Consider the following 69055-nt stretch of genomic DNA (forward strand, 5'->3'; position numbering starts at 1 on the left):
GCCTCCATCACCTTCCCCTGCCCAGAACACCCTCCTCTCTGTTCACTCAACCGCCTTCTACTCTTCCTCTGATTACAGCACAGGGGTCACCTCCTCCAGGAAGTCTTCTCTGACTTCCCTGAGTTCGGTGCTTTGCTCTTAGCTTCCAGAGCCTTGCTTCACCATCAGTCTTGCCCAGCAGATTCCAAGTCTGTGAGGGTCATCACTGTGAGAATCTTTTCTTCTTTGTTTATTTTATTTATTTTTTATTTTAGATTGAAAGAGAGAGGGAGGGAGAGACCATGAGTTGGGGAGGGGCAGAGGGAGAGAGAGAGAGAATTTTTCTTTAAATTTTTATTTTTTTAAGTTTATTTATTTATTTTGAGAGAGACAGAGAACGCATGACCAGGGGAGGGGCAGAGAGAGAGAGAGAGAGAGAGAGAGAGAGACAGAATCCCAAGCCGGCTCCATGCTGCCAGCACAGAGCCTGACACGGGGCTTGAACTCACCAAACCATGAGATCGCGACCCAAGCTGAAACCAAGAGTCGGACGCTTAACTGAGCCACCCAGGCCCCCCATCACCACGAGAATCTTCAAGGGCAGAATCTCTTTGTGGCTCGGAGCAGTCCTCTTGACATCTAGCAGGTTGGGATAATACCCCGCTGGCAATAATTCCTAGCTGTGTGGGCTTGGGGGAAATTACTGAGCCTCTCTGTTCCTCGGTTTCCTGATCTATAAAATGGGGCTCAGAATCACCTATAGGTTTTAACTGCAGTTGTCCTTTTATGGCTCACTTGCTTGCTGAGGGTTTCATCTGTTGGAGAGGACTCAGGACTGGTGAGGCAGGCAAGGAACTCCGGCCGGGAACCTACAAAGCAACTATTCTCCCTGGATTGGGCATGCTGGGGGGGCGCGGTAAAAGGAGGCATCCTGGAGGAGAGAAGGCCCGGGAGCCAGTGGTCCAGGGGCTATGCCAGATGTGGTCAGGGTTGGGGGTGGGGGTCCATGCGTAGACACATCTGGGCCCAGGGGAGGGAAAAAAAGTGAGACTGGAACCCGGGACAGGGGAGCCCACAGAAGAGAACCAGGCCGCAGGCTCTCCTCCCGTCCCGGGCCTGAGGTCCAGGTGGGCTTGGCCACGAGTGCCGCAAGCAGAGGGGCCCAGAGCCTGGGTGAGACTGAGCCCGGTGGAAGGTTCTGGGGCTTGGCCCCTGGGCACAGGCAGCTGCAGGGCCGTGGAGTCAGGCAGATCAGGGTAGAAAGGCACAAGGAGAGCGTCCAGTCCGAGAAAGGTGGCTTATTGCTGTCTGGAGGTCTCAGAGCCTCCGATCAAAAAGTCCACAGGCTCCCTGTGCAGGTGGAAGCCACCAGGCAGAGTCACTGTCACCGTCTAAAGGATGAGCCAGGCAGGGCCTGGCATGTGGCTCCTTGGTGCACAGAGGCCAGGCTGCGTCTGGAGAGCCGGGCACCCGGCACCTCAGAGGGGGGGCCCTAGGCTTGATTGGGGTTGGCGACTTTGCCCCAAAAGAGGATGTCCTGGGTATCTCTGCTGAGTACGGACAGCAGAAACGGTCTGTTGAAGCTCACAGTGGTCAGTGGGCCAATTTTTCCAGACATCAACATAATTTTGCTTCCCGTGGCTGCCGCTGCTTCCGTGCCCACCTCGGTCACGTCAAGCACAGTCTTGTGGACCACCTGCGGGAACGCAAGACCGTCAGCCACCGTAGATAGGGTGGGCAAGAGGTGAACAGCCTGCTCGAGAGTCCCGAGGGGGCATCTACCCTGGCCTGTCACTGTGCTGCTCAGCCAGATCTGTTTGTTTGTTCCTCCCGACGACCCTGTCAGCGGTCTTGCACAGACCCAACGCACAGATGCACAAACTGAGGCTCAGGGTCATGGAGACACAGAGGAAGGGCACCCTGATCTGAGTGCCTCTCTGTCTGAGTCCAGGGACTGTGCTGCCCCCCAAAACCACTCCATATAATGTAGAGGGAGGGTCAAGGGTCATACGAGGCATTTTTCTCGTGAGCAACTTTCTGGCAGCTTCTCGGCCTTGAAGCAGCCGCCGCAGACATCCCTGCAGACAGGAAGGGCCCCACTGGTTTTAGCACCTCTCCTGCTCCCTCTGAAATGTCCTCGGGCCCCTTGGCGACTTTGGGTGTCATGGGGCTTCACATCCCTGGACCACACGGGCCCCTCTGCACACATCTCTCCATCACCGCACCCTTTGGAAAGTGGGGCGCGGAGGAGAGCGGAAGGCTCAGACGCCCCGCTTCATCTGGGGACCTTGTTTCCAGAAGCGTAGCGCAAGGGTCCCTATATTCTCCTTTCACACCCTTGGGGCATTTCCATCACCATTGCCCCGTGGCTGTGATTATCTAGTGCCTCTCCCCTCCTCTGCCGGGCACTGCACACTGGCCGAGAACCATCACCCCCGTTTACAGATGAAAAATTGAGGGCTCCAGCACTGTAATTATTTGCCACTGTCGGCAGTAAAAGGTGGGGCACGGGGGGCGCCTGGGTGGCTCAGTCGGTTGAGCATCCGACTTCGGCTCAGGTCACGATCTCACGGTCCGTGAGTTCGAGCCCCGCCTCGGGCTCTGTGCTGACGGCTCGGAGCCCGGAGCCTGCTTCGGATGCTGTGCCTCCCTCTCTCTCTCTGCCCCTCCCCCGCTTGCACTCTGTCTCTCTCTGTCTCAAAAATAATATAAACATCAAAAAACCATTTTTTTTAAAAAGGTGGAGCACGGGATGGGGTCCACCTCTCATTCCATCCCAGCGCTCCCCGACGCGTGGCTTCCGTGTCACATTGTATGGCAAGGGGAGGTGGGGACCGGCTTTCGACACGGTTGCAGCCCAGCTCTCCCGGGCTTGCGCAAGTCCCGGGGAGGGGAGCCGGATAATGAGAAATCCAGTGACTTATTTATGCAAATTCAAGAGGACCCAAACGTCCGCCTGGCCTTTACCATTGGAGCTCAGATATGGAGGAGGAGTCGCGTACAGTTTAAAGACTCACCTGGGAAACTGCCAGGTTCCTCTCCCCCGTGATTCCCGACAGGTCGGCCTGGTTGGTGAAGACTTTCGTCACGCCCAGCTGGGGGAGTATGGTTTCCAGGTTATAGCTGCTGGAGATGGAAAACTTGGGCAGGTACAGGTTGTCTATCCACCTGGGAAAAGAGAAAGTTTAAGGTGAACCTGCCTGACCCAATGCTCACCCTCTCCCACCTCTCAGCGTGGTCTTCCCTGGTTTCCTTTCCAGCCACCTTGTTGGAAGTAAGTACTCATTTCCTCAGTTTCTTCTTCTTTTTTTAAGTTTATTTATGTATTTTGAGGGGGAGGGGAGAGAGAAAGAGAGAGAACCTGAGTAGGGAAGGGGCACAGAGAGAGAGAGAGAGAGAGAGAGAGAGAATCCCAAGCAGGCTCCGCACTGTCAGTGCAGAGCCCAGTGCGGGGCTTGAACTCACGAACCGTGAGATTATGACCCGAGCTGAAATCCAGAGACAGACGCTTAACCGACTCGGCCACCCGGGCGCCCCTCTTTTCCTCAGTTTCTTGACCCCTTGTGCCGACTCTTCTTAATTCATTAATTATCCATGCACATCTGCAAGGGCCTACGTGTGCCAGGAAGGGGGCCAGGGGCGGGGCCGTGGCGGCACCCGTGCCTGCCCTGGTCCTCCCCCGCAAGCTTGCAGGACAGCGGGAAACACACTGTCTCCGACAGGGATTCCACAGGATGCTCCACGGGCACCAGGAAGGCTTCCTGTAGGAGGCGGCGTCAAGCCTGAGTCCTGAAGGGGAGGAAGGAGCTCGCTGGGTGGAGACGGGAGCAGGAGGCAGGTGGATGGACTCGTAGGAAGGCAGGAAGGAGAGAGGATGCTTCGCAGAGTGGAGGGAGGCCTTGGTGTTGGGGATGAGCGGCCGGGTCTGGGGCTGGACGTGAAGGGATTCTGTTCGAGGGGATCCTGGAACGCGCAACTGAAGGCCCCCATCTTGGCTGTCTGGCGAGCTCCCCGAGGGCAGGGGCTGCTTCTGCTTCTGAGCGGAACTGGTGGGGAGTTCTGGGAGCAAAAGCTCCCCACCTTCACACTTCCCTCTGTCTGTTTATATCCCTCCAGGCTCTTGTCACCGCCTGGTTTTACGGTTGCCAGACGTGAGGAGGCTGCGTCTCCCATTGAACCTTGAGTCCCATGAGCAGGGAGGATATCCATTCCTCTCCAAATTCATTCATTTGTCCATCCAGGCATCCATTCATTGACTCACCCATTCCTAGCACCCATCATGGCCTGGGAATGTGCAGAGGCGTATATTTCCTCAGCGCTTTGTAAATTAAAGGCGTGTGATGAATATCCTACCCGTCGACACCCGATCATCAAGCCCCTGCCGCGCAGCGGCTGTTTGCTGTTGGAGGAAGGAAGCGTTGCAACCTGCAACATGGGTGAGAGAGCGGGGTCCCTGTGTCGTGGGGCTTCCAGGGATCTGACCCGCGACTGCCGCCCCGTGTCCCCACCGCGGGGACCGGGCCCAGGACGCTCCCTGCCTTGCTTGTCCCCTTGACTTGGGTCTTCCGCATTCCGTGTCCCAGCCCGTCTCGACCCTCAGGTTGACCCGGCCCCTGACCGCTTCTCAAGCTTATTGCGGCACTGGGCTCCTAACAGGTCCTCCTGCCTCCATGCTTGTCCTCGACGGTCAGTTCTCCACTCAGCTTCCTGGGTGGTCTTTTTAAAACAGTGCTCAGGTCACTCCCTCTTTGGCACAGATCTTGCCATGACTCCGCATCGCACTCAGAGGAGGGAGAGTTGCGGTTTCCCCGGCGTCTGCATGGCCCTGCTTGACCAGAGCCATCCCGCGGGGGCCCTGACTTCTCCTAACTCTCCCTCTGCTCCAGCCTGTCTCGCCTCACCAATCGTCAGGCAGACCAGGCTTTGCACGGAGGCTCCGCACTGGCCGTTCCCTCTGCCAGGAATGCTTTTCCCTAACATACCCACAGGGCTCGGTCCCTCACGCCTGGTCATGCCGATGCTCAGATATCACCTGCTGGCGATCCTATTTCAAATCACTAACCACCTCCTGGTGGGTTCAGTGTTCCTAATCATTTTACCCTGCTCTATTCTTCACCCCCACACCTTCATTTCTTCAGGTCCAACATACTGAACAATTTACCTATTTAAAATTAGTGCCTGGCCCATCGTAGCTGCTCAATTAACCTATGCGATGGAGGAGTAAATGGGCCAAGGGCAAGGTAACCCCAAGCCCCACGTGTGCTGGGACCGGTCCTCCCAGCACTGCAGCCCCCGCCGGGGACATCAGGGGGGTCCCGCGCGCTGGGGACACGGGGAGTGGGGGAGAGCGACGGAGGAGGAGGGAGGGGCAGTCACCTCAGCCGCAGTGAGTGTCTCCACCCCCTCAGCGTCTCTGGCTGCAGCGCGGCCTCCACGGCCTCCATCCTGCCCTCGTCGGGGAGAACGAAGAGCGCGCTGTCGTTGCTGGCGTACTGGAGCTCCACGACGGTGCAGGCCAGCCGCTCGTCCCGGAAGTAAGGCACCGCCACGTCCTCGAGGTCCATCATGGGCACCGTCACCCTCCTCCTCTTGCTCACGTGGAACTTCGCCTCGAACGTATTGTGGGGGTCGAAGGGCGTCTTCCATTTGGCTGAAGGTCAGAGGGCTCCGTGAACATGGGGCTGCCGGGCCTCTACCCCTTCTCTGCCCGGGTTCCCCGGGGGCGCACCGCCAGGCACCCCACACTGGCCTCTTAGGGGCGGCCCTGCCTGGGGGGGCCAAGCGGGCGGGCCGCCGGAGACAGGGGTGAGCCCCACAGGTCGGGACGGGGAAGGGGCCGTGGAACGAAGATCCGGTTCATTGTGGTGAGCGAGACACCTGCCGGAAGCCGGGACGAGCAGGTGCAAGAGAGACGGGGAGGGGTCAGGGAGAGAGGGGGGAGGGGCCCCGGAGCGCTGCTGCCGGGGGAGGAATGGGAAACCCCTGGCCCCCTGAAAGGGACAACGCTCGCAACCGCCAGTTGGCCACCCGGTCCTCGGCCTCGCCCGGAGGTCCACACACGCGCACAGCCTCGTCAAACGGGCTGAAACGAGGGGCCAAGTGGGGACGTGAGGGCAGGGCGGAGGTCAGCCGAGGAGAGGGCACAGGTCTCTGTCCCCAGGAGGACTGGAGCACTCAGCGGGGTGGGTGGGAGCTCCTTTGCTGGGAAAGCGAGGCCCCCCCACCCCTCCCCCACCCCCGGGCCTGTGCTTCATTGATAGAGGCACCAGAGTGGGGGGTGGGGGGGAAGCCCACCGGCTGGCGTGTCCCTGGGGAGGAGAATTTGGAGGAGAAAATCCTTGGACAAGGCAGGGTGGTAGGAGGGGAAAACACAGGAGACACAAAGAGCAGACAGGGCACATCCGGCCCACATTCATTTTATAGAGAAATCTGGTTCCGCGCCTTCACCTGCGGGGCCGGGGACCCAGCCAGAGCCCCTCCTGCAGACTTGCTGTGTCTCCCCTCAGCTCTTGTCTCTCAGACACCTGATGGCTCCCTGACTCCATGATCAGGCTTTGGGTCTCATCTGTGTTTTGTCCCCATTGGGACTGCTGCTCCCCAAGGCTGACTCTGTTTGCACTCCGTCTCTCCCGAATCTATGGGCTGAGGTCTGTGTTTGCTGGGTTTCTACCCATGGGATGGGGCACTGGACCAACCAGAATCTGGGAAGGGGTCCTGGCTGGGATATTGCCCTCCCCCAAGGCGCTTCCCCCGAATGGTGACCCTGCTGGTACCACCCTCAAGATCATAGAGGATTGGGGGTGCCTGGGTGGCTCAGTCGGTTAAGCGGCCGGCTCTCATTTTCAGCTCCGGTCATGATCTCACGGTTCGTGAGGTCAAGCCCCGCGTCGGGCTCCACACTGACAGTGCAGAATCTGCTTGGGATTCTCTCTCTCCCTCTCTCTGCCCCTCCCCTGCTCTGTCTCTCTCTGTCTCCCAAAATAATACATAAACTTAAAAGAAAAGCTTATAGGGGAGCATAAGCTCCCCTGTTATTACAGAACCCTGGGTTGGCCAGGCTCCTTACGCACTGTCTTCCTGTGTTCATGGCCCCCAGATGGGGTGGGACTCCCAGAGGCTGAGTCCCTGGGCAGGACCCAGTCCAGGTCAGAATGGTCCCACTGGTGTGGCACTGGCAGAGGGCTTCTAGAGCATTTCCAAAGGCATCTTTTCAAGGAAGAAGCTGAAGTGCCCACCCACCCAAGAGCGACTTGAAAGGGCAGCACCTGCCTTCTGGTGAGCAGGCAAGTTTGACTCTGACTCAGTCCAAGGGTTACTGGGCCCGTCCCAGCATCATTTGGAAAACCCATGCTTACAGGCAGGGAGGGACCTTGGTGCCGCGCCTCCTCCCCTCCACCCACCCCGGACCAAGGGCACCTGCTGTGTGAGGGTTTCCCTAATAACACGGTTTGCTACACCAGGCCAGAGACGGCCCCGCGGGAGCAGAACTAAGAGATCAGATCTGATCCGTTTCCTTCCAAACCCCAAGCCGGGCACTCACCTTTAAGGAAGATGTAGTTCACCAGGACCATTGCTGTGTGCAGGTCAAGGTCCTTGACCAAGTCCGCAATTTTCCCCTGGGTCCTATTCTTCACGAAGTCGTTGATAAGCTTCTCGGCGGCAGCCGAGTCCTGGAAGTTGGTGGAGAAGGCCTCGGAGGCGTAGAGCGCCCTGGCATCTTCCCTGAACTTCTCCAGCAGCTTCAGCCCCTCGCTGACAAATATGGCGTTGCCCACGCTCAGCTGTAGCTCGTCGCTGGGCCGGCTGAGGCTCTGCAGAAGGTGCCGGAAGCCCTGGTGGATTTCCGTGTCGGGGGTCTCCGTGAGGTTGAACTTGAGGCCTTCGAGGATCTCCGTGAGGGTGGTGCCGCGGGCCCCCAGGGATAGGAAAGCCAAGGCGGTGGAGATGCTCAGCGGGGAGAAGATGACGTTCTTATTGGGGGTCTTTGAAGCCAACCGCTTGTAGAGGCTGAAGGTGAAGGCGGTGTTGCTGGAGGCCAATCGGAGGCTGTCCAAGGGCGGCCCCGTGTGCTGGACCTCCTGGGTGGCTATCTCGGGGCCAAGCCTGCCCCCCAGGAGGCAGCGGACAGCGGGGCAGAGCCCAGCCACCAGGAGCCCCAAAGCCAAGAGGGGTGACATTCCAACTGCCCTCAACTCTGGAAAACAAAGCTCTTTTAAGTCTTGGAGGGCCCGATGGTGTCCCGACCGCCTCCCCCTGCCCCCCGTGTGGCCTGTGTTCTAGTCTCTGCCTCTGTTAGCTTTGTGAAGCGATGGAGGGGCCCGGCTCATAGCAGGTGCGCCTCCCCCCACACGCCACCCGCAACTCTGAAACTACCAGCTAAGCCAGAGCAACGATTCCACCGGGAGAAGGAATGGAGGAAAGATCAGAGAGAGGGGGGGTTCAAAGCCGGTGACCACAGCAAACAGGATTATGTACCTTCGGGCTCTGCCCACTCAGTCCCAGAGTCCAGAGGAGAAAAGGGCAGCTTCTGAGATGGGGAGGGGGGCTGGGGAGGGGAGGAGAGGGAGGGGCGGCCGAGGAGGGGGTCGAACCCCTTTCCATCGAGAGGCCCGGAAACACCTTCAGACAAGCACCAGGGGCCGTGGCAGTTGAATCGCCTCAACACTTTGTTTACCCTTCGGCTGCTGCAACCGTTTCTTTGGAAGCGTTAAACAGCCCAACCCCTACCCCCCCCCCCCCCCCCCCCCCCCAACCCTTTCTGGAGAAAAAGAACTTTGTTTGGGCAAGTTAGCAGGCTGGCTCTGTTTCTGAGCAGCCCGTCCTCTCGGTTGCTGCACAGACACAGCCTGCCTGTCTGTTTGGCCGGGGACGCTGGAGGGGAGAGGAGCCACGAAGCAGCCCCCACCGAGACCGCGTGGCCTCTGCCCGGAGGGACCCCGTACAACAGTTCTGTCTGTGCCACGCGGTGAGGGCAGTGCCCTGTGCCAGACAAGGGGAGGCCCCTCGGGCCCCTCGGCGGAGTTGGGGCCCTGTCGGTCCCGAGTATGGGGGTACCCAGCTGGCTAGAGTCAGAATCCAAGCGTATTGGAGGCAGAAAGGGCCACAGAAGCTCTCGTGGTACCCTTTGCAGGGGTGAAGACCCAGACCCAGAGAGAGGACTTGTCCTCAGAGGGCATGGCATTCGGGGCCAGCGCCAGAGCCGTCCCTGGCTCCCTCCTGGCTCCCTCCTGCCTCCCAGGCTCCAGGCCAACGCCTAGAACCACCCTAGAAAAGTGGGTTCCTTTGCTCCCGGCACGCACAGCGTCACGGATTACCTGCCTCTGAGCTGGATGTAGTCAGCAGATCCCAAAGCCGCCCGCCCGGAGTGCTGGGTTTTCGTGGGTGCTGACACATTTATCCCTGCAAAGAACTCCTCCCCTCTCTTGGGAAATGTTGGCAGGGACACCCAACTGTTCCGTTTTGGAGTGGGATGGCCAAAGAATCATTTCTGGTAACCTGGGTTTATTAGGCCTACTGGAATAATCCAGTTACGGGAATGGTTCCTAACTTGTTCCTTTAAAAAAAATAATAATAACACCCACCCACACACGCACCACAAAAAACAACTTTCCTTTTCCACTGTTATCTTTTACGAAATATTCGTTGAGGAACGTGTGAAAACCCAGAAAATATACAGAAGGGCATGGGAAAATACTCCCCCCCAGTTTTCATCGCCCCGCTAACACTGTGCTGTATTTCTTTTATAAGGTCACTTTTCTTGGATAGGTGTAGGCATGTGATGTGAATCTTCCTACGCAAACTCAGATGTATACTTTTAAATGCAACACCCCGGGCGCCTGGGTGGCTCAGTCGGTTAAGCACCCGGCTCTTGATTTCGGCTTAGGTCACGATGTCATGGTTCCGGGGTTCAAGCCCCGCGTCGGGCTCTGCACCGACAGCACGGAGCCTACTTGGGATCCTCTCTCTCTGTCCCTCCCCTGTTTGTGCTCTCTCTCTCTCAAAATAAATAAATAAACTTACAGAAATGCAACACTCTTTTCTTGCCAGTAGATTGATTTGCGTTTTGAGGCACCCCTCCCCCACTCGCAGATCGGGGGTGTTGGTCTGAGGACCCTGAGTGCGGGGGAGCACGTCCATCTTTGGCGAGCTCTTCTTCGTCCTGGGGTTCTGCCACTGAGAGCTGTTGGCACCTCGTGGTCTCCTCGGATCTCTCTCGAACCCCAGGCCTTTCTTGGGCTTATGAGAAAACCTTCCCCTTGATCCCTCATGGTCCCAACCCTCCCTCCATGACAACCTGTGACAGACTATAGGGTTCCACGGAGCACGGTTGGGAAACCACTGGCTTACCGGTAAGGATGCGGCTTTGGTGAGCCGTGAACCCGAGTCCTGAATGTAACCTCGCCAGCTGCGTGGCCTCAAGCAAGTGGGAATCCCTCAGGCTTAACCTCCGTGTCTCTAAAACGCTGAGAGCAGCATCTTCCTGACAGGGTGACACCAAGGGTAAGTGCCATGACATCGAGTGTCAGCTCCTTTAGGACCAGATTGTTTGTACCATGCTGTGTCCTGCTGGCCGTGAAGCACTGAGGTCGCTAAGAGTTCCGGCCCCATCGTCCCTGAGATGGTGACCTAGTGCCCTTTTAGGTTCCAAACACTTGCAGAACTGAATACATATTTTATTTTATTTTTTTATTTTTTTGAGGTTTATTTACTTTTGAGACAGAGGGAGACAGAGCACGAGCAGGGGAGGGGCCGAGAGAGACAGGGAGACGCAGAATCCGAAGCCGGCTCCGGGCTCCGAGCCGTCAGCACAGAGCCGGACGCGGGGCTCGAACTCACGAACCGAGAGATCACGACCTGAGCCGAAGTCAGATGCCTGACTGACCAAACCACCCAGGCGCCCCTGTCCCTTTATCATGTTGAGTGTTGTCACTAAACCCTGGTCCAGAGAGGCGGATTTGGGGGAGGGGAACAATTCTAGCATCTAATCTTGTGACTTGCCCAAGGACCCCTAGCTGTTAAGTGGTGCAGCTAAGCAGAGGTTGGGCAAAACCACCCCAATGCCAGATCCAGCCCCTCTCTGCCTTCCCATGCTCCAAAAAAGAGAGAGAGAGAGAGAAAATGGAAGCATTTCCACCCTTGAACATAGGAGGGAAGATGCCGATCACGGGAGAATAATTCTCACACGGGTGCTGGGGCCACTATTTTTAGAAGGCATCGCCTGTCTCTGGATCCGTGTCGGGAAGGCGGCCTCCTTTATGTGGGACGGGGTCCCAGCTGGATGGGAGCTCTGTCCCTGTCTGTCACCACCTCCCACCTGTGGCCGCGGATGGGCATGTTTTTCGGACTTGAGATGGACCCAGGTGAGCAGCCCTAGGGGAGCTGACCCTAGGGGGTCAGGGCCAAGGTCTCCAGGAGCCTACTTCCCAGGCTCAGGAAACCTGCCGGTGCAGAGCAGAGACAGGCAGAGGCCGGAAGTGGTGCTAGGCTTTGGGGCCTGCACGGCTGTGCCTGTGGCACCTGCCTCCAAGGGGAAGACGTGGAAGTTGTATGTCGAGTGCTCAGCCCCAACGCTGGGGCTGGCGGGTGCTCCCTCTGTGGGACAGTCACCCTTCCCGTCCCCGCCACGAGCCGTCGGGAAGGGATTGACTTGGGTCTTGCAGGCTCGGCCATTCTGATGCTGTTTACTGCCTTCTATAGTTACAGCCTTCTCAGCGTGGCTTCTGACTCCTGCCTTGGTGCAGGCGGTTAAAGAAAACCGTAGGAAAAAGAGTTGTGTCCCCACTTGGGCCGGGATGGCAGGGGGAAAAGAGTATACTTCTGGGGCTCGACGGGCGCCGGGGCGGATGGCGGGAATCCGAGGGTGTCCCACCTCCGCAGAGCAGGGAGGGACCGATGCCAGTTCCTTCCAGCAGAGAGTTTCTTCCTGGAGGCCGGAGAGGCGGCGCTCCCGGGAAGGTCCCCGCTCGGCCAGGCCCCTCTGGCGTCACGGCTCTGTCGCCACGTACTGGCTGGGTGACTCTGGGCTAGTTACTTCACCTCTCTGAACCTCCTTAGTCGATCGCAGCTCCGGAAAGAATTCGCAGGAGGAACAAATGGAATACTGGCTCCCGTCCAAGCCGCAGAGCGGGTCCTGCCTTCTCCCTTCCAGGCGGAGGGGCCCCTGCTCTCGGCTGGCAAAGTGCACACGGATGTCCCGCTGCCGCTCGCTGTCTGCGTTGGCGCTGACCCGGTTCTGTGCGGCTGGGGAGATGCTGGCTGCAGATCTCAGGCCCCTTTGCAAAGTCCCTTCGGCACCACCGCCCTGGCTGTGCCCCCGCGAGTCCCCAGGCGCCCGCGGGGGTATTTGGCAGAGTAGGGAGAATGCCCGCCTCTGCTCTGCAAGCTGCTTGGTCATCTAATGCTCCTCCTGTCCCTTTGACGAGGGAGCCGCTTGCCTTCATCGGCTCGCATTCCGGCCAGGCCCTCCCCGTGACGGGTGGCGGCTGAGAATTCCTGGTGAACAAGGACTCTGAGGTCAGAGCAGCCCGGGCCCCGACTTACCACCCACACCCGTGATGCACACCAACCTTTCCGAGCCGCACACTCTCCCTCTCCCCCCACCCCCTCCGTGGCGAGTGGGGCAGGAAGGCCCTTCTCACGCACCTGTTCACTGTTTCCTGTCGGTCAGTCCTGCCGCTTTTTATTTACTTATTTTTTTATTTTTTTTTTAACGTTTATTTATTTTTGAGACAGAGAGAGACAGAGCATGAATGGGGGAGGGTCACAGAGGGAGACACAGAATCTGAAACAGGCTCCAGGCTCTGAGCTGTCAGCCCAGAACCCGACGCGGGGCTTGAACTCACAGACCGTGAGATGGTGACCTGAGCCGAAGTCGGACGCTTAACCGACCGAGCCACCCAGGCGCCCCCTGCCGCTTTTTATTAAGATGCCTCCATGAGGGCAGTTACTCTGCCCGATTCTGGGGTCACAGTACTCTGGTCACCCTAAAGATGTGTCCTCAAATCCTCTGATAACGCTCCCTTCAAGAGCCAGAGTTTAATTACCCGGCCCTTGTGTCGGACTGGGGGAGTGACTTACTTATTTGTAACACGGAGAATGTGGCAGAGGGGGGAGGGTGTCGTTTCTGAGAATGGGTCATAAAAAGACAGCGGCTTCTGTCTTGCATGCTCTGTCAGTCTGTCTGTGTCTCTCACATCCCCCACCCCCCCGCCACCATGGGAAGCCGTGTCTATGCAGCCCTGCAAACGAATCCGCTCTGAAGAGCAGAGAATGAATCCGGACGTCCAGCTCCAGCCCCTGTCCGGCCTTCAGGAACGGCAGCCCCTGGCCCGGGGCCGGACTACGAGCTCAGGAGGGACCGTGAGCCGGAACCTTCCAGCTTGGCCTCTCCCAGATTTCTGACCCTTAGAAACTGTGAGGTAGTACACGGTTGTTCCCAGCCGTGAACTTTTAGGGTGATTTGCTATGCAGCCAAGATGAACCCCAGTCCACATCCTCGACCCACTGAGCTCTTAGGATCCAGGGAAGAGAGCAAACAGGGAAATCCGAATATTATATAAGGGAGCAGTTTCAGCTTCATACTCCAACCTGTGGCACAGGGCTGGTGCCCCAGTTAGCCAGAGTTCCTTCTCGCTCCCTGTTTTCAGGTAAATGTACCCATTCCTCCTTGGCCCACAGAGGCCCAGGCGCCCACACACGCCTCCTGGGAAGGTTGGAGTACTCTATTTTCCATCTGAGGAGACAGGCACAGAGCGATGCAGTAGGTTCCCGGTCGCAGGGAGCCCACACTCCTGCCCTCTCTGAGACACCGAGCGCCCGTCCTGGCTGGCCCTGGTGGTACACCGACCCCAGCCTCCAGACTTTGGCCGTGCTCTGTGCCTGCCCGTGGACAGGTCCCGGCATTCGGTCTGGAAGACACGGCTGGCGGCCCGGCGGTGATAGGTTTCTGATTTCAGCGTCAAGGGCTGTGAAGGTGGCCGCAGGCTGCAGAGCTCCGTGGCTGAGGGGAGGCCCTCGAGCGCCCCCCGCTTGCTCCCATGCCCCCCTCGGGCGGCCTTGTCTGGCCTCAGACCCTCTCCCGGGCCACAGGGACTTTCCATTCCCCTGGCAGGGGGTTGTCCGCCGGCCTGTTTCAGTCGCGTCCGTCACCTCGCCCCTCTCACCTGGGGTGCCGTGGCTCGTTCCAAGTTTCCAGAGATTTCCAGTGAGCAGAATGAGGACACCAGTGCCTGCTTGGCGTCTCTCCTTAGTGACGTCTCACCCTAAATAGACCCCCCGTCCCCGCTTCCCCACAGTCTTCCCACGTCCCAGTACAAGGGGCCTTTAGCTCCCCAGCTCAGCCAGGACCTGGGGCCATCCCCGTCCCCTCTTTCAGTCCCCTCCCCTGCTCTCTCTCTCTCTCTCAAATAAATAAATAAATAAATAAACATTAAAAAAAAGAATATGAGTCTTTCAGGGCACTCTCCTGCTTGGAGCCCTGCTGGCCTCCTTGTGGCCTCCCTGGTGCAGAAGCCCCCACGTGGTCTGGCCCTGCCCACCTCGCGGCTGGGACAGCAGACAGCGGGGGGCCCAAAGCTCACTCCTGGAACACAGCTGGCCCTGCAGAACCCACAGCCCCCAGCTTGTACCAGGAGAAGGGAGGGTTTCGGCTTCCTTTACAAACAAGGGAACCTCCCAGAACGTTCTGTCTCGGGCTTCAGTCTGATGCAATCATGGGTGAGTCCGCACCTTTGTTACACTTCTGCCCGCACGTCGTGTGGCAGGAGGCCTCCCCTGGTCCTTCCTGGTGGGACCGACCCTCCTCTGACTCGCCCAGATGTGTCCCCGCGCCTCTTCCCCTGCTATCCCTGTGACTGTCACTTCTCCCATCTCTGCCGTGAGACCTTTGGCTTCTGGCCAGTGGGGACGCACTTGCAGCTCCCTACAGATAGAGCTGAGAGTGAGCAAGCAAAAATGCCTCCAATCCCTCTGGGGCATGCTTATCCTAAAAAGTGATTTATTACCTGGGCTTCTTATTAATCGGGGCATCCTGGATGTTATCGGCAGCCCCCCCCCCCTGCAGGGCGTGTAAAGGGGCGTCCCACCCAAGGAACAGAGAAGTCTCCGGCAGTGACCTGAGGACTTGCAGAGGCACAGAATCCTGTGGAACCAGCTGGCCATCCCCTCATTCATTCATCCAACGAGAGTCCACTCCGGGCCAAGCCCCGTGCCAGGAACTGGGGTGTAGAAATGATTCAGGGCCCTCACGGACCTCGTGGTCTATAAAGAGACCCAAACACACCAAAAGACGGTACCTGTATGGCGTGGAAGCTGTTAGAAGGAGGCATGGGGAGCTGGGATTCCAGGGCCGGGCTGGGGGGCATCCGGAATGCTCCCCAGACAGGGACCTCTGGGCGGAATCCTGCGGAAGTGTTCTTTGAGCCGTCAGAGTAGACGTGAGCTCCTAGATGCACCTGGGCTTTGTGTTTTTGTTACCTGGCTGTTGCCCTGCACGAATTAGCTAGAAAATCACCTAAAAGCAGAGAGCATCTGGGCCTGTCTGCCCCTGGAGCATGAAGGTCTGCAGGCACTGAGTCTGGTGGGTGGCAGCTGCAGAGAGGAGGGGGTGCGGGGGCCTGGGGCCCGGGGCCAGCAGGATAACCCTGAGCTGTCTTGTACCAGGAGCAGTGAAGACGCAACCTTTGCACCCGCATCCGAATCTGGAGGGGGCGGGGCTTGTTAGATGCCCAGCCCCAAACCTTTCGATTCCTTGGGTGGAATCAGGAATATGAACTTTCAACCAGCTCCCCAAGTTATGTTTGAGAAACGCTTCTGCAGGGTCAAAGCTGCCTCCCTTGCCTGATTTGCTTCTAACCTTCAAACAGCCTGGCCACCGGGTGTCATTACAATCGTTTCCTCTGTGCAAGGGAGGCGTGGCTTTGCTGTGTGGGCCTTGCTTGCCCACGACCACCTTGCTCAGCACTTGTGGGAGCAGAGGCTCGGACCCACATGTCCCGACCCACCTCTCTACTCCTTCACCCCCCACTGCCCCCTCCAGATCCACCTTCCCACCCCGGCCTGGGGCCCTTACCATCTGGGAAGGAGTGAGACACGTGATCAAATCCACAGATGGTACCCAGCAGCCCCTGTGGGAGGCTGAGGAAGGAGCAGGGTCTCAGAGAAAAGACTCTGGGGGACCCCCACCCCCGACCCCCAGGCATAACCATGAATGCTCAGCTCTCAGTATAATGGCATTGGATCAGCCACTGCCCAGCCACCGCTCGCCAGCAGGCTGGGTGTGCGCGTGCATGCGTGTGCACACATGTGTGTTTGCGTGTGCAGACGTGTGCACAGACGGGTGTAGGTAGGAGTGTCTCATTATCTGTACTCCGTGTGTCTCCGTGGAAAATCACGCTGGATTCTCCCAAGGGGTCCAAGGACCCGGAATTTGGGGTCTGTAGCTGTTGCTAACTTAGTGCCGCCTCCCTCCCACCTCGTCGCTTGTGGAAAGGTGGGAGATGGTCTGTTTCGGGGTGCGGTTCCGTGGAAAACTGGAGAAGGGCCCTGATGTCACCTGTTCACCATCCCCAGTCCCTTGCAGCAGGTGACTCTCTGACTTTTTGTTAACTGAGACGAAACTTGCAGAGGGTGGAGAGCAGTGTCAGGCACGCGGCAGATGGCTTCCAAGTGCTACCTGGTATTATCACTGTCCCCCCCCCCCCACCGCCAGCACCTTGCACAGGGACACGGGTGTTGGTAGAGGCTCGAGACTCAGCTCTGTGAACAGGACACACTCTCCCACCTGTGGGTCGTTGTTCATAGTCCTTGCCAGTTCCATCCTGCTTCTCCCTCGGATCTCGGCTTCAAGGCCACCACCTCGGAGCTCCCTCCGGACCCCCGGCTGCAGAAGGTCTCCCCAGCTGTCTCTCTAGGTGCCCGTTCTCTTCCGTAAGTGGCCTCCTGCTTCTGTCTTTACAACCCCGATCCCATTCCTATCCCTTCATCTGCTTTGCTTTTCTTTTCTCTCTTCTTTTCTTTTCTCTCTTCTTTTCTTTTCTCTCTTCTTTTCTTTCCTCTTTTCTTTTCTCTTTTCTTTGCTTTTTTTCCTTTTCTTTTTTGTCACATTTTTCTAAAGAAAACAACTTTTTACGTTGAAATGACTTGAGATGCATGGAAAAGGTGTAAAAACAGTGCAGAGAGTTCCGGTGACAGAATCGTCTTGTGTAACCTTGGCATATTCATCGACGCGAAGACGTGAACGTTGGCATGGTGCAGGTTTATTTGTATCTCACCAGTTTTTCCACCAATGCCCTTTTTTCTCTTCCCGGATCCTGTCCAGGAAACCGCATTACATGTAATTTCCACGACTCCTCAGTCTCCCTCGGGCTGTGACAGTTCCCCAGGTGTCTCCGGCTGCTCGGGCTGCTGCTCAGAAGACCACAGACGGCGGCTTGTAAACAGCAGAAATGTACTTCTCACACTTCTGGAGGCTGGAGGTCTGAGATCAGGGCCAGCGTGGTCAGATGAGAACCCTCTTCCCGGTCACAGGCTTCTGGGCGTGCTGTCCCACTGGAAGGAGTGAGGGAGCTCTCTGCGGTGTCTCTTATAAGGGCACAAACTGCTGGTCGCCTAGGTGGCTCAGTCGGTTAAGCATCTGACTCTTGATTTGGCTCACGGTTCATGGGATCGGACCCCGGGTGGGTCTCTGTGTTGGCAGTATGGAGCCTGCTTGGGATTCTCTCTCTCTCTCTGCCCCTTCCCATCTCTCTCTCTCTCTCTCTCAAAGTAGATAAATAGATAAATAAACTTAAAAAATATACGTGTATACACAAATGCCATTCATGGGGGCTCCGCCCTCGTGATCTAATCACCTCCCAAGGGCCCCACCTTCAACCCCATCCAGTTGGAGGTTAAGGTTTTGACCACTTAGTCAGGGTAGCGGGCGTCAGATCTCTCCACTGACCATGACTCCCCATCCCTCCCTGGGCTCTGTTTGTAGAAGCAAGTTGCTCAATCAAGCTCAGGTTCCTTCGCACCTAACACCAACGAACATGCATTGTTTACTCCTCTTTCCTATTTTATTCTTTGTTATTTTTTTTATTTTATTGCCTGTCCACACAAGAATGGAGCCCCACCAGGGCAGGGACTTTTGTGGTGTTCTTTGCTTATTTCCAACACCCCGGATGGTTCCAGATACACAATGGGCATTCAGTAAACACCTGTGGATGAACAAATTGTCCTTGCCAGTTTACAATCCTATTTATCTGGTTGTTTACCTGGTTATGGCCAGAGCCCGCGTCTGCTGGACGCACCGCTGTGCCCCTGTATGGCTTCCATGCCCGAGTCCCCTTCAGCACCCACAAACAATGGCCTTTGGGTGAAAGAGCTAAGTAAGCAAGAGTGGGATGGGCAGGGCTGCTCATTGGGTGGGAAGTGTTTCCTCTTGGAGCCCAGGGTCATTTTTCTGGTCTGAGTCTCTGCAGAAGAGGTGGGGGAAGGAGTCCTCGGCTTAGCATGGTCCTCCACATTCTGGTGGCAGGGGGGTCGCAAGGGGGAGGTCCTGAGAGTCCATGTGGCCGGAGGGGGGGAATAAAAGTGCGTTCCCAAGAACAAGACTGACGTGGCAATAGCTGCAGGAACTCAAAGGTAAGCGACTGTCACGGGCTACGTTGTGGCCCCCGCCAAGTTCATTTGTTGAACTAGCCCCCAGCACCTCAGAATGTGGCTGTACTTGGAGGAAGGCCCTTTCAAGAGGGGACTGAGTTAAAGTGAGGCCGGTAGGGTGGGTTCTGATCCAGTCTGACCGGTGGAGGCCGAGAGACGGAGGAGGAGGTTAGTACACCGCGAGGGAGGACCATGTGAGGGCACAAAGAGAGGAGGCCATCTGCGAGCCCAGCCAAGGAGAGGGGCCTCAGGAGGAACCCGGATCTCAGACTCCAGCCTCCAGGACTGTGAGAACATTAATTTCTGCTGTTAAGCTGCCCTGGTCGTGGTACTTCGTTACGACGGCCCTGGCAGCCTAACACAGTGGCTAAGAAAGAGGGTCCCGAGGAGGACGGTCATGCCTGCATGTGAGGTCCCGCAGACCCATTCATCCCCTTAGCTCACCAGACAGGATGGACGAGGCCAAGAAAAGAAAGGGCTGGCGGGGCTCCGGGGGCGCAGGTGTATGGGTGCGCGCGCGCCCCCTAGAGGGCTGAGTGGGGGCTTGCGCTTACGTGCCGGTGGGAGCCTGAGGGACACAAGGGGTTCAGGGGGCGCTCAGGGTGTGGCTCGGATATTCAAACGACGCTGAAATCGGAACGAGAGAGAACAGACACCAGCCTGGTGGTCCGGGTCCCTGGGGCCCGACCGCAAGCGCCTGCACTGGTGGCGACTGAAGTCCCGCGGTTCCCACACTCTGCAGCTCGCTCAACGCCATTCCCCAGCCCTTCCCTCTGCTGGAGTCCCACCCCTGCGCCCAGCCTGCCGTGTGTTGCAGACCTACTTACTCCTCCAGACCAGCTCTGCACCACCTGTTCGGAGAGAGCTTTCCTGACCTCCCCCCGCCCCCCCCCTTCCTCTGTCTCTCTCTGTCTCTCAGTTGCCGCATCATTTGTTCAACGATCCCAGGATCGCGAGACAATGGAGTTATGTGGCCCGCAATGACGGTCAGCGGGGAGCTTCAGCAGTGACAGGCAGCGGCCCCGGAGCCCATCCCAACCTCGCACACAGCACCTGTTTGGTGGCCATGTGCCCAGTGACCTTTAGACAACGCTGGACCTTGGCCTTACACTCATCAGCCAGGCAGGGCCTACGCCTGACCTTGGACTGGCAGGGCAGACAGTGAGAGAAACGTCTGCCGGGGCAGAAAATGCATTTTGCAAAGGAAAGGCACACAGGAGCGGGCGTGACCCCACGAGGAGGCCCAATCCTAAAGCGCTGTCCTGAGTTCGAAACACAGAGGCAGGTGAGCGCTCTGGGGCCAGCCGCAGCCATCTGTCCTGCCATAAGCCAACACCTGCGCCATCCAGGTCCCAGAGCCTGAGCCTCTCACCGTCCTGGGTCTCGGGGCAAACCCTTATGTCCTGTCTGTGAAATGGGTGCCCTGATACGCTGTGCAGGGCTGTCGAGGGATTCAGGAGCTCACAGATGCAAAGTGTCCCCGGGGGCTAGTGTCTCCATTCCCAGAGTTACTTCCGTCGGACATCCCGTGTTTGCAAAATGCTTTATTGTTCTTTCTGACCCTAAAACGCACTGTCAGTCACCAGTATCTTCTCCCTCTAGTATTTGCAACAGGCCTCCATCCTCCCGCCCCCGGTCGACTCCAGGAGGTTGTGACTGAAGCCACAGGATGGTTTGGTGCTGTGATGGGCCATTTCCACCCTGCGGTCCACTGGCTTTTCTTCAATGACAAGTAGCACTTGAATGTATGAAAATCCACCGTGACTGGCACGGAACACCCCAGCCTCCTTATACGATGTCAAGGAGCCTTCAGCCCTTGAGCTGACCCTGCGTTGTGTATATGGGGGAAATAGAGGCCCAGAGAGGGACACTATTAGCCTTATGTCCCACAGCTGGTTAGCTGGGACAGAAGCCCCATTCCGGACTCCCATTTCAGTGTTCTTTCCAGCAGATAAATGCAACCACGCACGGGAAGCATGATGGATTTTAAACCGGGATGAGTTGATAGCCCGTATTACTAGCAGGTGGAGGACCGGGCTTGGAAATACGTTTCTTGGTAGAGATGTGAACCGCAGCAATCCCACAGAGCTTTGCGGCACCGGGCTGGGCGTCAGGTGCCTGGGCTGTGGGCGCCTCTCTATCGCTAACATGCTGTGCGACCTTGGGCAAGTCAACCAACCTCTCTGGGCCTCAGTGCTAGACTCCGCTGATGAAGGGCGAGGGCAAGACCGAACGTTCTTCTTCAAGGCACCCCCACGCCTTGCGGTTGTGTGAGAAGAAGCAAATCATCAGTGTATCAGTGCTATTATCGTTATTACTTGTAAAAACTTCAGTAGTCAAGGAAACAAAACCCGTGTGAATCAACTCCCAGCGGATAGATGCCACAGAGCCTTCACCTGCCACTACGGAGGCCTGTGGCCTTTCAGGGGAAACACCCACCTCAGGGGTGGGCCACTTTGCCAAGGAAGAGAATGTTCGTGAAGTTCTCTACAATGAGCATGATAAAGGGCCTGTTGAGGATGACCCTGGGAGGGCTAACTGGGGCCGACCTGAACATGAAGACCGTCTCTGTGGCTGCAGCCGCTTTGGTCCCCGACTCGTCCACCTCCACCACGGCCTTGTGCACCATCTGCAGAGGAGACATCGGGTGTCACCGAGCCACCGGGGCTGGAAGATACCATCACGGGAGCCCGCAGAGCTTCTGCCTGTGGCGTCACCGTCAAAGTCTCCATGCGGCTGCGCCCCAAAGCAGGCAGCACACGGGACAATTGTGTGGCTAGGATCTGTGCCTGGAGGTGACTGCACATGGGCCTCCCATTGAATGCTCATGGCACCTCCCGGCAGGGATGTGATTGGGCCTCCAATTTTATATAGAGAAAAGAGGCTCAGAGAGGTCATGCAATTGTTGGAAGTCACACAGCTAGTGAGTAAAGGAGGTAGCACCTAATTCTTAGTTTTGATGGCTTCCCTGGGGGGCTCCTTCCCCTAAGACACATTGCAAACAGGATAAGACACAAATGGTACCCTTGCTTCTTGAGGGAAGAGAGGAGAGTGAAAGAGAGAGGGAAAATATGGAATGGAATGGAATGGGAGGGGTGGAGTGGAGTAGAAAGGAATAGAATAGAATAGAATAGAATAGAATAGAATAGAACAGAAATCTCTGAAAGCAGGGGCTCAGGAGCTTCTGAGCTCACCTCAGACACCTGGATGTTGGAGTGGTTGGTGATGCCAGTCAGGTCAGCATGGGAGGTGAAGACGTCATTGATGCCCAGCTTGGGGAGGACTTTCTCCAGCTGGTAGGAGCCCTCGATGGAGAGCTTGGGAAGGTAGAGCTCAAGCTGCCTGGAAAGAGGAGAGGAACTTTCTTAGACTCTTCCAGAGCATCGGCTCACTGAGCTCACATCCCCGCTATCTCCCCTCAGCTTCATAATGACCCTTCAGCCCCCCATCTAGAGCCCCCCCCCCACTCTGCACTGGGACCTGGGATGCCCCCAGAGTTCCCCGCCCACTCCGATGGCACCCTCGGGACACTGGGCGTCCGGCCCTGCTCCCTCCAGCTGGGCCAGGGCCCCGGAGGCTAGGACTTCACATGGTTTCCCTGGGCTTGGAGGCAGCCCCTGGGCTGGGAGGAGTCCTTCCCACTCCCCCCGTGTCTCTGTGGCCATGTGCAGGGTCAGGCTGGCCCCACGTCATCTGAGGAATACCTCTTTGTGGACATCTTGAGCCACGTCCTCAATGTCTTCTCATTCAGTCCATTCTCCAGCCGCCCCATCCTGCCCTGGCTGGGGAGAACGAACAGGGCGGTGGCGTCCCCTTGGTAGGGAACCCCCACCACCCGGCAGGAGAGGCTCCGGTCCAGGAAGTAGTAATACAGGTCTTTGTGCTTCATCATGGGCACCTGCACCACCGTCTCCGAAGTCACGTGGAAGTCCTGCTTATGAGTGTTTTTGTGGTCGAAGCTCGTCTCCCACTTAGCTAAATATTAACATGGAAAAAAGGGAGCAATTCTCAGCCACAGATGAAAAGCACAGAGACAGCAAACGCCTCCCTCAAACAGACCTCACCCTCCCCGGCGAAGCCTCCTTGGTGGCGGTGACCGCCGAACCCTGGGGAAAGAAAGGCTCGCCTTTCTAGAACTTTGGAGACATGCCTGAACTCTCTGTGGGGCTTTTCCTCCTGCGTGTGCAGAGCCAGGAGGCTGGTTTCCATGTCTTCGGAGGCCCTTAACCGCTAAGGTTGTTTGTTTGATTCTCCGATGTTACTCGAGGTCAAACATCCAAGGGAAGAGGGTAAAAAATATGGACGTCTGACAAAGCGACACTCTATCTGGCTGAGTTATTCCGTTCTCTGCTCTTTTCCCATTTGTGGATTTTGATCTAAGTGTGGGAGGGAGGTTTGTAAGGTTCCTGGAAATACATGATTCTTCCTACTGAGAAGCCTTCAGGTAGAGTTACTGCTCTGTCTGATTCCTGCACTCTTGCATCAACGGGATATAAGTAATTGTTTCCATCTTCTTCATAGTCATCAAATACCGAACCCACCCCAGTGCCCCACTCGGCTTCTGTCACACCTGTCCCCTGCAGCCTGGTGTCATAGACAGAGCCCTGCACTAGGGGACAAGAAATCTTGGAATCCCAGCTGGGTGTTCGCCATCCGTGCTCATCGGAAGAGGGGAGGTGTTTAACAGGTTAACTAGTTTCCTCTTTCCTCTCTCCCTCCCCTCCCCTCCTCTACCCACTCCTGCCTTCCCACCCTCAGCCAGGCCCCATACAGGCACCGAGGGGCTCAGGGTGTAGAAGGAGAAGCAGACGTGAGCACCGAGTAGGGGAGGGGTGTCCCCCAGAAATGTCAGGGAGGGACCAGCTGTTATGGAAGCGGGGAGAAGACTCTCCAAAGGGACAGGTGCTTGTTGAGAGATTTCTCCGGCCGAGGGAATGGCCCCGAGGAAGACGCTCCCCAAGGGAAGGTATTCCAGGCCCCCGCAAGACCCACGGTCCTGCCCTCAATAGCAGTACGGTGGCCATGGCAATCTCATGCTTTAGAACCAGTGTGGATGCTATGGACCGGGGCCCATGGACAGGACCCAGCACTTCCTCAGTGGAGGAAACAGCGGCCTGGTGTAGCTGACATCACCTTACACCATAAAAAGATGCTTGGCTTCCCCTCTCCTGCTTGTTGGCCTCACTCTGTCAACAGGCGCCAGAAGGGACTAAATCTACGCCCACTCCTGTATGTGTGGGAACGGGGTGCTCTCTTGACCAAAGCAGCAGAAAGGAGAGAGTTCAGGCTCGAGCGCAGGGGTCTCACCTTTAAAGAAAATGTAATTCACCATAACCATGACCTCAGTACTATCCAGGTCCTTAACTAAGTCCACAATCTTGCCTTCAGTTTGTTTTGCCACGTAGTCGTTGATCTGCTTCTGGGCCCCCGCGGGGTCCCCAAAGTGGGCGGGGAAAGTGTCTGCCAGGTACAGTGTCCTCGCGGCACTCAGGAAGGCGTCCTGGACGGGCACCGTGGGGCTGATGAACAGAGCGTTGCCAAGGTTCAGCTGGAGGCCGTTTCTGGGCCGGGCGAGCTCCCCCAGCAGCTGGCGGAAGGAGTTGTGGAGCCCCTGCTCCGAGCCCATCTGGGGACCGAGGCCCAGGCCTTCTAGAATCTGTGCCTTCGTGTTGGACCGGGCCCCCAGGGACAGCATGGCCAGGGACACGGAGATGCTTAGAGGGGAGAAGAAGATGTTCTGGTCGGGGGCAGCTGTAGCCAAGGCCCTGTAGAGGTCGAAGGCAAAGTCCCCGCTCATGGGGGCCACCGTGCTGACCACGGGTTCCTCCTTGACCCTCTTCTTTGTCTCCCGGGAGCCGTGGCGGTGCAGGGTGGCCCCGGGCGGGCTGAGGAACATCAGGCAGAAGAGGAGGCAGAGCGGCATTGTGGCTGAGCCCCGTCCTGAAAGGGAAAGTGGGAAGGTGTCCTCAGAGAGGAGACCGGGGGGGAAGCGGGTAAGGCGGGTACCCCAGAGATGTCACCACCCAGCGCACAGCATCCACGGAGACGACGAGCCCGTGAGGTTGGGAGCAAGGGTTTAAGAAGAGCCACAGGGGCTCGAGGACAGAGACCGGGGGACGTGGGGGCCTCATGGCGGGAGAGGAAGGAGAAGGCGGAGGGTGCAGCCCCGAGGTGGGGACCGGCCACTGGGGTGAGAATGCTCTCATCCGCACCAGGGTGCACATTACGGGGGGCGGGGGGGGGGGGTTGGGCTGGACGGTGCTCCTTGTTCTGCTGATCAGCATCTCTGAGAGGGCCACGGCACGAGACGCCTGCTTCCAAAGTGGCCTGTGACTGTCACTCCAGTCCCCTGGGGTAGCATTTGCAAGGCCTCATGGTCCTTCCGTGAACTCAGACCAACTACGCCCCACGGACCTCTCAGAACTGCTGGATTTATCCCTGTTCGCTCAGCAAATGGACATCGAACATCATGGCGGGCAGGGGCCAGGCTCCAGAGGCTCATTCGTGACCACGCGGATGCCAATCGGCCCCTTTTCTCCTTCCCCCCCGGGGGCTGCTCTAGGACCCTGCGGCCAACCTTGCTCCTCATCAGAGCCCCTCCCCCGCTCCCTCCACCCCACCCCCCTGTGAGGAAATCCTGCCCTCTTAATGTGAGCACCCAGACTCCCCCCCTATTCTGTGATGGCCGAATTGTGTTCCCCACGCTCCTGGGTTGAGGTCTTAACGCCCAGCACCTCAGGACTTGACTGTATTTGGGGAAAGTGCCTTTAAACAGGTAATTAAGTCAAAATGATGTCTGTGGACGGGGCTTGATCCCATCTGACTGGGGTCCGATGAGAAGAAGAGATGGGAACACAGCTTCACACGCACACGCACGGAGGGAAGGCCGCGGGAGGACACAGGGAGGACACCGCCGTCTGCAAGTCGAGGAGACGGGCCTCAGAAGGAACCTGCCTCTCCGGCACCTTGACCTCAGACTTCGGGCCTCCAGGCAGCGAGACAGGAACCTTCTGTTCTGTGGTGCTTTGTTGTGGCGGTCCGGCCGGCACCTATCTCCTTCCTTCCGTCCCCTAGACGAGGACGCCCTCGTTTCTTGTGTCTCCTCCGCCCCCTACGTGGGCCCTGGGGGTCTTCAGTCCCTCCTCCCCCTTTCCTCCCTCCGGTCCATCTACCTAGACCCCTCCTCTCCAACCAGGAGCGCTTCCTGTGCCCCAGAGGCCTCCCGAAGCCCCCTGTGTTCACAGTCCCCTGCAGCCCAGCCTCCTGGGCTCAAGTCTCAGCCCGGCTGCTTCTTGTGAGTGTGGTTTGGAGCAGGTCACCTACGGCCCCGTGCCACTGTCCCTCACCTGTACAACGGAGGTGATGACGTTACCCGTGTCGGCCGTGGCTGGGGGCTTTAAGGACTCGACATGCCTGAAGTGTCGCAGCAGGGCCCCGCACGGACCTGGTGCAAGCCACCCCCGCCACCAGAGGTCCCCATTTCTTCTGCTGTGCGCGTGGGGTACGCGCTCCCAACGCTCTCGCGCCGGCCTGCCTGACCGCTGACGACAGCCTTCCTCCGGGGTGAGAACTCCCTCCAGCTGGGTCTTCTCCCCCCTCGGACACCATGTCATCAGGTCCCCAGCCTCAGGGCCCTGCCGGAGTCCCGTGACCCACGCAAACCCAACCCCCAAAGGGCCCCAAACATCTGCATTGGACATCGCGTGCAAAGTGGCCCGCTGAGGTGGTGGCCGGGGCGCCAGTGAGCTTGGGCCAGGCGGACCTGGGCGGCCGTTGTCTTTGAGCGAAGCCCAGCGACTCGAGCAGGCCGCGCTCACCAACCCTGGCCTCCAAATTGCATCTGAGCTCATAAAGGAAGCCCATTTAGAATGTTCCGTCCGCGGAAGCTGGGGCCACCCAGGACCAAAGAGAGCAGCCTTTGGTTCCTCGACCGGCGCCATTCTGCAGATGGGTAATCTGAAGCCCAGAGAGGTTGAGTCACTGGCTGATAGTGGCAAAGCGTGGGCCCAGACCCGGTGCTGATGCTCAAGGCCGATGCTCTAAACCTCCACGCCATTTGGTTTTCCCACATCCCTGGCCCCCCCTTCTGTGTCACAGCCTCTCTGTGTCACAGTCCTTGTCTTCCCGGCCTCAGCAGCCACCACTATAGCTGCTAATCTGCAGATAATTAAGAAACAGGGTCCGGGCTTCCCAGGCTGACACTCCCTTACTGCTTACACGCTGAGAATGCCAGTCTTTCAAGGACATGGGTGGTTTAATCTCGGGGCCCTTTAAAACAGTCTGTTCTACAGCACAATATGATCCCTCCTGCAAAGTGTTAGAACCATCATCGTAGCGAGATCGTGGTGGACAAGATACGCAGCTCTCCTCCCCCTTATTATCAAAGATTAACCCTGAGCTGATGATCACCCTAAAAGAAAGGCCTTCAAAGAATAGTTGCAGGCACAGAGGGAGTTTCCTGCTTGGATGGGGCCTAGAGGCAGTTGACTCCCGCAGGAGAGTTCTGGCCTCCTGTCCCTCAGCCTGCCTGGTGGCCTTGGGCCAGTCCCATCCCCTCTCTGGGCCTCAGCTTCTTTACAAATAACTCAAGGTCTGTCAGTTACTGTGGCCGGTAACCTTCTTCCTTCCACTGCCCCCCACAAACACCAGAGGTCTAGGCCTGATGGGCCAGAGCCCAGAGTCTCCCTGGGGAATGGGGTCTCTTTGGAGGGGACCCCAGCCTCACTCACTCTCCTCCAGACTGCAGGTGGGCACCTAGAAACCTCTCTCCATTTGGGCCCGCTCTTATCTTTTGTTAAAGCCAGTATTTAGAAAGGCCACTCTACAAATATCACTACATTCAACCGTCAACAAAAGTGAACATTATGGGCACCGTTTTACAGATGACTAAACTGAGGCTTAGCAAAATGGAATAGCTTGTGCCAGCCGGTGAGTGATGATGGAACCAGGATTCAAATCCAGATTCCTGTGTCTGGTGGATCCACTGCCTCTTGTCTTCCTTTCGTGGCTCTAAGAAGTAACAGCTCTCGTTCCTCTTCCCCTGTAGCTCCTGGTGAGTTTCCCGGGGTCTCTCGCAAGCCGTTCACCTGTATTAGCTCATTTCTATGCCTCCACAGCAACACGGAGTTGGTATCATTCGCATCATTGGTACAAGAGGAAACAGAGGGTCAGAGAGATCGCTTCAGAGAAAGTGGAGGCCTCGGGGTGCTCATTTCATGTTTCTTACGTTTAAGCCCAGGCTGTGCCATCCCGCTGCTGGGCCTCTGGTGGAAATGACAGGGCTGACAGAGTTTCATGCCAACTTGGACCCGGGGGTGAGTCTGCTTCGGGTCCTGGGAGCCTGGCTCTTGGGAGACCAGCTCTCAGCCAGGAGACCGGAGCCGGGCCTGGCCGACCCCCTCCTGATGCCAGTGTTTCTGCAGAAATGCCCCACGGGTCCGAGGGAGGGGGGCAGATCAATCAAGTTCATCTGGCATCCCAGGCCAAAGTGACTTGAGCCAGCTGGTGAGGGCAGGGGGTGGGCGGGTGCTGAGGAAGTCCTCCCATGGAGCCCACCGTCCAGGGATTCGAAATCTGTTGCATTTACTCCAAAAGTTAGGCAACAAAGTCCTACCGGGTCAACTTTGGACTCTGCGGTGGGAGGTGTGGCTGAGGAGGTCTGTCCGCTGAAAAGGGAGATGTACGACTGAGAGCCCAGGCAGGGAGGGAAAGACAAAAACCCCAGGCTCCCCTGGATGCTTAAGGACAGGACGCCGGAGAGCTTCCTGGGAGCAGTGACCTAGGGAACTTTCTTCACCTCCCTCCCCATCCCCAGACCACCTGCAAGGCTTGTCGGTTTCTAGCTCCAGAACGGGTCTTCCGCCTGCCTGCCTCTCCCAGTTTTCCCTGCCACGTCCTTATAGAAAACCTGCCGCCTTTCGCCCCCACCACCCCACACCTCCTCCTGCCCCCAGACCCATTCTACACACGGAATTTGAAGGATTCTCCTTCAGTCCCCGACTGGGTCTCAGCGCCCTGCCGCCTAGGAGTGCCATTAACACCCTCCGTGTGTGGGGCAGGACCTAGCCGATCTGTGCGATCACCACAGGGCCCCGTGTGGTCTGGCTCCTCCCGGCTGTCCCCAGCCTCAGCCTGATCTGCTCTGTCCTTGCTCATGTGTGTCCTCTGGGTACAGTTCTCAGCTCAGCAGACAAGCCCCGTCACAGTCCTGAGCCTTTGCACGCCGTGCTGTCCCCTGGAACCCTCTGTCAGCCTCCCTGACCACGGCCAGCTTCTCCCTGGGCTTCAGGCCCCTGCTTGAATGCCACTTCTGGGTGATGCCGTGGCCCTGCCTGGCCCTTCCTCTGCAGTAGGATTCTCTATCACGGCCCCTCTGTTTCGCTCACTGCTCCATCAGTGATGGAAATGCAACCCCACATCGTGCCTTCTTGTGTCCCGGCCTCTCTCCCCGACTCGAACATGTGCTCCTAACAGGCAGGACCCGCATCGACACCTGCTCTTGCTGTGAGATTTGCAGTCAAGCGATGGTGCTCAGACACCTTTGTGGAATGAATGAATGAATGAATGAGTGAAGTCCTTCTCTGTGGCTCAGAGGTTTTAGAGCACACGCTGGACGCGGAGGAGCCGGGCTGAGGCCTCCTGGCCCCAGGGTAACTCTGCCAGGTGACCTTGAACACCTCCCACCCTGCTGTTCACCTTCTGTTTCCTTTTTGTTTTTTTAAGACCATTTTCCTGAGGCGCAACTGCCTTACGAGAAGCCACTCCTATTTACCTTGCACACCTGCGAAACCACCGTCCCACACCCACCACGTCCTGACCGCCCCCCCTCCGCCCCGCCCACCACCTTATTCTTCACGCTGTGGCTTCTTGATCAGTGAACGGGGACGTTGGTCAGGGGTGCGTCGTCCCCTTTTATGGTTACATTTCTTGCCAAGGGCCCCGTCCTTAGAAACACTGAAAATCACACTCCTTTTGTGTCTACGTGTTGCCTATTTCACCAACAGCCAAACGGCGTCTGGCCCTCGAGGAGCCACTGTGGTCATTCTGGGAGGCAGCCCTCCGGGCAGGGCGGCCCCAACACGGGGAAACAGGTAAACGGGTACGTGATCGCTTCTCGTGATTGCTAAAGGTCCGAGATTGCAGGCACAGAAAACAAGAGAGAAAAGCGACGGCCTCCGGGGAAGCCGCCTGTGTGCCACACACTCTGTCCCCACTACGTCATTTCTGAGTTTGTCTGCCTCGGCGCTGTTGGCATTAGAGGCCGGGGTATTCTTTGTCGTGGGGGCTGTCCCGTGCCCTGTAAGGGGTTTAGCAGCGCCCCCGGCCTCTACTCTACTCGCTAGATGCCAATACAGCCCTCTCTCCAGTTGTGCCAACTAAACATGTGTCCAGCTGTTGCCAGACGTGCCCTGGGGATAAAGGCACTCCCGGATGAGAGCTACCATATCACTGGGCCCTCACGGTCGCCACGCAGAAGATGTGATCATTTGCATCTCACCTACAAGGAAACTGAGGTGCAGCCAGATTTAGAGTCGTGCCCGAGTTCACACAGCTGGGAGAGGGGCACACAGGCCCTGGCTCCTTCCCCCCCCCCCCACTGCGGGGGATTTTCCTGTTCACTCTGGGACAGCACCAGAGCTTTGAAGCCCTCCAAATCCCACAACCCCAGCCTCCTGTCCTCGCCGTTCCACGCACACCCTCACGCCCCCGGGCCCTCCGTCTGCCCACGGCATCTGTACTCACCCTGTCCCATGGCCGAGCGTGCACACAGCACAGGTGACAGTCCCTCACGCTCAGTGTAAAGCAGAGAGCCGATGGGGCAGGAACCAGCATTTGTCGCTGACCACAGTCGGGATCTGACTCCGCCCCCCCTTGGCCCAGCCCTGTCCTGTCCCGTGAGTATTCTAGCCAACAGGCAGGCTGCAGGGACAGCCACCTGAGCTCTGACCCGGGCTCGCTTCCCCACCGGCCCCACACAGACCCCCGTTTGCCTGCAGTGGCACAGGGTCCCCAGGGGAGCGACCCGCTGCTGGCACTCCAGACACAGGGAAAGGGACACCCTCTGGCAAACATCCCTTTCTCCGGGCTGATTCCTCTGTCTCCTTAGCTCTACATCGGGGGGAGTGTCGTGTGAGCCTAAGGTCCCCACAGCCCCACGTGCTTGCCAGATTCCTGGGCAGTGCTTACCAGATCCGTTCAACGGTGAGAGTCTGGTGGGACCCAGAGGGGCTGACCGTGTCACAACGGTCCCCTCTCTGCACTAACAACTGCATCGAGGCTCGAAAAGATGAGTGGACTTTTCAGAATCAAGCATCAAATTAGGGACAAAGTGGGACCGAGGGCCCAGGTCGCCAACTTCAAAGTCAGGGCTCTTACAAAAGGGCCGTATCTAGGATTTCCGTGGCCTCGTCTGGACTGCCCTTTTCGACCTTGAAACTGGGGCTCTGAAGCACAGCCCCACCCTTTCAAGAGCATTTCCAAGATGCTGGGGCAGGTGCTGGCTCAACCCTCATTTCATTCCCAAGGTCCCCACGGCTGCGGCTTCCTAATACCGAGGAGTCCCGGGTATGGCCACGACCCAGAGGTTTTGTGGGTGAGCTGGGGTGTGGAGCTGGCAGAGGAGATGGGGTGGCGGGGGTGGGAGGGGGCAGGTATCGCCTAGGGACGCCATCTTGGTGTTCAGCAAGCAAGGGTCCCTCTACAACCTCTGTGACCAGGAAGGGACTGAGCTCGGCCTCAATCTGGAGATAAACACAGTCACTACCAGACGTCAAGCACTTGTCTTGGGCTCAGCGCCTTCCCCACGTGCAGGAAGGTGGGTACCAGCACCCCCATCAAATCACTGAGGAGACAGAAGCAGAGAGAGGTTAGGCAATCAGCCCACAGGCACACAGCTAAGGAGAAGCGTTAGCAAGGGGGAAGCTTGGTGTCATCTGTCCCCAGGCCATGTGACCTAGCGAAAGTCTTTCCTTTCATAACCTAGAGATTCCTAAACTATGTTCTGCAGGGTGGGAATCATATGAACACCTGTGCCGGGATGGATACCGTGTCCCGCAAAGATATCCCCGTCCTGATACCCAGGACCTGTGAATGTCGCCTCCTGTGACTAAAGGGACTTTGCGAGTGTGTCCCTAAAGGGACTTTGAAATGGGGGTGGGGTGGGGAGGAGACTGTCACAGATTACCCAGGTGGGCCCTAACTGTAATCACAGGGGTCCTCACAAGGGAAGGCAGTGGGAAACCAGAATCAGAAGGCTGCGACGTGGGGCCATGGGCCAGGGACCCTCAGAAGAAAGCCCTGCTGACTTCTCGATGTTGACCCTGCAAGACCCATTTTGGACTTCGGACCTCCAGAACTGTCAGCGAATAAATGCTTGTCGTTTTAAGCCACTAAATTTGTAATAATTGATTACAGCAGCGACAGGATCCTGGTACAGCCAATACCCCCAAATGGGCTCCAGATGGAAGCATTGGGGACAGATGGGGGTAACCAAGACAGGAAGGACTTCTCCAGCTGTTCATAGACACGTCCCATGTATCGCTTTCTAAGCCTGTATTGTAAGGAATCTCTTGAGAATCTGGGGAAAGTCTGTGGCAGCCCCTGACTCTCCTCGCCACTCGGGAAGGGGGCAGAGGCCGGGTAAGTTCCGAAGAGAAAGGTTTGGGGGGCAGGCTGGTCTCAGGGCACGATGCCCCGTGCATTAGCCTGCTAATTAGGCTGCCATAACAAAATACCATAGACTGGGAGCTTCAACGGCAGACATTTATTTTCTCCCTTTTCTGGAGGCTCAAAGTCCAAGATCAAGGTGACATCCCATGTGGTTGCTGGCGAGATCTCCCTTCCTGGCTTGCAAATGGCACCTTCTCACCTTGTGCGCACATGGGCTCTTTGTGCATAAGAGGGAGACAGGCGGTTCTGGTGTCTCTGCCTCTTCTTGTAAGGACATCGTTCCCGTGAGATTAAGACCCAACCTGTATGACCTCATGTAACTTTAATTAACTTCCCTGAAGGTCCCATAGTCACATTGGGGGTTAGGGCTTCAATATGTGAATTGGGGGGGGGGGGCACACTTAAGTTCATAACAGCCACAGTGAGAGGGTAGGAGGGGCCAGTGGCCAGAATATGGGAATTTAAAGAACCGTGGTGGTTGTGATACATTTATTTTTTGATTAACACCAAAAGCGACAGAGAACGCCATCCCCAACAAGTGTGTTTCACGCGGGGCAGAGGTGGGTTCTGCTCGGCCCAGCCCGCTGAGTGTAACAATGTTGAGGAGAAATGCCTTTCAATAAACAGGAGCCTTGGGGCGCCTGGGTGGCTCAGTCAGTTAAGCGGCCGACTTTGGCTCAGGTCACGATCTCACGGCCCGTGGGTTCGGGCCCCGCGTCGGGCTCTGTGCTGATGGCTCAGAGCCTGGAGCCTGCTTCGGATTCTGTGACTCCCTCTCTCTCTTCCCCTCCCTTGCTCACGTTCTGTCTCTCTCTCTGTCTCTCAAAAAATAATAAACATTAAAAAAATAAGAAAAAAATAAACGGGGTCTTTACTGACCTACCCTCCTGGACCCCAACACTGTCAGCCCACTTTACCTGTTCAGGTGACCCACCAGCTCTGGTTATGACTGTGTTCTAGAGGATAGGGGAGGACAGGGTTGAGACAAAAGATGAAATGCGATAATAGTTAAGAGTCGTGGAGTGCCAGAGGTGTGTGCTTTACGTGTAGTAACTCATCCAGTGCTCAAGATGGGCTTCTGCGTTAGGTAATGTCTCCATTATACAGGTAGGGGAACTGAGGCTCAGGATAGCCCATGTCAGGGACGTCTGGCTGGCTCAGTGGGTTAAGTGTCTGACTCTTGATTTTGGCTCAGGTGATGATCTCATGGTTTGTGGGTTCGAGCCCCACATCGGGCTCTGTGCTGACAGCTCAGAGCCTGGAGCCTGCTTCGGATTCTGTGTCTCCCTCTCTCTCTGCCCCTCCCCCGCTCTCTCTGTCTCTCTCAAAAATAAATAAACATGTTTTGAAAAACAAAATAAAATAAAATAAAATAAAATAAAAATGGGAAATGTGGACACAGACACGGCCACAGAGAGAATGCCACAGTTTGCCAGCAAACCACCAGAAGCTAGGAGGGAGGCCCAGAACATTCTCCCACAGGGCCCTCAGAAAAGACAACCCTTCCAACACCTTGATCTCAGACTTTCAGCCTCCGGACTGTGGGATGATACATTTCTGTTGGTTAAACCGCTCAGTGGGCGGTGCTTTGTTATTCCGGCCCCAACAAATGCAAACACTCAGTCACGGGTGGCGGTCAGGTTCGAACCCAGGCATTCCGGCTCCAAAGTCTAGGTTTTGTACGTGCGTGTTCTGTGGCCTCTTGATAACTCCTGGAAACACGTGTCCCCGTGCTCTGCTCACTGCAGGTGCTCAGAGCATGGGATCTATTGGCCTTAAATGGCCGCTTCTCAGAAAAGGACTCCCCCGCCTTCCCAGACAGCCAGGGATGGGGCTGGCGCCTTCCTGCCACAGCGGGTCAGAGCCGGGGGTCCCAGGTCTGCATCTTCAGGGGATCCCGTGTCCATTCTCCGCTCTCTGCTGCTACAGCGGCTGTGGGGTCTGTGCCCATTTACGGGTGGGGTGTGGAATCTGAGAGCCAGAGAGGTGACGTGCCCGCCCCACAGCACAGGGCTGGTGGGAAAGCTGGGACCGCACCCCTCCAAGCTCCAGTCCAGATCTCACGCGCCTCCTCTGCCCCTGGGGAGATGCCCCAGTTCCCTGGCCAGTGGCCAATCCCCGCCTCGTGACTATTTGTTGAATGACAGAGCGAATAACCAAAAGAACCCATGTTGCATCTCCCAAGGGGTGTCACGAGGGCCACACAAATCAGGGACCCCATAGGAGAGCAGCAAAGGAGACGAGAAGGAGGCCCAGGCACCGCTCTGGGGGCGGAGGGGGGATTAGGTGTCCTGCATGGAGTCTTTTTATGTATCAGTTTAAGGTTCCAAAAGGGCATTTCGAAATCTGAGGAGTTGGAATAATAAATATTTACCCAATCAATTCCAGGGATGTGTCAGGGGGTGGTGATGCAGAGCAAACAGCTCGGGGACCTTGCTCAGGGCACAGCCTTTTTCTTTCATTCATTCATTCATTCGTTCATTCATTCATTCATTCCCCAAATATCATTTGAGCCTCAGCCACATGCCAGACCATACGATCAGCTCTGGGGCCAGGCTCTGGGGTAAGTGCAGGAAATTCAGAATGAACAGGGCCCTGCCTCCAAGATGTTCTGTCTAATCGGGGCCGGGGGAGCAGAGATGAGTCAGCCAACCACATTTGATGGGAGAATGGCCATCTGCCTTGCGGAGGGCGTGAGGCGTTTGTAGGAGGTTCCGGAAGATTCTCAGAGACGAGGGAGGGGGACCTCTGGGCCATGGGGGCCTGCAGGAGCAAAGGCCCAGGGTGCAAGCTATGGACAACCTGGGGAAACAGCAAGTTTCCTTGGCTCAAGTCACTAGGCGCATGAGTGCAGGAGGAGGGACCGAGGCTGGAAAGGCAGAGGGAGGAAGAAGAGCGGGTAGGGGACTTTGAGCCTTAGTTTGCAGGCAATAGGGAGCCACTGAGTGCTCCTGAGTCGGGGAGGGGCAGGCTTCATCAGAATATGGCGGCGTCCCTCTCGAGGCTGATCTGAGGGCGACCGCTCCCCTTCCCTCCCCTTCATCCCACTGAGCCTCCCCCTTCGCACACCACCCAGGGACCACCGGCCCCAGTAACCCCAGGCCTCGGGCTTCCCTCATCTGAGGGGCTTCAATCCGCCCACCCACCTGCTTCTATAGGGGCAGAGTTGGGAGTGTCAGGCTGGGCCGGGCTTCATTTCTTGCCTGACTATTAAAAAACAGAATTCAACTTCCCGACAGGTGCAAGGAGACATGGGCCAATATCTTCAGTAACATGCGTGCCTTTCAGCCAATCAACCCAAGGGATGGACGGGAGGGTCTACATTCCTCCCGGCAGTGGGAGGCCCGGGGTCCTGCAGCATTTCCGGGTCCCTGTCCACGTAGCTCGGGGCTGGTGTGACAGGCACCTCATTTGGGATCTTTCTTTTATCAGGGCTGTCCTGGGGCTGTCCTGTCCAGCCCAGGGCTGTATTTGAGAGGTGAGGGGGAGAGAACTCAAAGTCTTCTCTTCCCACCCTCTCTCGCTTCCTTTCGCAACGGCTTCCTCCACCATAAAGAGGCGGTCTGTCTCTTGCTCTGAATATTGGTTTCCTGGTTTCCCACAACGAGCCTATTCTGTCCTTGTAGCATTATTTGGGCCAGGGACCACATCATACAAACCCTGCAATGTTGCGGCCCTTGATCAATCATCAGTGCGGGAGGTGGCCCTCAGCCTGTCTCTTCAGTCACCAGTGGCACCCTCCTGCCTCCGACGCACTGGCCGACAAGAAAATCCACAGGGCCCTGCCTAGGGAAGTGCATCTGCCCCAAATCACTGAGGTTTGGGACCAACACAGCCAGGTTCTGTCGGCCCCCCTCCTCCTGGGGGGAGGGAGAGAGGTTGATTCTCTAAGGCTCTGGATGGACCCTGCTCAGAGAATTCAGCCCACACACCACGGATGTCTGAGCTGGACCACCTGGGTCAGCCCGTATTACCCAGCTGGGGAAACTGAGACCCAAGAAAGGAAGCATTTGGCGGAAGCCCTGGAGCACAGCAGTAGGAGACGGAGATATCAACACAGGCGCCCGGGCTCCAATCGCACGCTCTGTCTTCTTCTTCAGTGCATCCGTGACCATGGCCGTTGATCCTGGGGGACTGGCCACATCTCCACAGACAAAGGAGGGGGCAGTGCCTTTTGCCCCCGGGTGGCTACCCGCCTTGCTGGGCTTTCCTCATTAGGTCCCTGTGGCAGCCGCCTCGACTGGTGCTCTCCCAGCCGAGGCCCTCCCGAGCCCCCGCTCTGAAACCAGGCGTCCACCCTGCCCAGGACGGCTGGCTGCCCACATTGCTTCTCCCTTGCATACACTGGAACTTGGAACATCTCACTCCCATGTCTGGGACCAGATATGCCAGGGCCATGCAGGGCAGACCCTGAAGGGACGGGAAACGAGGATGCGTTTATTGAGTATCTACTACGTGCAAGGCACCAAACCAGGTTCCTCATAGCCATCGTTTTGTTTAATCCCTTCAACCACCTGGCGGGGTGTCTCCCACTCTCCCGGGTGGTGCTTGAAGCAGTCAGGCGACCTGCCTGAGGTCACACCGTCCCGAGGAGCTAGGTGTCCGGTCCACACGTCGCTCTCCTTCGCCAACAGCTTCTGCCCTGGACTCTTAGGATCTTCTGAATCCCTTGCTCCAACACGGAGCTGCTCACACCAAGCCCCCCAGGCCACGTCCTCCGGCTTGTAACCGAAGAGCCAGCTCTGGGAAGGCTATGGTTTCGTGGGGTTGACAACCTTGCCCAGAAAGAGGATGCTCTGGGTATCGGTGGAAAAGATCACCACAAGGAAGGGCCGGTTGAACCAGAGGACTCCGCGACTGCGACGGGCAGACAGAAAGGTGGTGAAGCTGCCAGTGGCCGCTGCAGCCTGGGTGCCAGCCTCGTCCACCTCCAGAATGGCTTTGTGGAAACTCTGGGAAGGAAATCACAAGCGTTTACCTCCAAGAGAACATGAGCCAGGACTCAGGGAAGCCTGGAAGAACCAGAGATCGCTGAAGATCAGCACCGCAGTTCACTGCTAGCCAAGCCACTTGTTGGGGCTATCACGGCAAGAATGTCTACACTGGGTGGGTTGTTGAGTTGGATGCCCTCTTATTTATGGAAATAATTATTTCTATCAGCAACTGAACACTTACTACGTGCCCTGGGGCATTTTTAAATCTTCATAACCACCCTAAAAGGTTGATGCATTATGGCTGGTTGACAGATGAGGAACATAAATCCAGACCCTAGATAGCCCTTGACTGCTGTAAGGGAAGGAACTGGAATTCAACTCTGCAACTCAAGGCTCTACCTTATAATGCACTTTTGTCTTCCTCACCGAAGTCCTAGGTCTCTTTCTCTCGTCAAAGGAATCTCTGATACACCTGGGACCAGGTCCTGGTCCCAGGTATCTGGTCCCAGCCTGGTCTGTTATCCTTTCTCTGTTTCTTTCACTTTGTCACTCTCCATTGTCATGATCTATGGAGCCCACTTGGCCGCGAGAGCTCCCTGAGGACAAGGATTGGGTGGACACCGTATCCCCAGAGCCAAGCACCATGCCAGCATGTGGTGGGTTGGTTCCTGGAAACCCGTGCCTGTGGATGGTTGAATGACTCTCAGCCTCTGGTGGCAGAGGGAACACCCATCACTTAGAAGCTTCCAAGGGGCAGACATTCCCCACTGCGTCTCCAGGCATCAGTGGCCACCGATGACTTACTTACCTTTGACACCTGCAGCTTTCGCTCTTCGGTGATGCCGGACAAGTCAGCCTGCTGTGAGAACACGTCCACAAAGCCCAGCATGGGCAAAATCTGATCTAAATTATAGGAGCCAGAAACGGAGAACTTGGGGAAATGCAACTCGAGCTTCCTGTAAAAGTACCTGGAGGAGATACGGGGTTAAAACTCTGGACTCAGAAACAAGCGAGGGACCCCAGTGCACTGTGCTCGCCTTGCCTGCACCCTCTAGCTGGCCCCACTCCATCTGACTTCTGCTGCCACACACACCATTTGCTCAGTGCTCCCAGGGGCTTACAGCCAGGCTCCTTTGCTTCCAGGGCCTGCTGTCTGCAGGACCTCCTCCCTTGGGAGCTCGTCTTCAGCGGAGATTGTTTTCCATGGGCATGCCAGGTGCCCAGGGAGATGCAAATCTCCCTGTGTGGCATTTTTGCCTTTGCCTGTGTTGGGGTCCTGTGGTTTTCACTTATTTGGGACCAGATGATTTCTTTGGCTAGAATTCCTCTATCCCATGAGCTGTGCGAATTTTCCGTCCACATGTGGCCTTGGGTTGAGGCCTTTTTCTTATATGTGGATGGAAACTTTTCCCACTCGTAGCCCCAGGGTGATATAAAGCTTCCTGGTTACTTCCTTAGATGGGCAGATGGAGTTTTCTTAAGTCCCTCTGTCCCAGTCATCTTGACCAGAGGTCTACGCATTCACTGCACAGGGCAGACCCTCAGAGAGCCAAGGTCACATCACCCAGATCTTGTGCTATATGAGGGTTGCATCTAGAACCAGGACTCTTAACTCCTAGTCTGGTTCTCTTTTCACTGATAGGGGCAAAATCTTATCTCAGATGTAAGAGGAGAGTTCATTATTTGAGGAAACCCATGGAAAGTCTTAAAGCAAATAAGAATTCCTTTGTAATTTGGCAATCACCCCCGTTTTGGGCATTGACTTCCATCAGAAGGGTCCATTGGAAAGGCAGTGGTGCAGAAGATTACCTCTTCTGAAGCAAGCTCATCCACCTTTTTAGTATCTCTGGAGTCAAGGCTTCCTCCACCTGCTTCATTTTCCCTCGGTTAGGAAGGATGAAAAGGGCCATCGCGTTTCCTTTGTAATCCATCCGCAGGACTGAGCAGGGCAAGTATTTGTCATGAAGATACCAGTGGTCCTCTGTGTCTTGCAGCATCATAGGCACCTTGACTACTGTATTCTCATCAACGTAGAAGTCTTGGGGAGTGGTCAACGAGAGAACGAATGGTTTCTCCCACAGAGCTGAAGGGAAGAAGGGAAGAAGATACAAAGCACCTGTGGACCAACAAGCCAACCGTCCAGCCAGGAAATGCCTCTCCGACAGTCGTGGAGACCCCACCTTACTGTTTCATCACCGTGTATCATTTAGACCATTCAAAGCCTGACCTGCCTGAGACCCGGATCTCTCAGGGCTCATTTAGACTCTAAAATATGAGATACAAAGGGTATCGGCTAGGTTGTTTCCTGTCTTCGCCATTGAATTTACATGGCGGCGCTTAAATTTTTTTGCCAACCTGATGTTTATGTAATGGTAGCTCATTACGGCTTTGTAGTGCACTTTCTTGGTTAAAAATGAAGTTGAACAACCTTTTGCATGTTTACTGACCTGTTGACCATTTGTATGTTTACTGACCTGTTGACATAAAAAAAGTCCTATTTTTTTTTTTTTTTGCATCAGTGCCAGATCATGTTTTTTTTTTCCTGTATTTGTGGAGGACTGTTTCTTAGTGATTTGTAGGAGTTCTTTCTGAACATTAGTTGTGTATCAATCGTGTGAGTTGCAAATACTTTCTCTCCCTCTCTGCCTTGTCTTTTCACTCTCTTGATGGTGGGTTTTGATGATTGAAATTTTTTTTTAAGTTTATTTATTGGTTTTTGAGAGAAAGACAGAGAGGGAGGGAGAGAGAGAGAGAGAGAGCCTGGGGCAAAGAGAGAGAGGGAAACAGAGAATCCCAAGCAGGCTCTGTGCTGTCAGTGCAGAGCCCGACATGGGGATAGAACTCAAGAACCGTGAGCTCATGACCATAACCAAAACCAAAAATCAGATACTTGACTGAGCCATCCAGGAGCTTTGGTATTGAAGTTCTTTAATGAAGTGAACATATGAGTCTTTTCCTTTGTGATTAGGTCTTCTGTGTCTTGTTTAGGATAACTTTCCCTCCATATATATTATATACATATAACCTCCACATATATTATATAGAGAGAATAGGTCTTATATTCTAGAAGCTTGAGTCTTTCCTTTTACAAAAAGCACCCTACTCCACCTGGAAGGAATACTTATGATTGATAGAAGGGAGGGGCCTAAACCCATCTGTTTCCCCCTGTGGGGACCTAGTTGTCACAGTGCCATTTTTTTGTAACCCACTTTCCCCAGTGCTCTATCACAGTGGTGAGGGGGGGATGCCAACATTGACAAATATCAAATGCCCAGGTATCTATCCACGGGGCCATTTCTGGGCTCTATTCTGGCCTCACCCTTCTATGGAATTGGTCTATTTGTACCACCGAGTCTAGATTAATACAGATTTATGATGAGTTGGGCTCTCTGGCAGCCAAGTTTTCCCATCGTAGCTATTCATGGCCTTTTGCTTTTCTCATATACATTTTAGACTCGGCTTGTTAACTGCCACCAAAAAAAACCACAAAAAACAAAAAAACCAAAAAACCAAAAAACCAAGAAAACCTGTTAGGATTTTGATTGGGATTACATTAAATATTTAGATTTATTCATGGGAGTATCAACATCTTTACCGTATTGTCTTCCTTTCCATGACTACGATATATCGGTGTTTTTTATTTATTTTATTTTTTTAATGTTTACTTATTTTTGAGAGAGAGAGAGCAAGTAGGGGAGGGGCAGAGAGAGAGAGAGAGAAAGAGACACAGAATCCAAAGCAAGTTCCAGGCTCTGAGCTGTCAGCCCAGAGCCTGACGTGGGGCTCGAACTCACAGACAGCGAGACCATGACCTGAGCCGAAGTTGGACGTTTAACGGACTGAACCACCCACGCAGCCCAATGTATGAGTGTTTTTTAAAGTTGAAGTCTGCCTTAACATCTCTCAAGAGAATCTTAGCTACAGAGTACTTGTGCATCTTTTGTTTTCTTCTAGGTGCTTTTCGCTTTTGAAGATAAGCCACCATTTTTCCATTCTCTTACCATGTGACCTACAGCGAGGCCCGGGCTACATTCGTGTCCCCAAAGGGTAGGGCAGATGTGTCCGTGGGCAGGATGTCTCTATCTCCCTTCTGTTTCTGGAGAACCCCTCTTTCTCATGCCAACCAGCCTGAGCTAGGTTTCTTTCAGATGAGAGCACCCAAACCCTTCATTATCTGTGATCAGAGCTTTGGGTGGGTCGATGGTGTGTATTATACATTTAAATTATATTTCAAAGGGAATGGCATCAGTAGACTATTGTGCAGGCATTAGGTTAGATCTAAATAAAGTCTTCAATAGCATAAAACTACACACACACACACACACACACACACACGAACGCATGCAAAACCTGGTGAAATCTGAGTTAGTTCCATAGATTGCACCAATGTCAATTTCCTGGTTTTGTTACTGTACTTCAAGTTATATATCATGTGATGTAGGATAACCTGCGTGGAGGGTGCATGGGATCTCTGTGTACTACTTTTGCACCGTCCTATAAGTTTGTGGTTATTGCAGAATTAAAAAGGTTTTTAAAAACGTTTTCGATGGTAGGTGACACATTCCCTGTGTAAAATGCAAGTGATAACAAATCTGGCTGGATCGTTAGTCTGGCTGGGGCTGTTTCCCAGAATTTGTTCTCTGTAGAGTCTGGGTTCAAGGTGGTCACAAGCGTGAGATGGGGAGGTAGACATGGGGCAGGCACCACACTCTGAAGATCTTCGCAGGAAGATGGAATGACGGGCAGACCTAGCGGAGCTTGTGTGCCCCGGCTCGTCTGTGCCGTCCTCCAGGTTCATCGTCCAACAGTAGCCCTCCTGACCAATGGTGTCCCCAAGCCACCACCAGGTGCCCAGCGTGGGCCTTCCACAAGTCCCCCTTACACAGACCCACTGGGGTGGCCGAAAGCACCTGGAGTATAGTATAGATCCCCGATAAGCTCCAAAATTGCACCTGCCCCCAGACTTCACTCTGCCCCTCCCACCCTTGCTTCCTCCAGACTTTCATGTCCCCACAGTTATGCAAGGTCCAACTCCTATAGCAACCTCCTTTCCCTTACCACTTATGATGGCTTTGCTTCTCTGATGGGACACTGATGGTACACACAGCATGAAGCTGTCCTCACGCTGTGATTTCAACGGTTAACATATGTGTGTGAGTGGACGACTGGAATGAATTCAGTGAAAACGTTAACATTTTGGGTTGTCTCAGTGTGGTAGGATTAGGGGAAATTTCTTTTTTCTTTTTAAGTTTATTTATTTTGAGAGAGAGGGCAGGGGGGAATGAGCAGGGAAAGGGCAGAGACAGAAGGAGAGAGAGAGGATCCCAAGCGGGCTCCACACTGTCAGCGCAGAGCCCCACATGGGGCTCGAACTCACGAACCCTGAGATCGTGACCTGAGTGGAAACCAAGAGTCAGATGCTTAAACGACTGAGCCACCCAGGTGCCCCTGGGCAATTTCTATTTCCTTTTATACCTTTATGTGTTTTTAAGTATCTTCAAAATGAGTATAATCATTAGATTAATTACAATTACTGTAATTATTTATCGAGTATATATAATGGTCAGGGGTCACCAAACTTCTTTTGCAAAGGGTCAGAAAGAAAGCAAATATTTTAGGCTCTGTAGCAACTGCTTATCTCTGTGGCTGTGTGAAAACAGCCCAGGGACAATGCATAAATGAGTGGGCGTGGCTGTGTCCCAATAAAACTTTATTAACAAACACAGGTAGCCCATCAGATGTGGCTGGGGACTGTAATTTGCCTATCTCTTTAGGCCCTTTTCTAAGGAGGACACAAATATGTGCCATGATTTGATCCTCAAAACAGAACTTCGGGGGCGCCTGGGTGGCTCAGTAGGTTAACTGTCTGACTTCGGCTCACGTCACGATCTCACGGTTCATGGGTTCGAGCCCCACGTCGGTCTCTGTGCTGACAGCTCGGAGCCTGGAGCCTGCTTCGGATTCTGTGTCTCCCTCTCTCTCTGCCTCTGCCCCACTCCTTCTCTGTCTCTGTCTCTCAAAATTAAATAAACATTAAAAAAAACCCAGAACTTTGAAGGAGTTATTCTTCAGCAACCACCTTCCCTGTTTACACTGTTGTTAAGTGGCAGTCCTTCGTTGTGAATCCGGAAGTTCAACTTATACATTTCATACATTACTGTTACTAAAAAAAAAAATAAATAAGAAACGTATCTAAAGTTAGGAGGGTACGGAAACCTCTAAGCTACACGATCTTAAATATCTGATGCTCTCACATGAATCTTCTAAGGGTTGCTTGGCCCTATCTGACCCCATCCATGTACTTTCTCTTTTTTTTTAAGCATTTAATCCATCCATAAATCAGGGGGAGAGGGGAGATAAAGGACCCACCGATGAACTGACTCTTACCTTTGAAGTAAATGTAATTCACCAGCACCATCGCGATGTCTGTGCTCAGGTCGCTGACCAAATCCACAATCTTCCCTTGAGTTTCCTCCTTGACATGGTCATTGATCAGCTGGGTGGTACTCACAGAGTCGTGGAAGTTGGTGAGGAATAATTTGGAGTCATAGAAGGCCACACTGTCATTGAGAAATCCCGGAAGGATGGGCAGCTCCTGGCTAAGGAACAGGGCGCTGCCCGTGTGCATCTCCAGCCTGTCTCCCGGGAGGTGGAGGGTGTGCAGGAGGTGCCGGAAGCCCTGGTGGATGTCCGACTCAGACACCTCCGTGAGGTTGAAGCCCAGACCCTCGAGGATCTGGGTCTGGCTGTGTGAGCGGGCGCCCAGGGACAGCATGGCGTAGGAGGCGGAGATGCTCAGCGGGGAAAAGAAGATGTTGCTCCCGGGGCTCTGGGAAGCCATCAGGTGGTAGAAGCGGAGAGCAAAGACTGTATTTCCCGGGGCAATCTTGAGGCTGGGGAAGCCCTCCCCTGTGCTTGGAGCTTCCGGATGGGGGCTGCCCGTGTGACCCTGGCTGTTGTGTTCAGGGAGGAGCTGGCCGTGAGATGCGACCAACAGTCCAGCCAGAAGGAGGAGCAGGTGGCTGGCAAGATGCATCTTCTGCGCTGTCAGGGCTATAGGAAGAAAGAGAGTGCCCAGGCAATGCCCCAGCAGAAGCCCCAGCCCTACTGAGAAGTCGGGGAAGGGCAGGGCCCCCAGGTGACAAGTGACAGGGTCAAGTCCAGCAGATGGGCCTATGGCAGCTAGCAAACACCCAGCCCCTTCCCAGTATGTGGTGAAGATGATATTCTGTGGGTTAACCAAGCACGTTCCTTGTGCCCACCGCCTCCTGGCACTTCCTGTCCCGGTGAGCTCTGCAAAGCACTGGCCTCCGTTCTTATCGCCAGGACTCGCCAAATGACTGAATGAGGTCATTTACCTAACTGGTAAATATCTGAGCTAGAGCACGAGGCTCCAGACTCAGCCTGGGGCTCCTTTTGCCATTTGAGCTAATTTCCTCAGCCCAGTGACCCACTGCACCGATGATGCGAATCGCCAAAGCGTTAGCCTCAACTCCACAAACATCCATGGTGTGCTTTACGGTTTACAAAATCACTTTAATGACATTTTGTCTGACCCTCTTACCCAGGTAGAGGTCAGGAGAACTGGCATTCTTATCTTCACTCCAGACAGATAAGATCACTGATGTTCAAAAAACTGATTCGCCTGGGGTGCCTGGATGGCTCAGTCGGTTATGCGTCCGACTGTTGATATGGGCTCAGGTCAGGATCTCGTGGTTGTGAGATCGAGTCTCGAGTCGGGCTCTGCACTGAGCGTGGAGCCTGTTTAAAATTATGCTCCCTCCCCAGCTCTCTCTCTCTCTCTCTCTGTCCCTCAAAAAAAACCCAAAAAACAAAACAAAACAAAAACAAACAAAAAAACACACAAAAACAAAACAAAACAAAACAAACAAAAAAAACGCAAAAAAAACCAAACAAAAATAAACAAACAAAAACCAAAAACCAAACCAAAACAAAACAAAAAAACCTGAATGGCCCGAAGTTCTGGGAAAAGGATTAGTCTCTTCTCCTAATCAACTTAACCTACCCAAACAAGGGTGCTCGATTTTCTCCACTAAATCTGCTCGGCCGTGTCGGGTAGCCTCACCGTTATTACCTGGTTCTCAGCCCCAAATCCAGTTGCCAACCCTAACCTGGGTCTGGCCTTCCAAGACCGCACCCCCCAACCACTCAATCTTTCCGCATATCCGGTAGGCTCTTCCCTCCACCTCCTAGTCTCCCCACTGCTACGATCCTCACTCAGACCTCCAGCATCGCGCACTCAGACCAGGGGCCAGACTGCGGGCCATGTTGCAGCTCCCCAACTTGGCTGTGCCGGCTGGAAAGCAGCCACCCGCACACCCACAAGGCAGCCTAGTGTGGGGCTGGGTTCCGGTAGAGCTTTATTCATGGACGGTGAAATGTGAATTTCATATATTTTACATGTGTCACAAAATATCGTCCTCCTTTTGATTTTTTTTCAACCATTGACAGATTTTATATTTATATTTATATTGTATCTTGATATTATACCTTGCATTCCTAGCTCAGGGGCAATACAAAAACAGGCAGGGGGCCAGATTTGACCCACAGGGCCTCATTCGCGGAGCCCTGACCTAGACCGTTGTGGCTTTCCAACTGGTCTTTCTACCCTGATTTCCACCCAGGAGTTGCGGTGGTCGCTTAAAACATACAGTGGGCGCTTCACTCATCTACCTAACACCCATCCCCATAGCATGGCCTCCTACCAAGCTCTAACACCTTCTCCTATCCTAACCTTCAGACGCTTCTCTGGCTTTGCAGTGAGTTGCCCAGAATTTCCCTCTGGCAGGAACGCTCCAAAAGCACCTGCGTCGGGAGCCAGGAGACCCGTGCGGCCTCGCGGGAGGCTGTTTCTGGCCCTCAGCCCCAGTTTCCCCACCGGTATAATGAGGAGGGTCGTGTAGTGAGGTGTGGGGGTCGTTCCAGCCCCAGGGTGTGTCACTTCTAGACCTCTCCGTGTCTCAGCACCAGAAGCCTTATGTCCCAGAGCCCCCAGTCCTGGGCAAACTAGAATGGTTGGTCACCCTCCCTTCTGAGTCTCAGATGCAGCCCTCAGCGAGTTACTCACGGTCGGTCCTGGTGTGGCCCCCCGGGCGGCTGTCTGAGAGCCAGAGGAAGCCCAGGAACATAGCCTGGGTCTATCAAGCCCAGGAGCATTGGCAAAATCCCTCGGCACCCCCGGCACCACCTACCACCTTCCCGATTAGGTAATTATTAATGAACAGGTCCGTGGGTGCAGTGTGGAGTCTCAACACAGGGAATCTTCACTGAAAGTTGGCCCATCCCTTCCCAAGAGAACCCCCTTCCCTCCGGAGAGGGGGGCGGGGGTAGCTCCAACAGAATTTAGCCCTTGCTGTTTGCATCATGCACCAAGGTTTGCTTGGCACATGCTAAGGCCCCGGGGTCCCCTTAGTGGATGTGGTCTTCACAGGGCCCCTCGCTGGCCATGTGACCTTAAGCACATCTATTCCCTTCTCTGGGTTTGTCATGCTCCCCCATTCTCCCCCCCCCCCCCACCTCCTGTAAAATGAAGAAGTCGGCCAGACCAGGGGCAGCAGACCCCAGTGCCTTCACGAACTTGATAAGGCTGCTTTCAGGGTGATGTGATGTGAGACTGGAGAGAGTTAGATCTCTGCAGCCATGAAAATCAATCCGGGGACCTGGGTCCTGCCCCGGCCCCCCCCCCCCCGTATACAATCCTGGACTATGCGATTGCTGAGGAACCTCCCAGCTTTAAAGCTACAGGGTTCTGTGATGGAACCCTCCGAGATGCCACATGTTGACCTTTAAGGAGAGTGCGGCCCAGGGGCAAGGGTGGCATGGGGTGGGAGCAAACCCCTCCTTGGGCCAGGACTCCAATTGCACATTTTTCTTTTTCATTAGGGATCTCGAAGCTGCTTTATTTCCAGCAAGCAGTGAGCCTCAACACCCTTGGACCATTTTGGGGCAATTGAATGTGTAAAGGACGTGTGGCTGTTTCTTAAGCCCATTGGGGAAGGAAGCAATATGGCCACTGATATTCTGAATGGGGTGCCCTTGACATTCAGGCTTCCCCCAGGAAGCTTTTCTGAATGTGTCCAGGTCCTCGGGGGCTTTAACTTGAGTGGAATATACACCATTGAGTAACAAGATGCGGCTGGGAGTCCTGATCTGGGCAGACCACAGAGCGGTAGAGTGGGTTCACGCACAGGCTTGGACCCAGCTGCCCTGAGGCTCAGGGGCATGTCCAAGTTCACACGACAGAAGCGCGTCAACACCAGGGCAACAGAGGAACTTGCCGTGCCGATAAGAGTTCACTTGCTTCCTCCTCTCTCACCACACACGTGCACTCGCCCCCCTGAGGGACTATCCTTATCCCATTTTGCAGATAAGGAAATGAAAGCCCAGAGAAGTTGCTAGCTCACATTCCAGAGTTAGACTGAAGCCCGTGTTCTTCCTCTGTTTGGACAAACCTGCCTTGCTTCTAGAATAGCCAGTCCAGTTTTGCTCTCCACTGAGACGCACGTGCTAGAACACGTGTGCACAGTAGGTGCTCCATCGAGGCTCGCTGAGTCAAATGAAGGGAGGAAAGATGGTTGTCAGTTCATGAGGGTGAAAATAAATTATTCCCTTTCCAGAGTCAACAGTTTGGGTCTTGCTTCCTTAGCCTGGTTTCTGCACTGAGTTAGAGCCCCAAGCGGTGGATTACAGCTGGAGGGACAGGTGGCCTGACCCCGCTGGGAGCGCGTGGAGACTGCCCTTTGGTTCCTGGACCTGCCCCTGCCCCCGGCTCTGAAGTCAGACAGGCGGCTGTTGCCGCTGAGCTGGTTAACCCTGGGTAAGTCGCTCCACCTCTCTGGAGCTCGCTTTCCTCGCCTGTCAAAGGAGGAGCCATCGCTGAGTGGAAAGGCAGACGTGAGGGGACCCACATCATCGATGTGCTGCACACCGGTCCGGCTCAACGGAGCTTCCTTCTTCCCTGCCTGCTTCTTGCAGGGGTGACAAAAGCAGGGACTGTGGGGGGCTCAATCCCGGCCCCACCGCCCGCTAAGTTACTTCCTTTGCTTCTCATCTGTAAGCTGAGGGCAATAATCGTTCCAGATCTCGGGGTTGTCATGAGAAGTCAGTAAATTCACGTCTGCAAAGTGTTTAGAGTAAGTTTTGGCAATAGTAAGTGCAACGTAAGTGTGAGTGATTCATTTATCCCTAAATGTGCAAATATGGCTAAATCAGTCTTTTTTTATATAAATTAAAAATTTTTAATGTTTATTTTTGAGACAGAGACAGACAGAGTGTGAGAGGGGAAGGGGCAGAGAGAGAGGGAGACACAGAATCCGAAGCAGGCTCCAGGCTCCGAGCTGTCAGCACAGAGCCCGACGCAGGGCTCGAACTCATGAACTGTGAAATCATGACCTGAGCCAAAGTCGAACGCTTAACTGACCGAGCCACCCAGGTGACCCAGTGTTTATTTCTTTTTTTTCTTTTTTTTTTTAAATGTTTATGTATTTTTGAGACAGAGAGAGACAGAGCATGAACAGGGGAGGGGCAGAGAGAGAGGGAGACACAGAATCTGAAACAGGCTCCAGGCTCCGAGCTGTCAGCACAGAGCCCGACGTGGGGCTCAAACTCATGGACCGCGAGATCATGACCTGAGCCGAGGTCGGAAGCTTAACCCACTGGGCCACCCAGGCGCCCCCGCTACATCAGTCTTTTTAAACATTTTTTGCATTGTGGTCCTGACAGAGTATCTCGAGAAAGCCTTGGACTCTCCCTAAAATATGCACTTGCTTGCAAATTTTACAATTTAGGGAGTTTCTTGAATTGCTCATCGTCCTTGTGGTCCCTGTGTGCCAGGGTTGCTGTTTTCTCCCACAGAAAACATCCTGCGTCAGGGAAAGATGGAAAGGACCTTCAGATCCTTCAAGGAGTCACCCCCGAGGGCACGGAGGATGGGGACGGAGGCCCGCAACCCTGGCGGCAGACTGGGCTCGGCCACAAGCTCAGAGCTCACTCCCGCCCAGTATCTGGCTGCTTGCTGTCCTTAGGCCTCTGGGTGGGCTTACGGACTGTGAAAACCTTGCACGTCATACCCTGGAAGGCCAGGAGTTTCACATTAACCATCCGTGAGGCCCCAAAGAGCAACAGATCGTGTCACAGTGAGATTTGTATCTCTGTATCAGAACAAGACTGGCTTAGAGAAGATGCCTCGTGGAAGTGTATGAACAAACAGACGAATGAATGAATGGACAGCCGTAGGGGCAGGGGTGAGGCTGTCGAGGGGAGGCTACTTTCCCAGCATCTTGAGCAGCAGCCTGAGCTGTTCATGATCATGAGGCTCACTCCCTGGGGACCCTCCCTCTGTCACTTTGCGGCTTGAGACCCAGTCTTCTGTGGATGTCCTGGTTTCCCAATCCAGCACGGGTGTGGACAGCTTAAGCTGTCCTTCCTCCTAACCACCCCCAACCCCTTTCGCATTCTCTGGACTCGAGGGGAAGCCAGGATATTGTCCTTCAAAAGGCTGTCATCGTTTTTAAGTTGATTGTCAATGTAATATGCAGGCTATGAAAAATCTGGGAACGTACAAAGTCTAAAGAAGAATATAAAATCATTGGTAAGCCTGTCATTCAGCTATAGCTAGATTGAATTTATTTATTTCCAGTCTTTTTTTTTTTTTTAAATGGGTACAGGCACATACAGAATATCAACAATGAGGCCCTTCCAGTCTTGGTTTTAACAGAAGCGCGAAGATAATGAATGTTACAGTCCAGAGGACCCCCTGCCTTGCAAAAATTTCACAAAAAAGGTGGCTGAGCACTGGTCTCTTGACTCTTCAATGCTTTCCTGGCACGAAGGAGGATTTAGAAGCGGGGAGAAGGTGGAGAATTACAGAGAGAAGGGAGGGGAGCAGGGGGACGGCCTCCCCTGGGACCCTGTCGAGAATGACGGGCTCATGGTCCCAGGGCCAGCATGGTTACATTCTAGTGAGGGCCCCCCTCCTGATTCACATTGTGCCTCACATGATGAAGGGCAACAGATTTCTCTGAAGCCTCACTTTTTTTTTTATGTTTATTTATTTCTAAGAGAGAAAGACAAAGCGTGAGTGGGGGAGGGCCAGAGAGAGGGAGACACAGAATCGGAAGCAGGCTCCAGGCTCCGAGCTGTCAGCACAGAGCCTGACGCGGGGCTCGAACTCACGGACCGCGAGATCATGACCTGAGCCGAAGTCGGATGCCCAACCGACTGAGCCACCCAGGCGCCCCTCTGAAACCTCACTTTTAAGCACACTGATCCCATTCGTAAGGGCGCCACCCTCCTGACCTAATCACCTCCCAAAGATCTCACCTCCTAAGACCATCATCTTTGGGAGCTAAGATTTCAACCCGTGAATTTGGGGGTGGGGGGAGTCACAAACATTCAGACCACAGAAAGGACCTTTAAGGGGGGCACTCATAAAACACAATGCGTACCCCTGTTGTTAGGGGGCCCCAGTGCATGGACACCAGCTGCCTGTCTGGAAAACGTGGAAGGTGCAGGCGGGCTGCTCAGACTTCCTGCGGACTCACCGCATCTATTTCCCTGTCCCCCTCTGACCCACCACCTTGTGCCTGGCTTTGAGATATGTGGGTCCACATGCATGGGGGTCGCGTATTGTAGGGTAACAAACCACCCCAGATGTAGAGCAGTAGTCGTTGAAACCACAGCATCCCATGTCCCCCAAAGAGACTCTGGGCTCTTTGGAAACCGGGACAGGATTTTACTGATTTTTCCCTCTGCGTCTGTCGCCTTCCCTCTAACGTTCAATGCTCAGCCCAGGGAGCATCCCTGGGAAGAGCATCCCTCTTCCTAGGGATCCCACGAAGTGTGCTTTCTCCCATCAACTGGGAGATCGAGTGGAGGCCAGGAGAGATTAAGTATCTCGCTTAAGGTCACACAGCTAGTACATGGGAGAGCTGGGGTTTGAACCCGGGGATATCGGGTTCCAAAGCCCAACACCGTAGCCTCTACTTTCTTTCTTTTTTTTTTTTTAATGTAAATTAATATTTATTTATTTATTTTAGAGGGAGAGTGTGTGTATGTGAACAGGGGAGGGGCACAGAGATTGGAAGAGAGAGAACCACAAGCAGGTTCCATGTTCAGTGCAGAGCCCAACGCGGGGCTCCATCTCATGACCCTGAGATCATGACCCGAACTGATATCAAAAGTCGGATGCTTAACCGACTGAGCCACCCAGGAGCCCCCCGCAGCCTCCACTCTGGCCTCTATTAGAAACGGGATGGTTTAATCTCAGCCCACAACACCCCCCACTTTCCCCTCCAAAGGAACAGGGCTTTCTTTAACCAGGGGATGCTGGGAGTGAGAGCCTCTGAGGGTGAGATTGTGTGCGAACCTGGCCCTGCTACTTCCTGAAGCCACACTCAAGGTCACAGGCTGGATGGAGATAGCTGCCCACATAGGCCGCTGGGAAACTGACCGATTCGCTGCTTTTTGCCCAAGACCAACATCGCTCAAAATATGGGTTCGGGTCCTCCATGAGCGGGTGCTTGTTAAAAGCGAAGAACCACAGGCTTTCCCTCAAGTTTCCTGAATCAGAGTCATGGGGCTGGCATCGGGTGGGTGGAGGAATTGCGTTTTAAGGAGCTCCCCCAAGAAGTCTTGCAAAAAATCACCCTCTGCCCGGAAGCGAGGGCTTCGCGGGGCCCGGTTCCCGCAGTTTGCCGTTCGACCACCAGAGGGCGCGCCACCACTTCTTAATCGCAGTGGCGTCTCCAGGGTCAGGCATTCCTGTAACTCTCTACTCCGGGGCTTTGGGTGACAAAGGGGAGGTTTGTGTTTAAGACAGTACAGCGGACCCTCTGCTGTCACGAAAGAGCTTTAAAGCTAGCTCATCCAGCCAAACACCTCCTCTTGCAGAAAGGGATGCAACTTGCCCAAAGCAAGTAAATGACAGAACTGGGCTCAGAAAACAAGGCACACCTCTGCGCTCCCCTCCCCTCCCCTCCGAGCTCAGGCTTGCTCGGGGCTGGAAGAGAAACAGAAACACCCACGGGTCCTTGCATTCATCCATCCATTCACTTGCTCAGTCGTTCCAGCTATTTACTGAGCTCCATCGTTAGGAGCAACATCACTCTGTCCTCCTTTGAGGGGGCTGGAGAGGGTGAGCCCAACACCCGGCTGTAGCCACCCCACAACACGCGGTTCCGACGGGGAAGTTCAGGAGTTAGCATTGACCGTATGGGGATTTGCTCTCGCCAGGGGTAGCGAGGGGAGGTTAGGAGGGGTTTCCCGAGGAACGGACACTTGGGCCAAGAGCGGATGAGGAGGTGCCAAGTGAAAGCAGGGGGGTGCCGTGCGGAAGACGGTTCCAGAAAGGGGAACAGCATGTGCGATGTCTTGCAGAAGAAGGGAGCGTGGAATGAGGACAGATGCAAAGATGCGGTGTGCCCGGGGGGGGGGGGGGGGTCAGGACATGAAAGGCAGGCTGGTGGGAAAGGACAGGGACGGGTAGGAATCAGGGACTCGCAGGTGCATAGGATACAACCTCGATCCCAGGGTCCAGGAGACAAGGTCTGACCAGGAGCAGGCACTAACAGGAGACGGCCCGGGCAAGGTCACAAGCCACAGAGCAAGGGATTGGAAGGGGGACACGGCGGGGGGGAGGGGCAGGCTTCATGGAGGAGATGACATTTGGGTGGATCCCCGTTCGGTTTGATTTAAGGGCTTTTGGCTCCTTTCTCTGACTTCACAGTGTGCAGCTGTCATCCTAGCCGTGAGGATTTTCTGTCTGATCCTGAGCAGATTATTCCAGAAGGTAGAAATCATTCTGAACGGAGAGGGAAGGGAGGGCATGAGGGTTTCTTGTTTTCAAGGGCCAGCTGGGTCCTCCAAACTCTGTCTCTCTCCCCACCATGGCTCCAGCCCCCCAGGCTCTTCTACAAGCACCGTTCTCTACAGCTCGGAGCAAAGTTTAGGCTTTGAGGCACCTGCCCATGAGCCTCTTCATCCCTCAGCTCAGAGGTCTCTGGATCTCAGCACTTTAAGCCAAGGAAATGGGGAAATGAGAAGGAATGGGTTTTATAAATGATTGGGCAGATGTAGAGGATTGACAGCAGGCTCTTGTAATAGAGTCTGACTCCATTTTTTTGTGACTTCTACAATATTATTATTATTATTATTTTGCCGTAGCCTGATATCCATAGGTTTTTTTTTTTCTCCTTTTTATTTATATTCAGGTTAGTTAACATACTGTGCAGTCTTGCCCTCAGGAATAGGACCTGGTGATTCATCTCTTACATATAACACCCAGTGCTCGTCCCCAAAAGTGCCCTCCTTAATGCCCCTCGTGCATGTAGCCCATCCCCCCGCCCACTCCCGCCTCCAGCAACCCTGATGTTTGGCTGCTGGTGGCCGTTAAGCCTCACCCCGCCCTCGCCCTTCTGCCCCCTTCCGGGCGAGTTGATGAAAAAGCCCATTGGTTTGCCTGGGAACCCTCACCCAGCTCACCCACCAACCACCGTCAAAACCCCAAGCCCAGCCTTCAGTCTTGCTTTCTCAAGCCACTTCTGGACCATCCTGGGAGCCTGCCCCGCTCGCCCCAGAAAGTCTCATTGTGTGAGTGGTAACCTTTCTATGCCCCCTGTGTGTACGTGTCGTGTCATCATTCAACGTCCATACCAAATTTTAGTTGGGGGAGGTCGAATTAAAGTAGGGGCCGAACCGTGTGTCCCCCACCCCGTCACATGTTGAAGGCCCAACTCCCCCTCCAGTGCCCAGAATGTAACTTTTTGAGACAGGGTCTTAAAAGAGCTAATTAAGTTAATATGAGGTCATTAGGACGGGCCCTAATCCAATGCGAGTGGTGTCCCTATAAGAGGAGATCAGAACACAGACGTGCTCAGGGGGAGAACGCCGTGTGAACATACGGCAGGAAGACGGCCATCTACAAGCCAAGAGGAGGGATCTTGAGTAACCGTGTTCCTCACGGCCCTCAGAAAGAACCGACACCGTTGACCCCGGGGCTTGGACTTTCAGCCCACACAGCAGTGAGACAATGAATACCTGTTGTTTAAGCCCCCAGATCTGTGGTGCTCTGTGACAGCAGCTGAAGCTGGCTAGGACAGAGTCTATCCCTCCTCTGGTTCTCAACAACCCCCTTCTCTAGGGTTTTCCCCCAACACACGGGAAGGTCCTCGGTGCCTCTGCCCCTCAGGCTGAGACCGATGACGCAACTGAGCGAAAGGCACCAAGTCCCTCCTGTGGTCTGGTTGTTCCACATGATGTTGGATTCCATGAGGTTCTCTGACAGCCTTGCAATCCTTTGTTTATGAAACCCGAAGTGTCCTAAGTCCCTTGGCAATCAACAGGGGTGTAACTAGCACAGTTATCAACACACTTGACAAATAAAGAGATGATATTCTCTTAAGTTGGGCTGACATTCTCTGTCAATTTTGTCCTTGGCGTAAGTGTGTTCGATAAGCCCATCCTTTATTGCTTAGCCATCATCTGGCTCGTGCGCCGTGTGAATAATCACACTCGTCAAGGTAGTAGCCTAGGGTGGGGCGCTACCCCATGTGCCTGGGGCATAACAATCTGGGTTCTTCAAGCAGGGCCTGCGACGGGACCAGTCCCTGTGGTGAATTCAATATGGCGTCAAAGTCTTTCCTGGTCCTCCCATCCGGAAGTGGAGGCTGCCTCTCCTGAGTCAGGGATTCCCTTGTGACTTACCTTAACATGGAGGCAAAAGTGGTGTTTTGTAAACTCCCGAGGGCCAGCCTTGACACTGGCAGCTTCTGCTTTCACATGCTAGAACGTTCCTTCTTGGAAACCAGCTACCATGTGAGACTCCCTGGGACCACCATCTTGTCAGGAAGCCCAAGCCAACCAGTGGAGACAGAGGTCCTAGGACGGAGGCTCCAGACATGCAGATGACCCTTCCGGCCCAGCCCAGACAGGGCCTGAGGGCATCCAAGTGAATGACCCCGGCCAGCACCACAGAGAGCAGAAGACCCCCGCTGGCTGACCGCTGCCTGAACTCCCAGCCCACTGAACCCGGCGCAGATCAAGTGATCGTCGTTTTCAGCCAATGAGGTTTGGGGTCGTTGGTGACGTAGACAGTGGATGTTCCAAACAGTCCCAGACTTAAGAGTTTTCTTTTATTATTTATTATTTATTAAGTGTATGTATTTATTTTGAGAGAGAGACAGAGCCAGCAGGGGAGCGGCAGAGAGGGAGAGGGAGAGAGAGAATCCCACTCAGTCTCCACACTGTCAGCCCGATAGAGCCCGATGCGGGGCTCAAACTCACGAAGCGCGAGATCATGACCCGAGCTGAAGCCAAGAGTCAGATGCCTAACCGACCGAGCCACCCAGGCGCCCTATGAGCTGTAGGATTTTTAGCCGCAACCCGGGTCTCTATGCACTAGGTGCCAGTAGCTCGTCAGGTGTGACCACCCAAAATGTCTCCAGACATGGCCACATGTCCCCAGGGAGGCAGAATTGTCCCCGTTTAGGACACGCAGGCGTAGAGGAGCCTGCAGTTTTTCCCCTCAGGACCCTTCTCGCCTTGGTTTCTGGCCTAACTTGTGAATCTTCTACGAAGCACACAACGCAAGTCTCAACCTTCTCTCTTGTCCAGCCGTTTCCCCAGGCGGAGCCTCTGGGCACCCATCTTCCAGATGTGTTTGCATCGCTGATGGGAGGGTTGCCAGCAGATGGCACAGAAACGCATCCGAGCCCTTCAAGGACCTGGAGTCGTTCCGTGTGTCCTGCCTAAACTCTGAGAACCAGATAATGTTGGGGCCGAGAGGCGCTTCAGTGCCCTGGTTCTCGATCTGGGGTGAGCGCTCCCCCTAGGGGACATCGGGCAGTGTCTTTGAGACGCACGGGGTGGTCACAGATGGGGGGATTGGGCGCCACGGGCTTGTAGTGGGTAGAGACCGGAGAGAGACCTTACCGTGCACAGGAAAGAGCCCATCACGAAGAACGTCGGTCGTGCCATGGCGGAGAAACCCTGGTTTATGATGGGTCAACGAGGGGTAGCGTGACTGTAGGCTGACGTGCCACCACGGTTATGAGATGGGATGAGAGGTCTCTATGATGAAGCTCTGCGAGTCCAGCAGGAATGTTCTGGAAGAGTTGGCTGAACTGGGCTGAATCGGTCCCTTCACGCCTAAAGATGGGCTATCGGTGCATCTTGGCACTGGCTTCCGACCAGCTCCTAGTGGCTGCTCGGAGCTCTGGTCTGAGCTGATCTTAGGATAGATATTAGAATACAGGTTGGGAAGGAACAGATTCCCTTGGAGAGAATTTTTCTTGTAATTCCTAAGTCCTCTGGATTGACTCGTGGCAAACGGACCAGCACGGGAATGCACGAGGTATGTTACGTTGTTGCAGGATGGAGACCACGTTGCTCACCAGAATGACTCTTCTGGGGAATTTTGTCCTTGAGGAGGCCCTGGGCAAGCGTCTCTGGGCTCCGGCTCCAGGCTGGCCAGTCCAATTGTGCCGTCTCTGTGGCCCCCCCCTTTTTCCTTGCTCACCCCTCCATCTGTGGTGCCTTTGAAGCCAGCGTCCCAGTATATTCTGACTTCAGCCTTCGCCTCTGCTCCGCTTGGCCAAGTGCTGTCACCAGTGTGAGCTTCGACCTGCTCATCTGCAAAATGGGAGTGATGGGGCGCCTGGGTGGCTCAGTCGGTTAAGCGTCCGACTTCAGCTCAGGTCACGGTCTCGCGGTCCGTGAGTTCGAGCCCCGCGTCGGGCTCTGGGCTGACGGCTCGAAGCCTGGAGCCTGCTTCCGATTCTGTGTCTCCCTCTCTCTCTGCTCCTCCCCCGTTCATGCTCTGTCTCTCTCTGTCTCAAAAATAAATAAACGTTAAAAAAAATTTTTTTAAAAAATGGGAGTGACGATACTCCCCTCGCAGCTCCGATGGACGTATTTCTTTATGTTTTTAATGTTTATTTTATTTTTGACAGAGACATAGTGTGAGCAGGGGAGGGGCAGAGAAAGAGGGAGACACAGAATCCTAAGCAGGCTCCGGGCTCCGAGCTGTCCACACAGAGCCCGACGCGGGGCTCCAACCCACGGACCGCGAGATCATGACCTGAACCGAAGTCGGACGCTTAACCGACGGAGCCACCCGGGCGCCCCTGTTGGACGTATCTCTTGAGATAACGGGTGGGAAGGTGTTTCCTAAATTTTGAAGAGCTGAACACCTGCCAGGAGTCGATTGCGAACCGAACAGCAAATTAGATGATGTTGTCACGCTGTCCCGGTGACAAGCATGATGGCGAGGCTTTTGTTGCTTGTTTGTCTTTGTTCCCTCATCCCCACAAGGCCCCGAGGCTGATAAACCTTTGGAACTTTTAGCCTCAGCCCCCTGCTGCCCTCCCTTGATTGTGTCTGTTACATTTTTACCAGACAAAGGCGGCCTTGGCTGGATGAACTTTTCTGGGGAACGCGATTGCAACAGCGGTTGACCTAGGTTTCCCCAGCTTCCCAGCTTCACTCCTTCACTCTTTCTGCACGTCTTCACTCCCGTCTGATCCACACCCTTGGCTCCCGCCCCCCACCCACAGCATCCGTGGGTCTGACCCCCTGAGCTGGCAGGGGTGCCCATGGCAGCTCCCTTATGCCCACCGGGGGGTTCTTGGCACCGTGCCTTGATCCAGAGACAGGACCCTTAGCTGGCACCACGTTCCCGAAGGCATGCTAAGCCCCACATGGGGACTGGCTGACTGATTCCAACCCTCTGGGGAAACTGAGGCACAGAGAGGTTGGTGAGGATTCACGAACCAGGCCGGATTAGAGCCTGTTCCCTCATTCTCTCTCTCTGTTTCTCTCTCTCTCTCTCTCTCTCTCTCTCTGCCAAGGGTTTCTGGGGCCACATTGCTTTCCTTTGCCAGGGTGGGGCTGAGATAACAGAGTTGGGGAAGGAAGCAGGGACAGGAGGTAAAGGGGGCATTTGGGAGGCTCATCAAAGAACCAGAGAATGGGTGATTGCCCGGCAGAAACAGAGCCAGGGAGACTGTCAGGGGCACAGTGCAGGCCCCTCTGGGGAGCAGGCGTGGGAACAGCCAGTATCTGGAACCAGCCCAGGCTTCTGGAAGAGGTGGGTTCTTCAGAGCCTACAGAACTCAGCTCTATTGCCAAACAACTGGTGACAGTTTAAATGTCTCGGCTGCCTGAGCTCCAGAGTCCTCATGTATAAGTGGGGACACCTCCCCCACAAGGCTATTAGGAGTAGCTTCGATCATGTACATAACCCGCCGGCACATAGTAGGTGCTCAATTAATGTCACTCTCCTCGTGTCACACCCCGGGGTTGCTTTAAAAGAAGAATAGAATCTAGAATAAGGGAGATGAAGCCCCCCATTTTCTGCCCGTTTCCAGCCTGGCCTGGAGCCAAGGTTCCCGTAGAGCGTGCCCCCTCCTGCAGGTGTGGACAAGGGGACCACGGCCTGAGAATACAGACAGGGGTGACGAGCGTTCTTGGGATTGTGTCCTGAAGCCTGGGTAAGGAGAAGGTGCCACTGACGTCGGACAAGAGGTGATACAGGCACGTGCTGAGGTGCAACCTGAGATGCCTGAAGGCCAGTCAGCCGTGCGCTCAGCCAATACTTACCCAGTGCATCTATGTGCCAGCAGCATGCAGAGATCTGGGGACACAAGGCCAGGCACGGCCCTCTTTCCCAAGGAGCTTGAAGACTTCCCAGTGTTTGGGAAGGGGTAGGCTTTGCCACTCCCATGTCCGATGGCGTCTCGTTTCACGTGAGATGATACCCAGAGTCCTAACGTTGACCCGGAGGACACACAACGACCAGGCTCCCCCCTACTTTGCGGCTTCACCTCCTACTGCCACCTTCCCTTCGCTTGTGTCCCTCCAGCCTCACTATTCTTCTTTCCGTTCCTCCAGAATGCTAAGCTTAGTCATGCCTCAGGGCCTTTGCACATCCGTCCTATTCCCCCTGCCAGGAGAACACTTCCAAGGTAGATCCTTCTTGTCATGCAGGTCTCTGCTCAAATACAATGTCCTCAAGGGAGGGCCTCGGTGACACTCCATAGAAAGCTTTCTCCACCTTCTGCCCGTGATCACTGCATATCACATGGCACCATGAAGTCCCCCCAAGGCAATGTTGCCTACCTGAAATCATTGCACCCATTTTTCTGTTTGCTGTCCATCTTGCCCCGCTGGAATGTAGCTTTCACGAGAGCTGGTCCCCCCCCCACCCCATACAGTACGAGGGTGTTAAAGCAAAGTGTGCAAGATGATCCATTGGCGGGGGCGGGGGAAGAAGAAAAACTAGAACTTTGTTTAGTTTTTATACAGAATATATTACCCAGGGGTTAACCGGTAAGGAACACTAGCAAATGGGTAACCCACCTAAAGAGAGTCCTGCGAGAAGCTGTGGATTCTGCAAAGAGAACTGTCCCAACAGAAAATGGCAGAACCGACATGTCTTGCACTAGAGGCGGCCATATATAGTTGTGCAGGTTGTGCACTGCACAGAGGCACCCAAGCAGGAGGCGAGTGGGGCCTGAAATCCCACCTATACCCCTCTGGCCAGTTCTTCCTGCCACATGTGGGGCTGTGTCCGCCTGGATGAAACACCTTCCCCGCACTCGCACAAAGGCTGCTGTGGTCTCCCCGTGGCCTGCACATCCTCCTGGTACTGGCTGCCATCAGCCCCGCTGCAAGGGACTTTGGTGGCCAAGCCACATCCCATAAGGAACCAGCCAAAGTGCTCAAGAGGCCACAGAGACCGTCTGAAGCACAGGTTGACAACCATGGTCGGTAACTAACTACGCCAGGCCTTTCCTGGAGACCCCACCCACTGCCTCTCCTCTTGTAGGAATACCCACGTGCCCAGCAAAAAAGCTCCATTTCCGCCTCTCCGTACTAACTGAGGATGAGCACTGGGGCAGAAGTCTAGCTAAAGAGAAACAGTGAGACCTCTTCTAAGGATTTTTGGAGAACTCTCTTTTTCTCACATAGGCAGTACCCCTCCCCCTTATGGCTTCCTCCTCCTTCTGGAATGCAGATGTGCCGACCAGTGATGTGGCCGCTGTATCGTCATCGTGAGAGAAAGGGCAAGACGGTGGTAGAGACTCGTCCTGACATCTTTGAGCTTCTGAGACAGTGCCAGGAACTGTCATCTTTCTGTTAGGTGAGAAAAAGCAACCCTCTAATCTGTTCAAGCAGGGGTGTGTTGGGGGTCAGGTTTTGTGTTACTTGTAGCTGAACGCAGTTCTGGCAAATTCACCCCTCAGTGAGTATCGTTCCTTGAAATGTTAGCTTTAAGAGTACGGAATGATCCCAGTTAGTTTAAGAACTAAGACCCATCTGTAAATTTCTGCAGCGGTGTCCAAGATCATGTGTCGCTCAGTCTGGAACATTACAAAATGGTATTCATTTCGACAGCACATTTGAGAAATCTCCTTAAACACTTTGCATTGAGGTGTAACACACGTATAGAAACAAGCAAATACGACGAACGCATGGCTCATTAATTACTCACAAAATGAACACATCCGAATGGGCAGGACCCAGATCAGGAAAAAGAATATGACCATCTTTATGGGGGAAGCCTCTTTCTATCTTTCTTTCTTAATAGCGAAAACAAAAAGACGCATATTGTTGGTCATAGTAAAAATGATTCAAATAATATAGCGAAAACCACAGGATAGCAGTGAACTCATCTGTCAGCAAACACTGTTTAGTGGACGAGGTAAAACGTTGCTGAAGATCCAAAACAGAGATTGACTAGAAGAAACTCCTCACGTGGGTGGTTTGCTTATGGTTGGATGACGACACTGAGTCTAATATGTCTCAAATTAGCAGGTTTGCTAGATTCTTAGATCCTGTGGCAGCAACAAAGTGTATCTAAAAAAATGATTGGTTTTTGGTGAAATTCTAAGGGAAAAATGTACCGAAGAATATGTAGTTTTCAACACTTCATTATTAAGTCAAAACAGTATTTTTATGGGAAAAGAGTGTAGGCACGGGCACATATCCATTTGGACTAGAATATGCAAAGGATTCTAAGGTATGTTTATAAAAGCAGCATCATATATGAAACTCTTCCCTTATATCTTGGGCAAGCAAGCTATATTACTGATGTGTTTAATTTTACAAAAAAAACTCTGTAATTTTTTACATTAAGATACAGAGTCATTCCAAGTGTCTTGATTTGAAAGATACTATCAATATAATGAGTTTTGTAAAAAGAGCATCTCACATTGTATCTTTACAAGATGAAGAATTATGTTGAAAGCCTTAAAAGTGCTGCTATAAACATTGGGGTCCAAGTGCCCCTATGCATCAGCACTCCTATATCCCTTGGGTAAATTCCTAGCAGAGCTATGGCCGGGCAATGAGAAAGAAGGAAATCTGGCCTTTTGTAGCAACGTGGATGGAACTGGAGAGTGTGATGCTAAGTGAAATAAGTCAGACGGAGAAAGACAGACACCATATGTGTTCACTCTGGTTCTTAAAGATACGTTGCATATTTTGTTGCGTTTACTAGTATAGGTGTTTTCAAATTTGCTGACTTTATTTTGTTTTTGCAACAAAAAATGGATCTCCTTTCCAAGTGGATTTATTTCTAAAAAAAAGGTTTCTTCTATATAAAAGGAATTTTAATTATAAGTGAGACAGTAACTGTTTTCAAAAGACCAAACAAACAAAAACCAGGCTCACTCTTTGAATATTCTTTTTTTAAACTGGTATACGGAAAGAGTTCTATTGTTAATTAATGTTGGAAGCCCTGTAAACCTGTCACTTATAAAAATTCTCATATATCTGTAAACTTGAAAAAGCTTGGCAATAGATTTTTTCATCTGTTTAAAAATATTTTCTAAATAAAGAGTTCCAGGGATTTGGGTTTTTTTTTAAAAATTTTTTTAATGTTTATTTATTTTTGAGAGAAGGAGAGTACACGAGCAGGGGAGGGGCAGAGAGAGAGGGAGACACAGAATCTGAAGCAGGCTCCAGGCTCTGAGTGGTCAGCACAGAGCCCGACGCGGGGCTCGAACTCACAGACCGTGAGATCATGACCTGAGCTGAAGTCGGACACTCAACCGACTGAGCCACCCAGGCGCCCCAGAGTTTGGGAGTTTGAAGTGAAGGTGGGCTGTTAGGTCTGCCGCCCCCCTCCCGGAAAGATGCTGTGTTGACCCTGAACACTCAAATGTGTGCAGAAGTGATGTGTGTCCCTTATGGGAATGGGCTCACTGTGCTTCCTTTCCCCACCGCCACTGTGACCAGCAGCGCCTGGGAAGGGGTCTGGGTCCCAGAGAGAGGATGTTGGACAGCAGCCTAGCAGCTGCTGCTAGTGACTGACATGGGGTGTGGATCCTGGCCAGTGAGGCAGGGAATGGGTAGTGATCTGGTGTGACTGAGCCACTGGGTACAAATGGCAGAAAATTGAGAGATGAGATTCAAACAACAGGCTGGGGGGGCACCTGGGTGGCTCAGTCGGTGAAGCATCTGACTTCTGCTCAGATCGTGATCTCCAGGTCTCAGGTTGGAGCCCCGTGTTGGGCTCTGTGCTGACAGCTCAGAGCCCACTTGGGATTCTCTTTCTCCCTCTCTCTCTGACCCTCCCCTACTCACTCACTCTCTCTCAAAATAAGTAAATAAATAAACTTAAAAAAAAGTTTAAAGAGGCGCCTGGGTGGCTCAGTTGGTTAAGCGTCCGACTTCAGCTCAGGTCATGATCTCATGGTTTGTGGGTTTGAGCCCCGCGTCAGGCTCTGTACTGACAGCTCAGAGCCTGGAGCCTGCTTCGGATTCTGTGTCTCCCTCTCTCTCTGCCCCTCCCCTGTTTGTGCTCTGTCTCTCTCTGTCTCTCAAAAATAAATAAACATTAAAAAAGAAAGAAGAAAGAAAGAAAGAAAGAAAGAAAAGAAAGAAAAGAAAAAAAGAAAAGAAAAGAAAGAAAAGAAAAGAAAGAAAAGAAAAAAAGAAAAGAAAAGAAAGAAAAGAAAAGAAAGAAAAGAAACAAAGAAAGAAAGAAAGAAAAGAAAAGAAAGAAAAGAAAAGAAAAGAAAAGAAAAGAAAAGAAAGAAAAGAAAAGAACGCTGCGTCATCCTGTGGGAAACCAGCCTGGGCTGGGGGGAGGCCGGCGGCTTCCAGACGTGCGACTGAGCCCAGAACAAATCGAGGAGTCACCAGTCACCTGGCTGGCTCCATAGTCATGAACCGTGGGCGCTGGTCCTACACCTCGGAAGCCTTCAGGCTGTTTGTTACACGGTGCTCTCATGGCAGTGGGTAACGGATACAAGCGTCGCGGCCAAGGCTCGAGCTGGGAGTGGACGTCAGGTATCTGACTTCGTGCCACGTTAGCACTAACGTGTCGTGTGCTGGCGTGGGCGCCCCTTGGGTGCACAAATTTCCAGGAAACGGCAGCGATGACCTCCTTCCCTATCAGAGCCCTTGTTTCCCTCGTGTCCCTTCTCCCTTTTCCCTCTGCCTCACCTGCTCGTAAACAGCACCCACGCTTCTGTTTGGAACTGTTTATTTTTTTTCCTGAGCTGAGCTATTGGTATTTCAAATGTGCCCAGGCTAAAAGAAGAGTTCTGTTTCATTTTTCTCCCAAATGCCCTTTTGCTTGCATCACATCTGCATTTGGATATAAAATGTGGTTGGAGGTGGGGGGGCGGTGCCTGGATGGCTCCCTAGGTGAAGCGGCCGACTTCGGCTCAGGTCATGACCTCACAGTTTGTGGGTTCGAGCCCCACGTCGGGCTCTGTGCTGACGGCCCGGAGCCTGGAGCCGGCTTCGGATTCTGTGTCTCCCTCTGTCTCTGCCCCTCCCTCTTGCACTCAGTCTCTCTGTGTCTCTCAAAAAATGAATAAACATTTAAAAATTAAATAAATACATACATAAATAAAATAAAATTAAATTAAATTTAAATTAAATTAAATTAAATTAAAATAAAATGTGTTTTGGGGACACCTGTGTGGCTCAGCCGGTTTAGTGTCCAATGCTTGATTTTGTCTTGGGTCATGATCCCAGGGTTGTGGGATCGAGCCCTGCGGTGGGTTCTGCAGTGAGCAGAAAGTCTGCTTGGAATCTCTCCCCCTCTGCCCTTCTCCCATGCATGTGCACGGACACGCTCTCTTTCTCAAGAATGAATGAATGAATGAACGAATGAATGAATAAAATGGGGTTTGGGATTTTCTGGTCTCCTGCTTCCTCCTCACCGTACCCCAAACCACGGCAGCACCACCAGGAAGCGGCACTAGAGGTCACTTAGGCTGACTCGTGACAGTCACCTTCCGGTTGTCCCCCTGGTGTCCCTGTCCTTTCCCCAGCAAGCAAGAGCCGGAGAGAATTTTCCAAGCCGATCTTGTTTCTTCTCTCCTAAACCCCAGGCGCTGCACCCACAGAAAGTCCAAACTCCCTTGATGGACTTCCAAGGTCTGTCGGGACTGTCCCCACCCCACCCCAGACCTTGTCGCTGTCTCCACCCTCACTCCACTAACCAGTCACACTAAGTAGCTTACAGCTTCTGGAACTAAACGTGCCAGCCTGTCTCCCTTCTCTGAGTCTCTGCACTCACTCACTCTTCTGCTTCCTCTTACCCCTTTTTCCTCTGATGTCCCCCTTCTGAGCCCAGCAAAGTCCTTGAAGACCCACCCTAAGTGTCACCTCCCCAAGACAGTTTTCCTGCCTATTCCCCGTGTCAGGCTGAGTTAGGAGCCCTTCTCTGGTCTCCCACCATTTGGGCTTCTCACTTCCTGCCTTGTCCTGTTGTCCGTCCCTCCTACTGGCCTGGGAGACCGTGGAGGGCATAGAGGTGCCCAGAGGTGCCATGCCGGGACGGCACAAGCAGTGACTCAATTAAATGGTGCGTGAATGAGTACGTGTGGCGTTTACTTCATCTGGGACCAGCTGCCTCCATTCTTCATAACTCAGTTCACTTTTACTGGACTTGGCAGAGCGTTTGTACTAGGAAGGGGTGGGGGACGCGGGTGTGGACAGGCAGGGTCGGGGGATAGGGCTGGGGGCTGGTGTTAACATTTATTATTGTGGCTGAGTGATCTTTGATGCAATGTCTAACCTCTCTTATGCTTCCCACCTGTAAGAAGGGTGACTGTCCACTCACAAGGTCACTGAGGAGACTGAAGTTATGCGACCCAAGAGCTTTGCGATTCGCCATATGAATGTTAGGATTTCACCGTCTCCCAAGCCCTGTTGAGAGCGTGCCCGGGTGCTTTCTTTGAATTAGTCTCTTTTGTTGACACTGGTCTGTTCTGTAGCCTCTGGGAAGAAGATTAGGACCTCGGATAGGAGGTTGCATCGTGAATTAAGTAAGTGAGGAAAACACATATTTCCCCCTAAGTTTCTATTTAGTTAAGTGATATCACTGAACATTGTACACACACTTCTTTGTCCCTACAGTTTCCCTGCAAAGCCCCCAGTCTCTTCCCTTTCCTGGAAGTGGAACTATTGAATGCTCTGGGGAATACATGCTGTTCTCTTTGGTGACCAATAGCATCGCCACCCCAGCTTGCTGCTCGGAGGGTCCTCCCTCTCCATTCAGAAGGCTTTACCATTTCGAGTTCCCTCCAGGGCACCAGGTAGTCCTTTCCAGAAGCTGGGTCATGGGGTAAGGATGGGATGCCTGTGGTTTAAAATTCTGCGCCTGAAGCTGTTTTTCACTCTAACGTAGAAGACGATTTAATCTCAAAATGCAGCAGAAATGAAATCCTTTACAAACTGGATGTGCAGGGGCGCCTGGGTGGCTCAGTCGGTTAAGCGTCTGACGTTGGCTCTGGTCACGATCGCACGGTTCATGAGTTCAAGCCCCACGTTGGGTCTTCTGCTCTCGGCACAGAGCCTGCTTCGGATCCTCTGTTCCTCTCTCTCCCTGTCCCTCCCCCACTTGTGCTCTCCCAAAAATAAATAAATATTTTTTTAAAAAAACTGGATGTGCAAATAGGCAACTCTATGGAAAACAGCAGAGGGCACAGGAGAATTCAGTGATGGGGTCTGAAAAGACTGAGCTGGGTCCTGGTTTTCTGTTTCATCAGCTGCACAACGTTGAGCCTCAGTGTCCTTCTCAGTCACATGGGTAAAATTACCCACCTCATGGTGGGGGCAAGAATTAAATAAGGTAACACACACACACACACACACACGCAATGGCCAGCACTTAGAAGTGGCCCTGCTCCCTGCAGCTAGGGAAGATAATGGCCACCTTATATCGGAATCCTTATAAATTCTCATGGTTTGACTTCTTTCTCAAATAGTTTATTTTGAACCACAAGGTTCTGCATGGGGGTGACACCTTAGCCTGCAAATGACACCATCTGTGTTCGTTAGGGATGCCTGGGTGGTCATGGGAGAGAACCACAAAAAAAGGAGACCAAAGGGTTACACAGATTTGGTGCTAATTTTTCACCGATCTGTCCTCATAACTGCAACTTTCCCAGAGGAGCCACCATTGAGAAGAGAAGGCACAGGACCCGTCTAGAGGTGGCAGAGACCCTTCCGGAAAGGGAGATGGAGTGGGTGTTGTGCTCAAAGTCTGGGGCTCTGTCACGACCAGGCAGACTGAAACCGTATTTCCCTGGAGAATTTATGTGTCAGCTGGGAGCAGGGCACTGAGGCTGAAAGGGTGGGACAGGAGCAAGGGGCTTTGGCTAGGTCCCTCCCAGTGGGCCACAGGGGCTTGGAGAGAGAGTGTCTGGGTAAGGAAATTTTGCCCAGAGAACCTCAAAGCTCTCTTCCTTGCAGCCCTTAGATGGAAATCTACAAGGATCGCAAGAAACAGGGGATAATTGGGGGTGAAGGGAGAAAGCCGCCAAAAGACGCTTTATGGTGCACACGATCCTGTCCATCAATGTCACACTTAATCACATGCATTAATTTGTTTGATGCTTTCCTAAGCCAGTTGCTATGGATGCAAGGGGCCAGCTCCGGGTGTCTCCTGAAGCCTGTGGATAGTAACCCATCCAGACCCCGGTCTCCGGCAGGTGCAGAAAATCCCCTGCGTCCAAGCCTTCCCTCCACCTGGCCCTTCTCCCCCTTCTTCTTCTTTCCCACCGTCTTTCCTGCTTCTGATGCTTGATTTTTCTCTCTTCCCAACAAGCAGCTTATTCCCCCTTCGTCCATGTGGCAGACCCAAGCCGCCAAGTTCTCCAGGCCTACGTCTCCTCTATCGCCGAGGGCAGCCTGGCGAAGCAGGCATGAGTTTGGCGTCCAGATCCCAGAGGAAGGGGGCTGACAGGCCCAGCTGGCGTCTGGAGCTCCCGTGGGACCAGCCAATCACGTGTTGAGTTTGGAGACACGCTGTACCGTGTGGCAGGTGCCAGGGTGATGGTAAACATCCAGAGATGGGGAACGGGAAGGTTCTGAATAAGGAGATTCTCAGCAAACAGAAACCATACGTGTCAGCTACAGCTATTTAATTATTTTTTTTAATTTTTTAAAATGTTTTATTATTTATTTTTGAGAGAGAGAGAGAGAGAGAGAGGGAGATAAATAGAGTGTGAGGGGGGAGGGGCAGAGAGAGAGGGAGACAGAGAATCCAAAGCAGGCTCCAGGCTCTGAGCTGTCAGCACAGAGCCCGACGCGGGGCTCGAACTCACACACTGCGAGATCCTGACCTGAGCCAAAGTCAGATGCTTAACCGACTGAGCCACCCAGGTGCCCCCAATTATTTTAAAGTTAATGAAGCTGCAGCATTTAATTAAATAACAACTTTTAATATGTAGGCATCAGGTGTCCACTTACATACGTTATTTCATTTCTTAGCGTTAACACCTACATTTTCCCACAAAACAAAACAGAAAGATGTTACCTACAAAAACCTACCTGTTCGTATTTGTCTCACAAGCCAGACCCCTGGTTTTCTCTTTTCCACACACTAATATGTGTAATAAACTATTATGCCAGTAACAAGAATGTTCTTTCTTCTGGTATCATTCAGGGGAAGGCCTCTCGTGATAGTGATCCGTGGTGTCTCCCCCGCCTCCACGAATCCGCTGGAATTCACATTGGAATGTCATGTATTCCACGAATACACATTGACTTGTGCACGCTAAAGGCCAGAGTTGTATAGAATGTGAACTCTTTCTCAATAAAGCTGTGAAAAGAAAAAGTCCATCCATCCATCCATCTAACAAATATTCGGTGACCATCTACCAGCTACCAGCATCGTTCCAGGCCCTGGGGGAACAGCAAGGAGGTGGCTGTCCTTGCGGGCAGTGAGGGGTGGGGGGAGAGAGATGGAAAACACACAAATATAGTAGCCAGTGCCAGAGAGGAAAGTAAAACAGGAAGAGGGTGGAAATGAGGCCTTAAGATCTGTTGCTGGATCACCAGGGGAGAGGTCTCTGAAGCTGATATTTGGACAGAAGATCGAGGCAGGAGGGCACAGACCTGGGGTCCTAGGGTTCCAGTTGACCAAGGCCCAGGCTCCTGGCCACGGGTCTTGTTGTCCAGCTGGTGTCTCTCCACCGTGGTCCGTGGCACCCCAGACTCCCTCAGAGGCCAGCCAGTGAGGGTGACCTGGGAGGGGCTGTCACCTCCAATTTTCACCACCTTCCTGTTTAATCAGAGAGCACCTCCATTTTGGGTCTGTTATGTCAGGGTAGCATATAAAATTATATGTTAAAAATAAGCATGCTTCAAAATCAAAGAAGGCTGAAGACCCCTGATCCAGGCATCGGAATGGGAAAGGGCAGGGGAGTGGCCCCAGTGGAAGCCAAGGTGTGAGTAAGAGTAAGGTAGAGTCATGGCAGCTACCATGGGTTGAAAGAGATTCATTGAAGTCTTAACTCCATTATCTCCGGATATGATCTTATTTGGAAATAAGATCTTTACGGAGG

The 69055-nt window shown here is 54.0% G+C and overlaps 3 protein-coding genes across 4 annotated transcripts; all 3 read right to left on the reverse strand.

Annotated features, from left to right (window-relative positions):
* Nucleotides 1-401: 401 nt before the first annotated feature.
* Nucleotides 402-9387, reverse strand: SERPINA3 (serpin family A member 3). The gene is made up of 5 exons (XM_049612226.1): nt 9294-9387; nt 7520-8173; nt 5356-5629; nt 2997-3147; nt 402-1675 (listed from the first exon to the last, which is right to left on the reverse strand). Exons 1-5 carry the CDS (start codon nt 9370-9372, stop codon nt 1472-1474), a joined length of 1362 nt encoding a protein of 453 aa, XP_049468183.1. The 5' UTR covers nt 9373-9387; the 3' UTR covers nt 402-1471.
* Nucleotides 9388-20150: 10763 nt separating this feature from the next.
* On the reverse strand, nt 20151-30481 carry SERPINA5 (serpin family A member 5). Of its 2 annotated transcripts, none has more exons than XM_049612228.1 (5): nt 30364-30481; nt 23929-24561; nt 22326-22596; nt 21816-21963; nt 20151-21250 (listed from the first exon to the last, which is right to left on the reverse strand). In XM_049612228.1, exons 1-5 carry the CDS (start codon nt 30371-30373, stop codon nt 21062-21064), a joined length of 1251 nt encoding a protein of 416 aa, XP_049468185.1. In that variant the 5' UTR covers nt 30374-30481; the 3' UTR covers nt 20151-21061. The 2 variants fall into 2 exon arrangements, with proteins under 2 accessions (XP_049468185.1, XP_049468184.1); XM_049612227.1 differs by having other exon boundaries at nt 23929-24549; nt 30364-30480.
* Nucleotides 30482-36882: 6401 nt separating this feature from the next.
* On the reverse strand, nt 36883-46416 carry SERPINA4 (serpin family A member 4). Its single transcript, XM_049612238.1, has 5 exons — nt 46312-46416; nt 43611-44276; nt 39033-39306; nt 38032-38191; nt 36883-37241 (listed from the first exon to the last, which is right to left on the reverse strand). Exons 1-5 carry the CDS (start codon nt 46370-46372, stop codon nt 37041-37043), a joined length of 1362 nt encoding a protein of 453 aa, XP_049468195.1. The 5' UTR covers nt 46373-46416; the 3' UTR covers nt 36883-37040.
* Between the last annotated feature and the right edge of the window lie 22639 nt (nt 46417-69055).

This window comes from Panthera uncia (assembly GCF_023721935.1).
Source record: "Panthera uncia isolate 11264 chromosome B3 unlocalized genomic scaffold, Puncia_PCG_1.0 HiC_scaffold_1, whole genome shotgun sequence".
NCBI classification, from domain to species: domain Eukaryota; kingdom Metazoa; phylum Chordata; class Mammalia; order Carnivora; family Felidae; genus Panthera; species Panthera uncia.

Bases quoted from the DNA above. Each gene is read 5' to 3' on its own strand.
- SERPINA3 (XM_049612226.1), bottom strand. From the start codon at position 9,372: ATGTGTCAGCACCCACGAAAACCCAGCACTCCGGGCGGGCGGCTTTGG. The intron at 5,630-7,519 runs GTGAGTGCCCGG...TCTGACCTTCAG, and splicing joins GAACTACATCTTCCTTAAAG to CCAAATGGAAGACGCCCTTC. The intron at 3,148-5,355 runs GTGACTGCCCCT...CTCTTTTCCCAG, and splicing joins AGACACTCACTGCGGCTGAG to GTGGATAGACAACCTGTACC.
- SERPINA4 (XM_049612238.1), bottom strand. From the start codon at position 46,372: ATGTTCCTGGGCTTCCTCTGGCTCTCAGACAGCCGCCCGGGGGGCCAC. The intron at 44,277-46,311 runs GTGAGTAACTCG...TTCTTCCTATAG, and splicing joins GGGCCACACCAGGACCGACC to CCCTGACAGCGCAGAAGATG. The intron at 39,307-43,610 runs GTAAGAGTCAGT...TCTTCCCTTCAG, and splicing joins GAATTACATTTACTTCAAAG to CTCTGTGGGAGAAACCATTC.
- SERPINA5 (XM_049612228.1), bottom strand. The intron at 22,597-23,928 runs GTGAGACCCCTG...GTTAATATTTAG, and splicing joins GAATTACATTTTCTTTAAAG to CTAAGTGGGAGACGAGCTTC. The intron at 21,251-21,815 runs GTGAGCTCAGAA...TCTCCTCTGCAG, and splicing joins CCAACATCCAGGTGTCTGAG to ATGGTGCACAAGGCCGTGGT.